We start from the raw sequence: 70691 nt of genomic DNA on the forward strand, positions 1-70691 counted from the left end.
CCACTCTTCCACCAAGGCACCTGCAAGTTCCCGGACATTTCTGGGGGGAATGGCCCTAGCCCTCACCCTCCGATCCAACTGGTCCCAGATGTGCTCAATGGGTTTGACATCCGGGCTATTCGCTGGCCATGGCAGAACACGGGCATTCCTGTCTTGCAGTAAATCATGCACAGAACGAGCAGTATGACTGGTGGCATTGTCATGCTGGAGGGTCATGTCAGGATGAGCCTGCAAGAAGGGTACCACATGAGGGAGGAGGATGTCTTCCCAGTAACGCACAGCGTTGAGATTCCCTGCATTGACAACAAGCTCAGTCCGATGATGCTGTGACACACCGCCCCAGACCATGACTGACCCTCCACCTCCAAATCGATCCCGCTCCAGAGTACAGGCCTCGGTTTATCCTCGGAGATCTTCCTTCGACGATAAACGTGAATCCGACCATCACCCCTGGTGAGACAAAACCGCGACGCGTCAGTGAAGAGCACTTTTTGCCAGTCCTGTCTGGTCCAGCGACGGTGAGTTTGTGGCCATTGGAGACGTTGTTGCCCGTGATGTCTGGTGAGTACCTGCTTTATAAAAGGCCAACAAGCCCTCAGTCCAGCCTCTCTCAGCCTGTTGCGGACAGTCTGAGCACTGATGGAGGGATTGTGCATTCCTGGTGTAACTCAGGCAGTTGTTGTTGCCATCCTGTACCTGTCCCGCAGGTGTGATGTTCGGATGTACCGATCTTGTGCAGGTGTTGTTACACATGGTCTGCCGCTGCGAGGACGATCAGCTGTCCCTCCTGTCTCCCTGTAGCGCTGTCTTAGGTGTCTCACAGTACGGATATTGCAATGTATTTCCCTGGCCACATCTGCAGTCCTTATGCCTCCTTGCAGCATGCCTAAGGCACGTTCACGCAGATGAGCAGGGGCCCTTGGCATCTTTCTTTTGGTGTTTTTCAGAGTCAGTACAAAGGCCTCTTTAGTATCCTAAGTTTTCATAACTGTGACCTTAATAATTGCCTACCTAGCTGTTGGTGTCTCAACGACCGTTCCACAGGTGCATGTTCATTAATTGTTTATGGTTCATTGAACAAGCATGGGAAACAGTGTTTAAACCCTTTACAATGAAGATCTGTCTAGTTATTTGGATTTTTATGATTTATCTTTGAAAGACGTCCTGAAAAAGGGACGATTCCTTTTTTGCTGAGTTTATATCTACTGCTGTACATATCATTCTACTGCTGTACATATCATTCTACTGCTGTACATATCATTCTACTGCTGTACATATCATTCTACTGCTGTACATATCATTCTACTGCTGTACATATCATTCTACTGCTGTACATATCATTCTTAGTATATCTTGTGTATATTCATCCGGTGTATAAACTGTATGTATAAATTGTATTTGAGTTACGGTTACAGTGTTGTTTGGGTTGTTAATTGGATTACTGTTTAATGCTATATAGCTTATCAATTTGATTTCTGTTAGAGCTATTTGAGTTGTTAATTGCATTACTGTTACAGTTGTTAACCAGAAACCGTGGATGGATGGCGGCATTCGCACAAAACTGAAAGCACGATCCACCGCATTTAAACATGGAAAGAGGACTGGGAATATGGCAGAATATAAACAATGTAGTCATTCCCTCCGCAAGGCAAACAAACAAGCAAAATGTTGGTATAGGGACAAAGTGGAGTTGCAATTCAACGGCTCAGACATGAGACGTATGTGGCAGGGTCTACAGGAAATCACGGACTACAAAAGGAAAACCAGCCACGTCACGGACACCAACTTAACACATTTGCCCCCTTTGAGTGTAGTACAGTGCCACTGTTGCCACCCACTAACAAGGACTGCAGCCCCCCCTCTCCTTCTCCGTGGCCGACATGAGTACGACATTTAAACATGTTAACCCTCGCAAGGCTGGTGGCCCAGACGGCATCCCTGGTCTCGTCCTCAGAGCATGGGTAGACCAGCTGGCTGGTGTGTTTACGGACATATTCAATCGCTCCCTATCCAAGTCTGCTGTTCCCACATGCTTCAAGATGGCCACCATTAAACCCAAAGAGCTCATCACCATGTTGGTCTCCCATAGCAGCTAGCTAGCTTTATGAGACAGATTAAGATATTAAGATAACTAGCTTTTATCATTAAGTATGATGAAATAAAAACATGTCTTATTTTGCATCATTACATCATGATTGAAATAAATAACGACAAACAAGAGAAAACCCCTCATAAACACCTTGAGGAAAATGACCTCAGGGAGTAAGGTCAGGTGCAGAATTATGTCACGGGGTGTCAACCGTTATTATAAATTGGACACAGCAAGTGTCCGTGTCAGACATCAGACTTGGGTAAGCCCTGATTTACTACTATGCAGATCTGGAGTTACATGGCATGTCTTGATAACTCACTTTATGCATCTTCTTAATGTGTTTTCTGAATATATGAATGAGATGGAATATGTTCTCTAATCTTTAGATGATAACATTGGATAACTTCACTTCATGACAAAAGACTCAATTGAAATATTTATTGTGAGATGCAGCTTTTGTATTGACATACCACACATTGGGCAAAAATAGGTTGCTGAATAATGGTTATTCATTATTTTAGTATTATTCTTTAAATGTCTTCATATCTTGACAGTAATATGCAGTGGGACATACACTGAGTATACCAAACATTAGGAACACCTTCCTATTACTGAGTTGCACCCCCCTTTTGCCCTCAGAACATTCTCAATTCGTCGGGGCATGGACTCTACAAGGTCTCGAAAGTGTTCCACAGGGATGCTGGCCCATGTTGACTGCAATGCTTCCTACAGTTGCGTCAAATTGGCTGGATGTCCTTTGGGTGGTGGACCATTCTTCATACACACGGGAAACTGCTGAGTGTGAAAAACCCAGCAGCGTTGCAGTTCTTGACACAAACCGCTGCACCTGGCACCTTCTGCCATACCCTGTTCCAAGGCACTTAAATATTTTGTCTTGCCCATTCACCCTCTGAATGACACACATACACAATACATTCTCAATTGTCTCAAGGCTTACAAATCCTTCTTTAATCCGTCTCCTTCCCTTCATTTACACTGATTGAAGAGGATTTAACAAGTAACATCAATAAGGGATCATAGCCTCCACCTGGATTCACCTGGTCAGTCTGTCCTGGAAAGAGCAAGTGTTCTTAATATTTTGTATACTCAGTGTATAACATGATGAAAAATGTCATATCACTTGTAATATCAATACAATAATGCAACGTTAAAACATACCGGTATGCTAGAAGAGATATGTACATTAACCTATAATGATACATGTTGCATTAACATCCTATTAATGTACTTTTCACTGTAAAACGTTTAGTGTCAACAACCAAAAGATTTTACTCCGTTGACATAAAATGTATGAAAATGTATGAACTTATAATGTAATACACCCAATTGTGCTGCTTAGTTTTTGCCTAGTTTTGTTAATTCAACTTGATTTCCTGAGTTGACATACTGTACATTAAAGATGAAAGGCAGCCTGGTAACTTAAGTTAGGTAAAATCAAATTGAGTTGACAAAACTAGGCCAAATAAAATTAGTTACAACTTCATACAATATAACATTTTAAGTCATGAGGGTAACTCATATACTTTACGATGAAATAGATAACATTTCCATTTAGATTTCAATGAAGGATTCAATAATTAATGAATCCTTTATTTCCGCAGGTTGTCTAAGAGACCATCATCATGTCAGCTGGGAATCATAGCTTTGTGACAGAGTTTGTAATCGTTGGGTTCCCTGGACTTCTGCCAGAGTTCTACGGTCTTGCCTCAACTGTATTATTCTTGGTGTATTTTTGCACTGCAGTAGGAAATGTTGTTATTCTTGTATTGTTTGCAACAGACCGGGATCTCCACAAACCCATGTATTTTGTTATTTTACATCTGGTTGTTTCTGATATTCTCTTCAGCACCACCACATTACCAAAGATTATTGCCAGGTATTGGTTTCAAGCAGGGGCCATTTCATTCACAGGTTGTTTTGTCCAGATGTACTTAGTGCACTATTTTGGAACTGTAAATTCATATATTCTATTTATAATGGCTTTAGACCGATATGTTTCAATCTGTTTTCCGCTCAGATATCCAATGATTATCAAAAACTCCACTATTCATATTCTCAGTACCACTGCTTGGATTGTTGCGAAAGCCTGCCCACTGATGATGGTAATTAGGGCCTATCCTCTTCCTTACTGTGACTCAAACAAAATCATGCAGTGCTACTGTGATCATATCGCTATAACAACGCTTGCATGCACTGATAGGGTTCCTTATAGTTTTCCTGCTTTTATCTTTGCCATGCTGGCATTACTGGGACCTCTTGCTTTTATTATATTCTCATATTGCTCTATTATTGTGGCAGTTGTTCAGATTGCGAGCCCCCAAGGCCGCCTCAAAACCCTTTCTACCTGCAGTGGTCAGCTGATCATCATTGCCCTGTATTATCTCCCCAGGTGTTTTATTTATCTGGCCAGTAATATTGGCATTAGATTCAGCACTGATTTACGTATTGTTATTATCATGTTGTATAGCCTGCTCCCTCCCATGATCAATCCACTGATATACTGTTTCAAGACCAAACATATAAAAACAAGCCTTATGAAAAGATTCAAGAAGTCAATTGCTCCACAGAAAGATAATGTATTTGCTGTAAGCCAATGATTAAAGTTGATTTTTAATCAGAGATTGAGTTCTGTTATTATGTTTGGAAATACTTGTCCCTACAACAATATTAACTGAGTACCAAATCCTGACCTCAAGGCCAAAATGGACATAACGCTGTGTAACAGTAGCGAACACCTTGTTAGATTGACACAGATATAGCATTTAGTGTTAATTGTTGTACGAAGAACATTATGTATTTTGTTATTTTAAATAGGGTTGTTTCTGATATTCATATTCATATTACCAAAGATTATTGCCAGGTATAGCCAACGATTACCTTTGTTTTGAATCAGAGGATTTTTTATTATGTTCAGAATTCCCTACAACAATAGAAACTGAGTACCAAATCCTCCCTTAAAATCCAAAACTGACATACAAGGAAGGCCTTGATTCTGTTTAACCTGCTCAGTAGGGAACACATTTCATTAGAGTGACACAGACACAGCATGTTGGGTTTCTTGTTGTAGAAAGAGTATTGCGTTAGCTCACTGGGTAGTTCTTCCCCTTGTGGCTTTGCCATCTCCAGAACTTGTCAACGTCATCATAAATTATTCGGTCACTTAGTAGATAAATTGTGAGCATAAAGATCTTTGGTGAAGAGCTTCTCAGGAAGTGTCTTCGTTTTCACATTTTAGTTTACTGTAATCGAGGTAAGGACATTTTTCTAACAATGTATTTGATTTTTGGTGTATCAAACTGAGAACATGGATTATGAGTGATAAAGGTACTTCGTTTCTCATTTGATTTGCCAACACCTTATATGAATGTCTGCTTTTAAACTTCTTACACATATTATTGCTTTGTTTATTTCCTCCTACATTTAGTAAATCCATGCATAAGGCCTGTTGTTCATGATTAATATAGCTTTAAAGGTCCTGGTTAAACATTATGTTAGGCAATACATTCACATGTAATTAATCATATCAACAAACAAATTATACATTATCATTTTCCAAGGTTTACTGACGGTTATCTACAAACTAAAAAATATACATATATATTATAATTGTTGGCATTGCAAAACATTTCTGTCTGTGAGCTGAAATAATTATTGGTAAATGCACAATGGGCCAAATCCCAACATGAAATCTGCAATCATAACATTTCTTTGTTAAAATCTTCTTCTGACAATATGCATGATTTACATGACAGTCACATATGCATATGTCAATTTAGGATTTGACACTGCAGTATCATGAACAATGTTACATTTGATTTGACAAAAACCTGATAAAAACTTTTAGGCTGCTCTAGGTTGCAATGATGGATAATGTACTATAACATAAATGTTAATTACTTTCCAGTGTTGGTTCTAAGAGAACACATCACCATGTCAGTGAGGAATCACAGCTTTGTGACAGCGTTTGTCATCGTTGGGTTCCCTGGACTTCAGCCAGAGTTCTACGGTCTTGCCTCAACTGTATTATTCCTTGTCTATTGCTGCATTTTAATAGGAAATGTTGTTGTTATTATCTTGTTTGCAACTCATAACGTTCTCCATAAACCCATGTATTTTATCATTTTGAATCTGGTTGTGTCTGACGTGCTATTCAGCACCACCACTTTACCAAAGATTATTGCCAGATATTGGTTTCAGGCAGGAGCAATTTCTTTCTTTGGTTGTTTTTTGCAAATGTACTTAGTTCACTATTTTGGAGCCGTAACTAGCCTTCTCCTATTGATAATGGCTTTAGACCGATACGTGTCAATCTGTTTCCCGCTCAGATACCCAATGATTATCAAAAACTCCACTATTCATATACTCAATGTCACTGCGTGGGTGCTTGCACACCTTCCCTCTCTTTCACTGGTAATTAGGGCCTATCCTCTTCCTTACTGTGACTCAAACAAAATCATGCAGTGCTACTGTGATCATATCGCTATAACAACGCTTGCATGCACTGATAGGGTTCCTTATAGTTTTCCTGCTTTTGTTGTAGCAATGGTGGTATTACTGGGACCTCTTGCTTTCATTATATTCTCATATTGCTCTATTATTGTGGCAGTTGTTCAGATTGCGAGCCCCCAAGGTCGCCTCAAAACCCTTTCTACCTGCAGTGGTCAGCTGATCATCATTGCCCTGTATTTTCTCCCCAGGTGTTTTATTTATCTGGCCAGTAATATCGGCATTAGATTCAGCACTGATTTACGTATTGTTGTTATCATGTTGTATAGCCTGCTCCCTCCCATGATCAATCCACTGATATACTGTCTAAGAACTGATGAAATAAAACAGATAATGATCAAGCGATTTAGACGAATACAAGTGCACGTTCAATAAGAGCGCATAGGACTAATAAATTATTTTTTGTTCAATCAAATAAAAATACTATACTGTATATTTGTACATGTGTGCTTTATAAGTGTTGCATTGCTGATTTCCATGGCCTAACTGAGTATAAAGACAAGGGGTTCAGCTTCCAAAACAAACAGCTTGTTTGTTATTGTTTCATCATCACACAATCAACAGGTAGTCCAGGTGAAGTTCTCTACACTGTCTAGAACCTAAAATAATTATTTGACTATCCCCATAGGATTATTCTTTGAAGAACCTTTGAGTTCTTTGAGTTCCATGTAGGACCCTTTCCACAGAGGGTTCTAAACGGACTCCAAAATGGTTCTACGTGGAACCCAAAAGAGTTCTATCTGGAACCAAAAAGAGGTTCTCCTACATTTTCAAAGAATGTAGGTAGGGTGTGTGCTCTGCCTACTTTCATGGTTTGGGTGCACATGTATTATTTAAAACATAATGTTGGATGCATCAAACAAGAGAAACATTTTGGGTACAATAACAGTTCTTTTTATTGTAGAGCGTGTAAACAGAATGCTTGCCAACTCATCTCTAACACTACAGTCCCTCTAAGAGGCAGGAGTGAGGAACTGCATGTCTTTCATAGCAGACAGCTGAAGCAGTGAAGGTATATCTATACCTTTCAATGTCTTGTATTCACTTCATTTCTCAGGGACCATGTGCAACTGCTATGTTTCAGAGTTAAGATAATATAAGATGTATTGTATTTTATTGTCCGTTCGCTATATTGTCCGTTAATGGAAATGTGTCTTTATGCTCACACCCCAAACCCCTGAGACAAACACAGACGAGGGACTGGAAGCAATAGGTCAGACGCATGGATCAGCCGCAGAGAAATTGTAGGGGGTCAAGTGCCTCGCTCAAGGACACAACAGCAGGCAATGGCATCTAGGATGATGCCAGCAACCCGGGCTGCTGGCCCACTTCTCTAACCACTAGGCTACCTGTCGCCCAGTAAGCTTTCAAGATTGTTTGCAACTGCAGTAACTGGATTGAAATGTACCACCCAGTTCCACCATTTCTCAGCCCTTCATCTCTCTCCCCCTGTATCTGTCCCCTGGTGGTTCAGGCCTGGTAGGTCTTGACTAGGATCCACATGAGCAGCACAGTGATCAAGACTACTGTGAAGTTCAGAAACAGCTCCTGCACAGACCGGTCCATTCTGCCCTGAGAGGTGCGGCAGCAGAGGAGAAGAAGAATGGGAATGTGTGGAGACAGGAAGGATGAGGGTCCTCACACCTTGCTTGGGAGGGCAGGTCACTCTGTCAGGGAGGCAAAAGTCTCTGAAGGTGTAATCTGAAAGGGGGGGAAGATGTTGACCTTGAATTTTCTGGTGACAAATTAAAACTGTATACCAAAACAACACCTTACTCCAGGGACAGACTGGAACCAGCATTTACGCCCATTCTATCTCGAGGCCCCCATTATTAGCTGAATAATGATAATTTTGTGCCAAACTTAGAGTTTAGACAAGCCCACTAGGCTTAAGGTGAACCAGCCCATTTGACATTTTTTGCCAGAATTGCCCTATGACCAGTCTGTCCCTACCTTGCTCCTTCCTCTAGCTCCTACCCTTTCTGTAGTAGGTTGGCATTTATTGTCAGGAATCTTGCCCCGAAGGCAGCTCTGCAAAATGATCACTAGCTGGCATAGGCACAAAGTCATAACATCTGATTTTAAACCTAACCCGAACCTTACAGCCAGGTCATCTGTGATACAAGTCAGTATTCTACATCCATCCATGTTGTCTGAGGACAACGGGAGATGTCATCCACTAGGGGCAACAGTGAGCGCTGTTTCCTTCTAGTAGGTTTCGGTTTTGCTCTGGTGTTGTAGATGGGGGATGGCAAATGGGTGTAAGGATCTGCCTCTAATCCAAAGGTTGCAAGTTTGAATCCTGCAATAGAAAGTTGTTTTTGATGTAAAAAAAAAAAAAAAAAAGTAAGCCTATCCCAAACCTTAATAATTTGGAGTTAATGCCTAAATTTAACCCAAACTGAAAACACTTGGAGTTAATGTCCAAATTTAACCTTTATCACTTTGAAATGTGAAATTTGGAACAACTTCGAAATGTGATGTTTGAGAAACATGGATGAACATCTAATTCTGACATGAGACTGTGGGAGCTAGATTAACAATAACACTAACCTCAACAACACAGCTAACCCTAATGTCTAACCCTAACCTGAAGTAAAGTCCAAAATGTTGACTTCGCATCTGGCCCATGTAGTGGAAATCATTCAGTTCTGCCTCCAGGGAAAGATTCAAGATTCCTTTCTGTATTTGCAGATGCAGAGAAGAGTAAGTAACTTGACAGACACTTCCATATCTACAGTGTGTCTATCTAGACAGTATAAAATGTCAGCCATTGGGCATTTACCTGGCTGGGTCTGGTGGTGGGTGTGACAGGCAACGGTCCTCTGTAATCCTGTGGTCGGTGTTTCAGAGTTGTCCGTCTGTCTTCTACAGTCCTGAGGGCCAGGGTCCACCCCTAAAGTAACCTCCTGCCAATCGACTGCCCAAGGTTCAGATATAGTTTCTGGATGTTTGGGCCGTGAGGTGGAGCTGAACCCTCTGGAGCCTGACAATGGAACCTGACATGCAACCACATGCAGACCCTCACACACACCTCCTCTGCTGATGAGGGTAGGACCCAGGGGATGGGGGACACAAGGTCATTTTTAAAGCCCATTGTCTGGGCTGGATTACAGTAGTTCTAAATACAATACTCATTCTTTGAATTATAAGAATTAGAGATGAGGCGTGCTAGGAAAATATGCATGTTGTGTTTTGGCTGGGTTATGGAGTCAACTCACACAATAACCAATGGCTGGGTTATGGATTCAACTCACACAATAACCAATGGCTGGGTTATGGATTCAACTCACACAATAACCAATGGCTGGGTTATGGAGTCAACTCACACAATAACCAATGGCTGGGTTATGGATTCAACTCACACAATAACCAATGGCTGGGTTATGGATTCAACTCACACAATAACCAATGACTGGGTTATGGAGTCAACTCACACAATAACCAATGGCAGGGTTATGGATTCAACTCACACAATAACCAATGGCAGGGTTATGGATTCAACTCACACAATAACCAATGGCAGGGTTATGGATTCAACTCACACAATAACCAATGGCTGGAGTATAGATTCACCTCACAGAATTCACCTCTATGACTCCCTGTATCCTTTTAGTGGGCCACATGGGCTCTAAAAGGAAATATAGCATTTTACAAGCCTGTTATATTAAATTAAGCAGCCTTTAAAATAGACCACATTGAAATTCAATAAACCTGATTTTTACTATGAATAGACTTGCTTTAAAAAAAGTAATTTCTGAAGATGAATTATTTAATGTTATTAGTGATTCCAATCCTATCCCTCCTATCCCTCATTTTAACGTCAACCCTGTTAAATAAACTAAACTCTCATTTTAACATGGTGAAATGATTCCTTAAAAATACAAATCAAAAGACACATTGAACATCTGATAGTCAAATCGCAGTTTAAAACCAGATGAACTGGTTTTACTCTTTATGGACATTTTATGGTGTTTTGTGGTGGAAAACTGAGCAGGTCGTGTATACTATGTCAACCCTGTTACCCATAGATAAACAGGCTAGAGATGTATTAAACATTTGTATTTATTGTGAAGCTTGTATTCAATTGTCCCTTCCTGTTGCACACAACAAGCTTCCATTCCCCCTGTCACAGGGGGATTTCGGGCTGATTTAAGATAAAGTTTTCAAACCTGTTACGGTCCACCCTGTTACTTTTTGGGGCATTTAATAGGCACTTACTATAGAATATATGTTTTATCAACTGCTAGAGATGGGAAAAACTGTTTTTTATTAAGTTGAACATTTGCTCTTCAAGTTTTATTGTCACATGCACAAGTACAGTGAAATGTATAACACACACACACTGGGGTCCCAGCAGGACTGCTGAGAGAGTTTTCTGAGCCGCTCTCATTCCAGGATTCCATAGGCATTCCACGAGGATTAATATAATCCAGGGGACTGTCTCTTACTGGAATTATGGAGGCCTTGCATCTGTGTCCCGCTGCCGCCACAGACAGCACTGATGGAGTGTTCTGGGAAATATCAACATGGAGTGATGCTATTGGACAGGTGGAAAACATACATAATTACATTATGGTTATTCATTATTTTAGTATTATTCTTTAAATGTCTTCATATCTTTACAGTAATATGTAGTGGGACATACACTGAATATAGTAAACATAAAGAACACCTTCCTATTACTGAGTTGCACCCTCCTTTTGCCCTCAGAACATTCTCAATTCGTCGGGGCATGGACTCTACAAGGTCTCGAAAGTGTTCCACAGGGATGCTGGCCCATGTTGACTGCAATGCTTCCTACAGTTGCGTCAAATTGGCTGGATGTCCTTTGGGTGGTGGAGCATTCTTCATACACACGGGAAACTGCTGAGTGTGAAAAACCCAGCAGCGTTGCAGTTCTTGACACAAACCGCTGCACCTGGCACCTTCTGCCATACATCAAATTGAGTTGACAAAACTAGGCCAAATAAAATTAGTTACAACTTCATACAATATAACATTTTAAGTCATGAGGGTAATCCTTTATTTCCGCAGGTTGTCTAAGAGACCATCCTCATGTCAGCTGGGAATCATAGCTTTGTGACATGTATGTAAATGTAAATGGAAGATGTAAATCCATATATTCTATTTAAAATGGCTTTAGTGTCACGACTTCTACCGACGGCTTACTTGGCGCTACCGATCCCTTTTTCCTTTTCTAGTTGTTTTGTCTGTGTTCCTTTTCACACCTGGTTTCAATTGCATTTATTTCTGTGTGTATATAGGGCACCTGTTACCTGCCTTAATTCGTGCAGGATTAGACCTGTGTGTATTGCGCTCGATTGTATTTGGTGTTTGTTGTTTTCACTATTACGCACAGTTTCTGAGTATCCGAGAGCGTAGTTTTTTGGGGATTTTTGTCTGTGCCATTTTTGTATTGGTGGACTATATTATTAAACACCCTTCTCAGACATCCCTGCTCTCCTGCGCCTGACTCCTACACCTCTCACCGAGACGCATTGTATCACAGAATCCTGCACCAGATAATTATGGAGTCAGCAGGAGCAGACGCACTCCCAGGGTCCGTGGAGGAGCGAGTTCAACACCACACGGCAGTGTTACACCGACTGGGGACCACCATGGATCAGGTGATGGCGACGATGGAGAGATGGGAGAGAGGTGGCCTTCCCACACCGTTATCAGCCACACCACAACCAGTACCACTACCCTCTCCTTCATTGCCTGAGCACAGTGGGATTCGACTCGCCCTCCCGAGGAAGTACGAAGGGACGGCGGCAGGGTGCCAGGGCTTCTTACTCCAGATGGACCTATACCTGGCGACCGTTCGTCCGGCTCCTTCGGGGGGTGAGAGCGTGAACGCCCTCGTCTCCTGCCTCGCAGGTAAAGCCCTGGAGTGGGCCAACGCTGTATGGAACGATCCTGACTCGGCGAGGGACCACTACCCAGAGTTCACCCGCCGCTTTCGGGCCGTGTTTCGATCACCCACCTGAGGGTCGAGCGGCGGGTGAACGGCTGTTCCATCTGAGGCAGGAAAGGAGGACTGCTCAGGACTTTGCTCTAGAGTTCCGGACCTTGGCCGCTGGCGCGGGATGGAACGACAGGGCCTTGATCGATCACTATAGGTGTAGTTTGCGTGAGGACGTCCATAGGGAGCTGGCCTGTAGAGACACCACCCTGTCCTTGGACCAATTGATCGACATGTCCATTCGGTTGGACAACTTCCTGGCGACCCGCGGACGTCCAGATCGGGCTCTGTCAGTTCCATCCCCCAGCTCCACCACTCCAACACCCGTGGAGCTAGGAGGTGCTTCAGCGAGGGCGACCGGAGGAGGGGGCCTTTCCTGTGCCAGCTGTGGTCGCAGAGGGCACACTGCTGACCGGTGCTGGGGGGGTCCCCCCGGGAGTCGAGACGCCAGGCCGAGCACTGCCCGGACACCTCAGGTGAGTCGGCACCAGGCTCACCCAGAGCCCCCTGTTGGTCACATGTATGTATGGATTGTTTTTCCTGAATTTTCCCCTCTTTCCCGGCATAAGGCGCTAGTAGATTCAGGCACGGCGGGGAATTTTATTGACCGTGGTTTAGCGAACAGGTTAGGGATTCCCTTGTTCAGCTTGACAAACCCTTCCCAGTGCACGCCTTAGATAGCCGACCATTAGGGTCAGGGCTAGTCAGGGAGGCCACGGCTCCACTGGGTATGGTTACGTAGGAGGGTCATGAGGAGAGAATTAGTCTCTTCCTCATTGATTCTCCTGCGTTTCCGGTGGTGTTGGGGATCCCCTGGTTGGCCCGTCACAACCCCAGGATTTCGTGGCAACAGAGGGCTCTACAGGGGTGGTCGGAGGAGTGCTCAGGCAGGTGTGTACGAGTTTCCATCGGTGCTACAACGGTGGAGAGTCCAGACCAAGTCTCCACCGTGCACATTCCCTCAGAATATGCCGATTTGGCTATCGCCTTCTGTAAAAAGACCCAATTACCACCTCATCGACGAGGGATTGTGCGATAAATCTCCTGGTAGGCGCTGCACTTCCCAGGAGTCACGTGTATCCCCTGTCACAGGAGGAGACGGTGGCTATGGAGACATACATATCGGAATCTCTGGGGCAGGGGTTCATTCGGCCCTCCATCTCACCTGCCTCCTCGAGTTTCTTTTTTGTGAAGAAGAGGGAGGGAGGTCTGCGTCCGTGCATTGACTATAGAGGTCTAAATTCCATCACGGTGGGGTATAGTTACCCGCTACCTCTCATTGCCACAGCGATTGAGTCATTTCACGGAGCACGGTTTTTCACAAAACTGGATCTCAGGAGTGCATATAACTTGGTGCGCATCCGGGAGGGAGATGAGTGGAAGACAGCGTTTAGTACCACATCCGGCCATTATGAGTACCTCGTCATGCCGTACGGGTTGAAGAATGCTCCAGCAGTCTTCCAATCTTTTGTGGATGAGATTCTCAGGGACCTGCACGGTCAGGGTGTGGTGGTTTACATCGATGATATTCTGGTCTATTCCGCTACATGTGCCGCGCATGTGTCTCTGGTGCGCAGGGTACTTGGGCGACTGTTGGAGCATAACCTGTACGTCAAGGCTGAGAAATGCTTGTTCTTCCAACAGGCAGTCTCCTTCCTTGGGTATCGCATTTCCACATCGGGGTTGGTGATAGAGGATGACCGCATTGCAGCCGTGCGTAATTGGCAGACTCCAACCACGGTAAAGGAGGTGCAGCGGTTCTTCGGGTTTGCCAACTACTACCGGAGGTTTATCCGGGGTTTTGGGCAGGTGGCTGCTCCCATTACGTCACTGCTGAAGGGGGGCCCGACGCGTCTGGTGTGGTCGGCTGAGGCGGACAGGGCTTTTGGTCGCCTGAAGGCTCTGTTTACCTCGGCTCCCGTGCTGGCGCATCCGCACCCCTCTTTGGCATTCATAGTGGAGGTAGACGCATCCGAGGCTGGGGTTGGAGCCGTGCTCTCCCAGCGCTCGGGTGCGCCACCGAAGCTCCGCCCCTGTGCTTTCTTTTCTCGGAAGCTCAGCCCGGTGCAGCGAAACTATGACGTGGGGGATCGGGAGCTGCTAGCTGTTGTCAGAGCCCTGAAGGTGTGGAGACATTGGCTTGAGGGGGCCCAACACCCTTTTCTCATCTGGACTGACCACCGTAATCTAGAGTACATTCGGGCAGCGAGGAGACTGAACCCTCGTCAGGCAAGGTGGGCCATGTTTTTCACCCGATTTAGGTTCACCATCTCCTATAGACCAGGCTCCCAGAACACTAAGGCAGACGCACTGTCCCGACTATATGATACGGAGGAGCGGGCCATTGATCCTGCGCCCATCCTCCCGGCTTCGTGTCTAGTGGCACCTGTGAGGTGGGAGGTGGACGCAGACATTGAGCGAGAGCATCGCGTGTTGAGCCTACTCCACCACAGTGTCCAGCGGGACGGGTGTATGTTCCGCTGGAGATTAGAGACAGGTTAATTTGGTGGGCTCACACGTCCCCCTCTGGTCACCCGGGGATCGGTAGGACGGTGCAATGTCTTAGTGGGAAGTACTGGTGGTCCACATTAGCCAAAGACGTGAGGGTTTATGTGTCCTCCTGCTCAGTCTGCGCTCAGTGCAAGGCTCCTAGGCACCTGCCCAGAGGGAAGTTACAACCCCTTCCCGTTCCACAGCGGCCTTGGTCACACCTGTCGGTTGACTTCTTGACCGATCTGCCACCATCACAGGGCAACACCACGATCCTGGTCGTTGTGGATCGGTTTTCTAAGTCCTGTCGCCTCCTCCCTTTGCCCGGTCTCCCTACAGCCCTACAGACTGCGGAGGCCCTGTTTACTCACGTCTTCCGGCACTACGGGGTGCCTGAGGATATTGTTTCTGATCGGGGTCCCCAGTTCACGTCCAGGGTGTGGAAGGCGTTCATGGAACGTTTGGGGGTCTCGGTCAGCCTAACCTCTGGGTTTCACCCCGAGAGTAATGGGCAGGTGGAAAGAGTGAACCAGGATGTGGGTAGGGTTCTGCGGTCGTATTGCCAGGACCGGCCAGGGAGTGGACGAAGTACATCCCCTGGGCAGAGATGGCCCAGAACTCACTCCGCCACTCCTCTACGAACCTGTTGCCCTTCCAACGTGTGTTGGGCTATCAGCCGGTCCTGGTACCATGGCATCAGAGCCAGACCGAGGCTCCTGTGGTGGACGATTGGGTGAGACGCTCAAGGGAAACCTGGGAGGCCGCCCATGGGTACCTTAAACGGGCCGAAGGGCGGCAGAAGGCCAGTGCCGACCGCCACCGCAGCGAGGCCCCGGTGGACCGGGTCTGGCTCTCCACCCGAAACCTGCCCCTCCACCTGCCCTGCCGGAAGCTGGGTCCGCGGTTTGTGGGGCTATTCAAAGTCCTGAGGAGAATAAACGAGGTGTGTTATAGGTTACAGCTCCCCCGTATTACAGTATTAACCCCTCGTTTCATGTGTCTCTCCTCAGGCCGGTGGTGGCTGGTCCGCTTCAAGAAGATGAGGTGCGGGAGGTCCCTCCGCCCCCTTGTAATGGGGGGGGGCCGGCGTATGCAGTTCGGTCCATACTGGACTCGAGGCATCGGGTGGGGGGTCTTCAGTACCTCGTGGACTGGGAAGGGTATGGTCCGGAGGAGAGATGCTGGGTGGCGGTGGAGGACGTACTGGATCCACCTATGCTAAGGGAGTTTCACCGCCTCCATCCGGATCGCCCTGCGCCTCGTCCTCCGGGTCGTTATCGAGGCCAGCGTCGTCGTGCTGCGGGTGCGGGAGCGGCGTGTCATGGTGGGGGTACTGTCACGACTTCTACCGATGGTAACTCCTCTCCCTGTTCGGGCGGCTCTCGGCGTCGCCAGGTTACTAGCCGCTACCGATTCCTTTTTCCTTTCCTAGTTGTTTTGTCTGTGTTCCTTTTCACACCTGGTTTCAATTGCGTTTATTTCTGTGTGTATATAGGGCACCTGTTACCTGCCTTAATTCGTGCAGGATTAGATTTGTGTGTATTGCGCTCGATAGTATTTGATGTTTGTTGTTTTCACTATTACGCACGTGTATGTAAAGTGTCGGAATTGTGTTTGTTCCTCCGTGCGTTTGCACGAGTTTCTGAGTATCCGAGAGCGTCGTTTTTGGGGGATTTTTGTCTGTGTCATTTTTGTATTGGTGGACTATATTATTAAACACGCTTCTCAGACATCCCTGCTCTCCTGCGCCTGACACCTACACCTCTCACCGATACGCATTGTATCACATTTAGACCGATATGTTTCAATCTGTTTTCCGCTCAGATATCCAACGATTATCAAAAACTCCACTATTCATATTCTCAGTACCACTGCTTGGATTGTTGCGAAAGCCTGCCCATTGATGATGGTAATTAGGGCCTATCCTCTTCCTTACTGTGACTCAAACAAAATCATGCATGGCTACTGTGATCATATCGCTATAACAACGCTTGCATGCACTGATAGGGTTCCTTATAGTTTTCCTGCTTTTATCTTTGCCATGCTGGCATTACTGGGACCTCTTGCTTTTATTATATTCTCATATTGCTCTATTATTGTGGCAGTTGTTCAGATTGCGAGCCCCCAAGGCCGCCTCAAAACCCTTTCTACCTGCAGTGGTCAGCTGATCATCATTGCCCTGTATTTTCTCCCCAGGTGTTTTATTTATCTGGCCAGTAATATCGGCATTAGATTCAGCACTGATTTACGTATTGTTATTATCATGTTGTATAGCCTGCTCCCACCCATGATCAATCCACTGATATACTGTTTCAAGACCAAACATATAAAAACAAGCCTTATGAAAAGATTCAAGAAGTCAGTTGCTCCACAGAAAGATAATGTATTTGCTCTCAGCCAATGATTAAAGTTGATTTTTAATCAGAGATTGAGTTCTGTTATTATGTTTGGAAATACTTGTCCCTACAACAATATTAACTGAGTACCAAATCCTGACCTCAAGGCCAAAATGGACATAACGCTGTGTAACAGTAGCGAACACCTTGTTAGATTGACACAGATATAGCATTTAGTGTTAATTGTTGTACGAAGAACATTATGTATTTTGTTATTTTAAATAGGGTTGTTTCTGATATTCATATTCATATTACCAAAGATTATTGCCAGGTATAGCCAACGATTACCTTTGTTTTGAATCAGAGGATTTTTTATTATATTCAGAATTCCCTACAACAATATTAACTGAGTACCAAATCCTCCCTTAAAATCCAAAACTGACATACAAGGAAGGCCTTGATTCTGTTTAACCTGCTCAGTAGGGAACACATTTCATTAGAGTGACACAGACACAGCATGTTGGGTTTCTTGTTGTAGAAAGAGTATTGCGTTAGCTCACTGGGTAGTTCTTCCCCTTGTGGCTTTGCCATCTCCAGAACTTGTCAACGTCATCATAAATTATTCGGTCACTTAGTAGATAAATTGTGAGCATAAAGATCTTTGGTGAAGAGCTTCTCAGGAAGTGTCTTCGTTTTCACATTTTAGTTTACTGTAATCGAGGTAAGGACATTTTTCTAACAATGTATTTGATTTTTGGTGTATCAAACTGAGAACATGGATTATGAGTGATAAAGGTACTTCGTTTCTCATTTGATTTGCCAACACCTTATATGAATGTCTGCTTTTAAACTTCTTACACATATTATTGCTTTGTTTATTTACTCCTACATTTAGTAAATCCATGCATAAGGCCTGTTGTTCATGATTAATATAGCTTTAAAGGTCCTGGTTAAACATTATGTTAGGCAATACATTCACATGTAATTAATCATATCAACAAACAAATTATACATTATCATTTTCAAAGGTTTACTGATGGTTATTTACAAACTAAAAAATATACATATATATTATGATTGTTGGCATTGCAAAACATTTCTGTCTGTGAGCTGAAATAATTATTGGTAAATGCACAATGGGCCAAATCCCAACATGAAATCTGCAATCATAACATTTCTTTGTTAAAATCTTCTTCTGACAATATGCATGATTTACATGACAGTCACATATGCATATGTCAATTTAGGATTTGACACTGCAGTATCATGAACAATGTTACATTTGATTTGACAAAAACCTGATAAAAACTTTTAGGCTGCTCTAGGTTGCAATGATGGATAATGTTACTATAACATAAATGTTAATTACTTTCCAGTGTTGGTTCTAAGAGAACACATCACCATGTCAGTGAGGAATCACAGCTTTGTGACAGAGTTTGTCATCGTTGGGTTCCCTGGACTTCAGCCAGAGTTCTACGGTCTTGCCTCAACTGTATTATTCCTTGTCTATTGCTGCATTTTAATAGGAAATGTTGTTGTTATTATCTTGTTTGCAACTCATAACGTTCTCCATAAACCCATGTATTTTATCATTTTGAATCTGGTTGTGTCTGACGTGCTATTCAGCACCACCACTTTACCAAAGATTATTGCCAGATATTGGTTTCAGGCAGGAGCAATTTCTTTCTTTGGTTGTTTTTTGCAAATGTACTTAGTTCACTATTTTGGATCCGTAACTAGCCTTCTCCTATTGATAATGGCTTTAGACCGATACGTGTCAATCTGTTTCCCGCTCAGATACCCCATGATTATCAACAACTCCACTATTCATATACTCAATGTCACTGCGTGGGTGCTTGCACACCTTCCCTCTCTTTCAATGGTAATTAGGGCCTATCCTCTTCCTTACTGTGACTCAAACAAAATCATGCAGTGCTACTGTGATCATATCGCTATAACAACGCTTGCATGCACTGATAGGGTTCCTTATAGTTTTCCTGCTTTTGTTTTAGCAATGGTGGTATTACTGGGACCTCTTGCTTTTATTATATTCTCATATTGCTCTATTATTGTGGCAGTTGTTCAGATTGCGAGCTCCCAAGGCCGCCTCAAAACCCTTTCTACCTGCAGTGGTCAGCTGATCATCATTGCCCTGTATTTTCTCCCCAGGTGTTTTATTTATCTGGCCAGTAATATCGGCATTAGATTCAGCACTGATTTACGTATTGTTGTTATCATGTTGTATAGCCTGCTCCCTCCCATGATCAATCCACTGATATACTGTCTAAGAACTGATGAAATAAAACAGATAATGATCAAGCGATTTAGACGAATACAAGTGCACGTTCAATAAGAGCGCATAGGACTAATAAATTATATTTTGTTCAATCAAATAAAAATACTATACTGTATATTTGTACATGTGTGCTTTATAAGTGTTGCATTGCTGATTTCCATGGCCTAACTGAGTAAAAAGACAAGGGGTTCAGCTTCCAAAACAAACAGCTTGTTTGTTATTGTTTCATCATCACACAATCAACAGGTAGTCCAGGTGAAGTTCTCTACACTGTCTAGAACCTAAAATAATTATTTGACTATCCCCATAGGATTATTCTTTGAAGAACCTTTTGAGTTCTTTGAGTTCCATGTAAGACCCTTTCCACAGAGGGTTCTAAACGGACTCCAAAATGGTTCTACGTGGAACCCAAAAGAGTTCTATCTGGAACCAAAAAGAGGTTCTCCTACATTTTCAAAGAATGTAGGTAGGGTGTGTGCTCTGCTTACTTTCATGGTTTGGGTGCACATGTATTATTTAAAACATAATGTTGGATGCATCAAACAAGAGAAACATTTTGGGTACAATAACAGTTCTTTTTATTGTAGAGCGTGTAAACAGAATGCTTGCCAACTCATCTCTAACACTACAGTCCCTCTAAGAGGCAGGAGTGAGGAACTGCATGTCTTTCTTAGCAGACATCTGAAGCAGTGAAGCTATATCTATACCTTTCAATGTCTTGTATTCACTTCATTTCTCAGGGACCATGTGCAACTGCTATGTTTCAGAGTTAAGATAATATAAGATGTATTGTATTTTATTGTCCGTTCGCTATATTGTCCGTTAATGGAAATGTGTCTTTATGCTCACACCCCAAACCCCTGAGACAAACACAGACGAGGGACTGGAAGCAATAGGTCAGACGCATGGATCAGCTGCAGAGAAATTGTATTGGGTCAAGTGCCTCGGACACAACAGCAGGCAATGGCATCTAGGATGATGCCAGCAACCCGGGCTGCTGGCCCACTTCTCTAACCACTAGGCTACCTGTCGCCCAGTAAGCTTTCAAGATTGTTTGCAACTGCAGTAACTGGATTGAAATGTACCACCCAGTTCCACCATTTCTCAGCCCTTCATCTCTCTCCCCCTGTATCTGTCCCCTGGTGGTTCAGGCCTGGTAGGTCTTGACTAGGATCCACATGAGCAGCACAGTGATCAAGACTACTGTGAAGTTCAGAAACAGCTCCTACACAGACCGGTCCATTCTGCCCTGAGAGGTGCGGCAGCAGAGGAGAAGAAGAATGGGAATGTGTGGAGACAGGAAGGATGAGGGTCCTCACACCTTGCTTGGGAGGGCAGGTCACTCTGTCAGGGAGGCAAAAGTCTCTGAAGGTGTAATCTGAAAGGGGGGGAAGATGTTGACCTTGAATTTTCTGGTGACAAATTAAACTGTATCCCAAAACAACATCTTACTCCAGCGACAGACTGGAACCAGATAAAAGACCTGGGCATTTACGCCCATTCTATCTCGAGGCCCCCATTATTAGCTGAATAATGATGATTTTGTGCCAAACTTAGAGTTTAGACAAGCCCACTAGGCTTAAGGTGAACCAGCCCATTTGACATTTTTGCCAGAATTGCCCTATGACCAGTCTGTCCCTACCTTGCTACTTCCTCTAGCTCCTACCCTTTCTGTAGTAGGTTGGCATTTATTGTCAGGAATCTTGCCTCGAAGGCAGCTCTGCAGAATGGTCACTAGGTGGCATAGGCACAAAGTCATAACATCTGATTTTAAACCTAACCCGAACCTTACAGCCAGGTCATCTGTGATACAAGTCAGTATTCTACATCCATCCATGTTGTCTGAGGACAACGGGAGATGTCATCCACTAGGGGCAACAGTGAGCGCTGTTACCTTCTAGTAGGTTTCGGTTTTGCTCTGGTGTTGTAGATGGGGGATGGCAAATGGGTGTAAGGATCTGCCTCTAATCCAAAGGTTGCAAGTTTGAATCCTGCAATAGAAAGTTGTTTTTGATGTAAAAAAAAAAAAAAAAAAAAAGTAAGCCTATCCCAAACCTTAATAATTTGGAGTTAATGCCTCAATTTAACCCAAACTGAAAACACTTGGAGTTAATGTCCAAACTTAACCTTTATCACTTTGAAATGTGAAATTTGAGAAACATGGATGAAGATCTAATTCTGACATGAGACTGTGGGAGCTAGATTAACAATAACACTAACCTCAACAACACAGCTAACCCTAATGTCTAACCCTAAACTGAAGTAAAGCCCAAAATATTGACTACGCATCTGGCCCATGTAGTGGAAATCATTCAGTTCTGCCTCCAGGGAAAGATTCAAGATTCCTTTCTGTATTTGCAGATGCAGAGAAGAGTAAGTAACTTGACAGACACTTCCATATCTACAGTGTGTCTATCTAGACAGTATAAAATGTCAGCCATTGGGCATTTACCTGGCTGGGTCTGGTGGTGGGTGTGACAGGCAACGGTCCTCTGTAATCCTGTGGTCGGTGTTTCAGAGTTGTCCGTCTGTCTTCTACAGTCCTGAGGGCCAGGGTCCACCCCTAAAGTAACCTCCTGCCAATCGACTGCCCAAGGTTCAGATATAGTTTCTGGATGTTTGGGCCGTGAGGTGGAGCTGAACCCTCTGGAGCCTGACAATGGAACCTGACATGCAACCACATGCAGACCCTCACACACACCTCCTCTGCTGATGAGGGTAGGACCCAGGGGATGGGGGACACAAGTGTCATTTTTAAAGCCCATTGTCTGGGCTGGATTACAGTAGTTCTAAATACAATACTCATTCTTTGAATTATAAGAATTAGAGATGAGGCGTGCTAGGAAAATATGCATGTTGTGTTTTGGCTGGGTTATGGAGTCAACTCACACAATAACCAATGGCTGGGTTATGGATTCAACTCACACAATAACCAATGGCTGGGTTATGGATTCAACTCACACAATAACCAATGGCTGGGTTATGGAGTCAACTCACACAATAACCAATGGCTGGGTTATGGAGTCAACTCACACAATAACCAATGGCTGGGTTATGGATTCAACTCACACAATAACCAATGGCTGGGTTATGGATTCAACTCACACAATAACCAATTGCTGGAGTATAGATTCACCTCACACAATTCACCTCTATGACTCCCTGTATCCTTTTAGTGGGCCACATGGGCACTAAAAGGAAATATAGCATTTTACAAGCCTGTTATATTAAATTAAGCAGCCTTTAAAATAGACCACATTGAAATTCAATAAATCTGATTTTTACTATGAATAGACTTGCTTTAAAAAAGTAATTTCTGAAGATGAATTATTTAATGTTATTAGTGATTCCAATCCTATCCCTCCTATCCCTCATTTTAACGTCAACCCTGTTAAATAAACTAAACTCTCATTTTAACATGGTGAAATGATTCCTTAAAAATACAAATCAAAAGACACATTGAACATCTGATAGTCAAATCGCAGTTTAAAACCAGATGAACTGGTTTTACTCTTTATGGACATTTTATGGTATTTTGTGGTGGAAAACTGAGCAGGTCGTGTATACTATGTCAACCCTGTTACCCATAGATAAACAGGCTAGAGATGTATTAAAAATTTGTATTTATTGTGAAGCTTGTATTCAATTGTCCCTTCCTGTTGCACACAACAAGCTTCCATTCCCCCTGTCACAGGGGGATTTCGGGCTGATTTAAGATAAAGTTTTCAAACCTGTTACGGTCCACCCTGTTACTTTTTGGGGCATTTAATAGGCACTTACTATAGAATATATGTTTTATCAACTGCTAGAGATGGGAAAAACTGTTTTTTATTAAGTTGAACATTTGCTCTTCAAGTTTTATTGTCACATGCACAAGTACAGTGAAATGTATAACACACACACACTGGGGTCCCAGCAGGACTGCTGAGAGAGTTTTCTGAGCCGCTCTCATTCCAGGATTCCATAGGCATTCCAAGAGGATTAATATAATCCAGGGGACTGTCTCTTACTGGAATTATGGAGGCCTTGCATCTGTGTCCCGCTGCCGCCACAGACAGCACTGATGGAGTGTTCTGGGAAATATCAACATGGAGTGATGCTATTGGACAGGTGGAAAACATACATAATTACATTATGGTTATTCATTATTTTAGTATTATTCTTTAAATGTCTTCATATCTTTACAGTAATATGTAGTGGGACATACACTGAGTATAGTAAACATAAAGAACACCTTCCTATTACTGAGTTGCACCCTCCTTTTGCCCTCAGAACATTCTCAATTCGTCGGGGCATGGACTCTACAAGGTCTCGAAAGTGTTCCACAGGGATGCTGGCCCATGTTGACTGCAATGCTTCCTACAGTTGCGTCAAATTGGCTGGATGTCCTTTGGGTGGTGGACCATTCTTCATACACATGGGAAACTGCTGAGTGTGAAAAACCCAGCAGCGTTGCAGTTCTTGACACAAACCGCTGCACCTGGCACCTTCTGCCATACATCAAATTGAGTTGACAAAACTAGGCCAAATAAAATTAGTTACAACTTCATACAATATAACATTTTAAGTCATGAGGGTAACTCATATACTTTACGATGAAGTAGATAACATTTCCATTTAGATTTCAATGAAGGATAATTAATGAATCCTTTATTTCCGCAGGTTGTCTAAGAGACCATCCTCATGTCAGCTGGGAATCATAGCTTTGTGACATGTATGTAAATGTAAATGGAAGATGTAAATTCATATATTCTATTTAAAATGGCTTTAGTGTCACGACTTCTACCGACGGCTTACTTGCCGCTACCGATCCCTTTTTGCTTTTCTAGTTGTTTTGTCTGTGTTCCTTTTCACACGTGGTTTCAATTGCATTTATTTCTGTGTGTATATAGGGCACCTGTTACCTGCCTTAATTCGTGCAGGATTAGACCTGTGTGTATTGCGCTCGATTGTATTTGGTGTTTGTTGTTTTCACTATTACGCACAGTTTCTGAGTATCCGAGAGCGTAGTTTTTTGGGGATTTTTGTCTGTGCCATTTTTGTATTGGTGGACTATATTATTAAACACCCTTCTCAGACATCCCTGCTCTCCTGCGCCTGACTCCTACACCTCTCACCGAGACGCATTGTATCACAGAATCCTGCACCAGATAATTATGGAGTCAGCAGGAGCAGACGCACTCCCAGGGTCCGTGGAGGAGCGAGTTCAACACCACACGGCAGTGTTACACCGACTGGGGACCACCATGGATCAGGTGATGGCGACGATGGAGAGATGGGAGAGAGGTGGCCTTCCCACACCGTTATCAGCCACACCACAACCAGTACCACTACCCTCTCCTTCATTGCCTGAGCACAGTGGGATTCGACTCGCCCTCCCGAGGAAGTACGAAGGGACGGCGGCAGGGTGCCAGGGCTTCTTACTCCAGATGGACCTATACCTGGCGACCGTTCGTCCGGCTCCTTCGGGGGGTGAGAGCGTGAACGCCCTCGTCTCCTGCCTCGCAGGTAAAGCCCTGGAGTGGGCCAACGCTGTATGGAACGATCCTGACTCGGCGAGGGACCACTACCCAGAGTTCACCCGCCGCTTTCGGGCCGTGTTTCGATCACCCACCTGAGGGTCGAGCGGCGGGTGAACGGCTGTTCCATCTGAGGCAGGAAAGGAGGACTGCTCAGGACTTTGCTCTAGAGTTCCGGACCTTGGCCGCTGGCGCGGGATGGAACGACAGGGCCTTGATCGATCACTATAGGTGTAGTTTGCGTGAGGACGTCCGTAGGGAGCTGGCCTGTAGAGACACCACCCTGTCCTTGGACCAATTGATCGACATGTCCATTCGGTTGGACAACTTGCTGGCGACCCGCGGACGTCCAGATCGGGCTCTGTCAGTTCCATCCCCCAGCTCCACCACTCCAACACCCATGGAGCTAGGAGGTGCTTCAGCGAGGGCGACCGGAGGAGGGGGCCTTTCCTGTGCCAGCTGTGGTCGCAGAGGGCACACTGCTGACCGGTGCTGGGGGGTCCCCCGGGAGTCGAGACTGCCCGGACACCTCAGGTGAGTCGGCACCAGGCTCACCCAGAGCCCCCTGTTGGTCACATGTATGTATGGATTGTTTTTCCTGAATTTTCCCCTCTTTCCCGGCATAAGGCGCTAGTAGATTCAGGCACGGCGGGGAATTTTATTGACCGTGGTTTAGCGAACAGGTTAGGGATTCCCCTTGTTCAGCTTGACAAACCCTTCCCAGTGCACGCCTTAGATAGCCGACCATTAGGGTCAGGGCTAGTCAGGGAGGCCACGGCTCCACTGGGTATGGTTACGTAGGAGGGTCATGAGGAGAGAATTAGTCTCTTCCTCATTGATTCTCCTGCGTTTCCGGTGGTGTTGGGGATCCCCTGGTTGGCCCGTCACAACCCCAGGATTTCGTGGCAACAGAGGGCTCTACAGGGGTGGTCGGAGGAGTGCTCAGGCAGGTGTGTACGAGTTTCCATCGGTGCTACAACGGTGGAGAGTCCAGACCAAGTCTCCACCGTGCACATTCCCTCAGAATATGCCGATTTGGCTATCGCCTTCTGTAAAAAGACCCAATTACCACCTCATCGACGAGGGGATTGTGCGATAAATCTCCTGGTAGGCGCTGCACTTCCCAGGAGTCACGTGTATCCCCTGTCACAGGAGGAGACGGTGGCTATGGAGACATACATATCGGAATCTCTGGGGCAGGGGTTCATTCGGCCCTCCATCTCACCTGCCTCCTCGAGTTTCTTTTTTGTGAAGAAGAGGGAGGGAGGTCTGCGTCCGTGCATTGACTATAGAGGTCTAAATTCCATCACGGTGGGGTATAGTTACCCGCTACCTCTCATTGCCACAGCGATTGAGTCATTTCACGGAGCACGGTTTTCACAAAACTGGATCTCAGGAGTGCATATAACTTGGTGCGCATCCGGGAGGGAGATGAGTGGAAGACAGCGTTTAGTACCACATCCGGCCATTATGAGTACCTCGTCATGCCGTACGGGTTGAAGAATGCTCCAGCAGTCTTCCAATCTTTTGTGGATGAGATTCTCAGGGACCTGCACGGTCAGGGTGTGGTGGTTTACATCGATGATATTCTGGTCTATTCCGCTACATGTGCCGCGCATGTGTCTCTGGTGCGCAGGGTACTTGGGCGACTGTTGGAGCATAACCTGTACGTCAAGGCTGAGAAATGCTTGTTCTTCCAACAGGCAGTCTCCTTCCTTGGGTATCGCATTTCCACATCGGGGTTGGTGATAGAGGATGACCGCATTGCAGCCGTGCGTAATTGGCAGACTCCAACCACGGTAAAGGAGGTGCAGCGGTTCTTCGGGTTTGCCAACTACTACCGGAGGTTTATCCGGGGTTTTGGGCAGGTGGCTGCTCCCATTACGTCACTGCTGAAGGGGGGCCCGACGCGTCTGGTGTGGTCGGCTGAGGCGGACAGGGCTTTTGGTCGCCTGAAGGCTCTGTTTACCTCGGCTCCCGTGCTGGCGCATCCGCACCCCTCTTTGGCATTCATAGTGGAGGTAGACGCATCCGAGGCTGGGGTTGGAGCCGTGCTCTCCCAGCGCTCGGGTGCGCCACCGAAGCTCCGCCCCTGTGCTTTCTTTTCTCGGAAGCTCAGCCCGGTGCAGCGAAACTATGACGTGGGGGATCGGGAGCTGCTAGCTGTTGTCAGAGCCCTGAAGGTGTGGAGACATTGGCTTGAGGGGGCCCAACACCCTTTTCTCATCTGGACTGACCACCGTAATCTAGAGTACATTCGGGCAGCGAGGAGACTGAACCCTCGTCAGGCAAGGTGGGCCATGTTTTTCACCCGATTTAGGTTCACCATCTCCTATAGACCAGGCTCCCAGAACACTAAGGCAGACGCACTGTCCCGACTATATGATACGGAGGAGCGGGCCATTGATCCTGCGCCCATCCTCCCGGCTTCGTGTCTAGTGGCACCTGTGAGGTGGGAGGTGGACGCAGACATTGAGCGAGAGCATCGCGTGTTGAGCCTACTCCACCACAGTGTCCAGCGGGACGGGTGTATGTTCCGCTGGAGATTAGAGACAGGTTAATTTGGTGGGCTCACACGTCCCCCTCTGGTCACCCGGGGATCGGTAGGACGGTGCAATGTCTTAGTGGGAAGTACTGGTGGTCCACATTAGCCAAAGACGTGAGGGTTTATGTGTCCTCCTGCTCAGTCTGCGCTCAGTGCAAGGCTCCTAGGCACCTGCCCAGAGGGAAGTTACAACCCCTTCCCATTCCACAGCGGCCTTGGTCACACCTGTCGGTTGACTTCTTGACCGATCTGCCACCATCACAGGGCAACACCACGATCCTGGTCGTTGTGGATCGGTTTTCTAAGTCCTGTCGTCTCCTCCCTTTGCCCGGTCTCCCTACAGCCCTACAGACTGCGGAGGCCCTGTTTACTCACATCTTCCGGCACTACGGGGTGCCTGAAGATATTGTTTCTGATCGGGGTCCCCAGTTCACGTCCAGGGTGTGGAAGGCGTTCATGGAACGTTTGGGGGTCTCGGTCAGCCTAACCTCTGGGTTTCACCCTGAGAGTAATGGGCAGGTGGAAAGAGTGAACCAGGATGTGGGTAGGTTTCTGCGGTCGTATTGCCAGGACCGGCCAGGGGAGTGGACGAAGTACATCCCCTGGGCAGAGATGGCCCAGAACTCACTCCGCCACTCCTCTACGAACCTGTTGCCCTTCCAACGTGTGTTGGGCTATCAGCCGGTCCTGGTACCATGGCATCAGAGCCAGACCGAGGCTCCTGTGGTGGACGATTGGGTGAGACGCTCAAGGGAAACCTGGGAGGCCGCCCATGGGTACCTTAAACGGGCCGAAGGGCGGCAGAAGGCCAGTGCCGACCGCCACCGCAGCGAGGCCCCGGTGGACCGGGTCTGGCTCTCCACCCGAAACCTGCCCCTCCACCTGCCCTGCCGGAAGCTGGGTCCGCGGTTTGTGGGGCTATTCAAAGTCCTGAGGAGAATAAACGAGGTGTGTTATAGGTTACAGCTCCCCCGTATTACAGTATTAACCCCTCGTTTCATGTGTCTCTCCTCAGGCCGGTGGTGGCTGGTCCGCTTCAAGAAGATGAGGTGCGGGAGGTCCCTCCGCCCCCTGTAATGGGGGGGGGGGGGCGCCGGCGTATGCAGTTCGGTCCATACTGGACTCGAGGCATCGGGTGGGGGTCTTCAGTACCTCGTGGACTGGGAAGGGTATGGTCAGGAGGAGAGATGCTGGGTGGCGGTGGAGGACGTACTGGATCCACCTATGCTAAGGGAGTTTCACCGCCTCCATCCGGATCGCCCTGCGCCTCGTCCTCCGGGTCGTTATCGAGGCCAGCGTCGTCGTGCTGCGGTGCGGGAGCGGCGTGTCATGGTGGGGGTACTGTCACGACTTCTACCGATGGTAACTCCTCTCCCTGTTCGGGCGGCTCTCGGCGTCGCCAGGTTACTAGCCGCTACCGATTCCTTTTTCCTTTCCTAGTTGTTTTGTCTGTGTTCCTTTTCACACCTGGTTTCAATTGCGTTTATTTCTGTGTGTATATAGGGCACCTGTTACCTGCCTTAATTCGTGCAGGATTAGATTTGTGTGTATTGCGCTCGATAGTATTTGATGTTTGTTGTTTTCACTATTACGCACGTGTATGTAAAGTGTCGGAATTGTGTTTGTTCCTCCGTGCGTTTGCACGAGTTTCTGAGTATCCGAGAGCGTCGTTTTTGGGGGATTTTTGTCTGTGTCATTTTTGTATTGGTGGACTATATTATTAAACACGCTTCTCAGACATCCCTGCTCTCCTGCGCCTGACACCTACACCTCTCACCGATACGCATTGTATCACATTTAGACCGATATGTTTCAATCTGTTTTCCGCTCAGATATCCAACGATTATCAAAAACTCCACTATTCATATTCTCAGTACCACTGCTTGGATTGTTGCGAAAGCCTGCCCATTGATGATGGTAATTAGGGCCTATCCTCTTCCTTACTGTGACTCAAACAAAATCATGCATGGCTACTGTGATCATATCGCTATAACAACGCTTGCATGCACTGATAGGGTTCCTTATAGTTTTCCTGCTTTTATCTTTGCCATGCTGGCATTACTGGGACCTCTTGCTTTTATTATATTCTCATATTGCTCTATTATTGTGGCAGTTGTTCAGATTGGGAGCCCCCAAGGCCGCCTCAAAACCCTTTCTACCTGCAGTGGTCAGCTGATCATCATTGCCCTGTATTTTCTCCCCAGGTGTTTTATTTATCTGGCCAGTAATATCGGCATTAGATTCAGCACTGATTTACGTATTGTTATTATCATGTTGTATAGCCTGCTCCCACCCATGATCAATCCACTGATATACTGTTTCAAGACCAAACATATAAAAACAAGCCTTATGAAAAGATTCAAGAAGTCAGTTGCTCCACAGAAAGATAATGTATTTGCTCTCAGCCAATGATTAAAGTTGATTTTTAATCAGAGATTGAGTTCTGTTATTATGTTTGGAAATACTTGTCCCTACAACAATATTAACTGAGTACCAAATCCTGACCTCAAGGCCAAAATGGACATAACGCTGTGTAACAGTAGCGAACACCTTGTTAGATTGACACAGATATAGCATTTAGTGTTAATTGTTGTACGAAGAACATTATGTATTTTGTTATTTTAAATAGGGTTGTTTCTGATATTCATATTCATATTACCAAAGATTATTGCCAGGTATAGCCAACGATTACCTTTGTTTTGAATCAGAGGATTTTTTATTATGTTCAGAATTCCCTACAACAATATTAACTGAGTACCAAATCCTCCCTTAAAATCCAAAACTGACATACAAGGAAGGCCTTGATTCTGTTTAACCTGCTCAGTAGGGAACACATTTCATTAGAGTGACACAGACACAGCATGTTGGGTTTCTTGTTGTAGAAAGAGTATTGCGTTAGCTCACTGGGTAGTTCTTCCCCTTGTGGCTTTGCCATCTCCAGAACTTGTCAACGTCATCATAAATTATTCGGTCACTTAGTAGATAAATTGTGAGCATAAAGATCTTTGGTGAAGAGCTTCTCAGGAAGTGTCTTCGTTTTCACATTTTAGTTTACTGTAATCGAGGTAAGGACATTTTTCTAACAATGTATTTGATTTTTGGTGTATCAAACTGAGAACATGGATGATGAGTGATAAAGGTACTTCGTTTCTCATTTGATTTGCCAACACCTTATATGAATGTCTGCTTTTAAACTTCTTACACATATTATTGCTTTGTTTGTTTCCTCCTACATTTAGTAAATCCATGCATAAGGCCTGTTGTTCATGATTAATATAGCTTTAAAGGTCCTGGTTAAACATTATGTTAGGCAATACATTCACATGTAATTAATCATATCAACAAACAAATTATACATTATCATTTTCAAAGGTTTACTGATGGTTATCTACAAACTAAAAATATACATATATATTATAATTGTTGGCATTGCAAAACATTTCTGTCTGTGAGCTGAAATAATTATTGGTAAATGCACAATGGGCCAAATCCCAACATGAAATCTGCAATCATAACATTTCTTTGTTAAAATCTTCTTCTGACAATATGCATGATTTACATGACAGTCACATATGCATATGTCAATTTAGGATTTGACACTGCAGTATCATGAACAATGTTACATTTGATTTGACAAAAACCTGATAAAAACTTTTAGGCTGCTCTAGGTTGCAATGATGGATAATGTACTATAACATAAATGTTAATTACTTTCCAGTGTTGGTTCTAAGAGAACACATCACCATGTCAGTGAGGAATCACAGCTTTGTGACAGAGTTTGTCATCGTTGGGTTCCCTGGACTTCAGCCAGAGTTCTACGGTCTTGCCTCAACTGTATTATTCCTCGTCTATTGCTGCATTTTAATAGGAAATGTTGTTGTTATTATCTTGTTTGCAACTCATAACGTTCTCCATAAACCCATGTATTTTATCATTTTGAATCTGGTTGTGTCTGACGTGCTATTCAGCACCACCACTTTACCAAAGATTATTGCCAGATATTGGTTTCAGGCAGGAGCAATTTCTTTCTTTGGTTGTTTTTTGCAAATGTACTTAGTTCACTATTTTGGATCCGTAACTAGCCTTCTCCTATTGATAATGGCTTTAGACCGATACGTGTCAATCTGTTTCCCGCTCAGATACCCCATGATTATCAACAACTCCACTATTCATATACTCAATGTCACTGCGTGGGTGCTTGCACACCTTCCCTCTCTTTCAATGGTAATTAGGGCCTATCCTCTTCCTTACTGTGACTCAAACAAAATCATGCAGTGCTACTGTGATCATATCGCTATAACAACGCTTGCATGCACTGATAGGGTTCCTTATAGTTTTCCTGCTTTTGTTTTAGCAATGGTGGTATTACTGGGACCTCTTGCTTTTATTATATTCTCATATTGCTCTATTATTGTGGCAGTTGTTCAGATTGCGAGCTCCCAAGGCCGCCTCAAAACCCTTTCTACCTGCAGTGGTCAGCTGATCATCATTGCCCTGTATTTTCTCCCCAGGTGTTTTATTTATCTGGCCAGTAATATCGGCATTAGATTCAGCACTGATTTACGTATTGTTGTTATCATGTTGTATAGCCTGCTCCCTCCCATGATCAATCCACTGATATACTGTCTAAGAACTGATGAAATAAAACAGATAATGATCAAGCGATTTAGACGAATACAAGTGCACGTTCAATAAGAGCGCATAGGACTAATAAATTATTTTTGTTCAATCAAATAAAAATACTATACTGTATATTTGTACATGTGTGCTTTATAAGTGTTGCATTGCTGATTTCCATGGCCTAACTGAGTAAAAAGACAAGGGGTTCAGCTTCCAAAACAAACAGCTTGTTTGTTATTGTTTCATCATCACACAATCAACAGGTAGTCCAGGTGAAGTTCTCTACACTGTCTAGAACCTAAAATAATTATTTGACTATCCCCATAGGATTATTCTTTGAAGAACCTTTGAGTTCTTTGAGTTCCATGTAAGACCCTTTCCACAGAGGGTTCTAAACGGACTCCAAAATGGTTCTACGTGGAACCCAAAAGAGTTCTATCTGGAACCAAAAAGAGGTTCTCCTACATTTTCAAAGAATGTAGGTAGGGTGTGTGCTCTGCCTACTTTCATGGTTTGGGTGCACATGTATTATTTAAAACATAATGTTGGATGCATCAAACAAGAGAAACATTTTGGGTACAATAACAGTTCTTTTTATTGTAGAGCGTGTAAACAGAATGCTTGCCAACTCATCTCTAACACTACAGTCCCTCTAAGAGGCAGGAGTGAGGAACTGCATGTCTTTCATAGCAGACAGCTGAAGCAGTGAAGGTATATCTATACCTTTCAATGTCTTGTATTCACTTCATTTCTCAGGGACCATGTGCAACTGCTATGTTTCAGAGTTAAGATAATATAAGATGTATTGTATTTTATTGTCCGTTCGCTATATTGTCCGTTAATGGAAATGTGTCTTTATGCTCACACCCCAAACCCCTGAGACAAACACAGACGAGGGACTGGAAGCAATAGGTCAGACGCATGGATCAGCTGCAGAGAAATTGTAGGGGGTCAAGTGCCTCGCTCAAGGACACAACAGCAGGCAATGGCATCTAGGATGATGCCAGCAACCCGGGCTGCTGGCCCACTTCTCTAACCACTAGGCTACCTGTCGCCCAGTAAGCTTTCAAGATTGTTTGCAACTGCAGTAACTGGATTGAAATGTACCACCCAGTTCCACCATTTCTCAGCCCTTCATCTCTCTCCCCCTGTATCTGTCCCCTGGTGGTTCAGGCCTGGTAGGTCTTGACTAGGATCCACATGAGCAGCACAGTGATCAAGACTACTGTGAAGTTCAGAAACAGCTCCTGCACAGACCGGTCCATTCTGCCCTGAGAGGTGCGGCAGCAGAGGAGAAGAAGAATGGGAATGTGTGGAGACAGGAAGGATGAGGGTCCTCACACCTTGCTTGGGAGGGCAGGTCACTCTGTCAGGGAGGCAAAAGTCTCTGAAGGTGTAATCTGAAAGGGGGAAGATGTTGACCTTGAATTTTCTGGTGACAAATTAAAACTGTATCCCAAAACAACACCTTACTCCAGGGACAGACTGGAACCAGATTTACCTGCATTTACCCCATTCTATCTCGAGGCCCCCATTATTAGCTGAATAATGATAATTTTGTGCCAAACTTAGAGTTTAGACAAGCCCACTAGGCTTAAGGTGAACCAGCCCATTTGACATTTTTGCCAGAATTGCCCTATGACCAGTCTGTCCCTACCTTGCTACTTCCTCTAGCTCCTACCCTTTCTGTAGTAGGTTGGCATTTATTGTCAGGAATCTTGCCTCGAAGGCAGCTCTGCAGAATGGTCACTAGGTGGCATAGGCACAAAGTCATAACATCTGATTTTAAACCTAACCCGAACCTTACAGCCAGGTCATCTGTGATACAAGTCAGTATTCTACATCCATCCATGTTGTCTGAGGACAACGGGAGATGTCATCCACTAGGGGCAACAGTGAGCGCTGTTACCTTCTAGTAGGTTTCGGTTTTGCTCTGGTGTTGTAGATGGGGGATGGCAAATGGGTGTAAGGATCTGCCTCTAATCCAAAGGTTGCAAGTTTGAATCCTGCAATAGAAAGTTGTTTTTGATTTAAAAAAAAAAAAAAAAAAAGTAAGCCTATCCCAAACCTTAATAATTTGGAGTTAATGCCTAAATTTAACCCAAACTGAAAACACTTGGAGTTAATGTCCAAATTTAACCTTTATCACTTTGAAATGTGAAATTTGGAACAACTTCGAAATGTGATGTTTGAGAAACATGGATGAACATCTAATTCTGACATGAGACTGTGGGAGCTAGATTAACAATAACACTAACCTCAACAACACAGCTAACCCTAATGTCTAACCCTAAACTGAAGTAAAGCCCAAAATATTGACTACGCATCTGGCCCATGTAGTGGAAATCATTCAGTTCTGCCTCCAGGGAAAGATTCAAGATTCCTTTCTGTATTTGCAGATGCAGAGAAGAGTAAGTAACTTGACAGACACTTCCATATCTACAGTGTGTCTATCTAGACAGTATAAAATGTCAGCCATTGGGCATTTACCTGGCTGGGTCTGGTGGTGGGTGTGACAGGCAACGGTCCTCTGTAGTCCTGTGGTCGGTGTTTCAGAGTTGTCCGTCTGTCTTCTACAGTCCTGAGGGCCAGGGTCCACCCCTAAAGTAACCTCCTGCCAATCGACTGCCCAAGGTTCAGATATAGTTTCTGGATGTTTGGGCCGTGGGGTGGAGCCGAAACCTCTGAGAGGTGGAGACCCAGGGATGGGGGACACAAGTTTATTTTTAAAGAGCCTGACAATGGAACCTGACATGCAACCACATGCGGACCCTCACTCACACCTCCTCTGCTGATGAGGGTAGGACCCAGGGGATGGGGGACACAAGTGTTATTTTTAAAGCCCATTGTCTGGGCTGGATTACAGTAGTTCTAAATACAATACTCATTCTTTGAATTATAAGAATTAGAGATGAGGCGTGCTAGGAAAATATGCATGTTGTGTTTTGGCTGGGTTATGGAGTCAACTCACACAATAACCAATGGCTGGGTTATGGATTCAACTCACACAATAACCAATGGCTGGGTTATGGATTCAACTCACACAATAACCAATGGCTGGGTTATGGATTCAATGGCTGGGTTATGGATTCAACTCTGGGTTATGGATTCACACACAATAACCAATGGCTGGGTTATGGGGCTTATGGATTCAACTAACCAATGGCTGGGTTATGGATTCAACTCAACCCAATGGCTGGGTTATGGAGTCAACTCAGGCTGGGTTATTCACCTCACACAATTAACCAATGGCTGGGTTATGGATTCAACTCACACAATATGACTCCCTGTATCCTTTTAGTGGGCCACATGGGCACTAAAAGGAAATATAGGCATTTATGGATTCAACTCACACAATACAAGGCTGGGTTATGGAGTCCTGTTATATTAAATTAAGCAGCCTTTAAAATAGACCACATTGAAATTCAATAAATCTGATTTTTACTATGAATAGACTTGCTTTAAAAAAAGTAATTTCTGAAGATGATGAATTATTTAATGTTGATTCCAATCCTATCCCTCCTGTCCCTCATTTTAACATCAACCCTGTTAAATAAACCAAACTCTCATTTTAACATGGTGAAATGATTCCTTAAAAATACAAATCAAAAGACACATTGAATATCTGATAGTCAAATCGCAGTTTAAAACCAGATTAACTGGTTTTACTCTTTATGAACATTTTATGGTGTTTTGTGGTGGAAAACTGAGCAGGTCGTGTATACTATGTCAACCCTGTTACCCATAGATAAACAGGCTAGAGATGTATTAACATTTTTTTATTTATTGTGAAGCTTGTATTCAATTGTCCCTTCCTGTTGCACACAACAAGCTTCCATTCCCCCTGTCACAGGGGGATTTCGGGCTGATTTAAGATAAAGTTTTCAACCCTGTTACGGTCCACCCTATTACTTTTTTGGGCATTTAATAGGCACTTACTATAGAAAATATGTTTTATCAAGTGCTAGAGATGGGAAAAACTGTTTTTTATTAAGTTGAACATTTGCTCTTTAGTTCAAGTTCAAGTTTTATTGTCACATGCACAAGTACAGTGAAATGTACAACACACACACACTGGGGTCCCAGCAGGACTGCTGAGAGAGTTTTCCGAGCCGCTCTCATTCCAGGATTCCATAGGCATTCCAAGAGGATTAATATCATCCAGGGGACTGTCTCTTACTGGAATTATGGAGGCCTTGCATCTGTGTCCCACTGCCGCCACAGACAGCACTGATGGAGTGTTCTGGGAAATATCAACATGGAGTGATGCTATTGGACAGGTGGAAAACATACATAATTACACTAGCGTCTGTACACATTCTTATTGATTGTGTACACTGTACTTTGACCAGGTGTTGGTTCCCAGGTGACAAACCTGAATACACTACAGTTCCAGCACTCAAATAAACCCCTCAAAACCATGAGTACAGAATCCCCTTCTGCCTGCTGTGTGTGTGTGTGTGTGTGTGTGTGTGTGTGTGTGGGTTGGTTCGTCTATCCTTGTGGGGACTTCAAATCCCCAAAAGTTCCCACAAGGATAGTAAAAAATCAAATCAATCAAAAATCTCACTATTGGGGACATTTCCAACATCCCCACTAGGACAAAGGCTATTTTAAGTTAAGGGTTTTAGGGTTAGGGTTAAAACTAGGTTTAGGGTAAGGGATTAGTGGTTAGGGTTACAGGTTAAGGTTAAATATAATTTATGGAAATACATTTTAGGTCCCCACGTGTGTGTGTGTGTGTGTGTGTGTGTGTGTGTGTGTGTGTGTGTGTTATAACAAAGCCCTCAGCTGTCCTCAGCCATCTCGCTAATTAGACAGACATGTCTGTGTTGGCCAGGGGGAACCCTCTGTTATGGAAACAGTCTGGCCAACCAAACAACAGCTGGGTTATGTAACACTGTTTGTGTCCTACCAAATCAATCCAATTTAGTTCAGAGCTTTTACAAGTGTATCACAAACAACAGCATCCCAGACCTAATCCCTCAAAGAGCAAGTTGGGGCAACAGTAGCAATATAAAACCACACACACACTAAACTGGAGTTGCGACCTAATATTGTTTATACTTATGCACACTACACACCCATGACCCCTTCAGAATGCCTGGAATAGTGGTCGGGGCCTGCTGACATCCCCATGTCTCATCATGGAGTGGTGGTCGGGGCCTGTTGACATCCCCATGTCTCAACATGGAATGGTGGTCGGGCCTGTTGACATCCCCATGTCTCAACAGTTTGAGGGTTATCTCTGTTTTCTCTATTTTGGACTCCTCTTAGAGCCATATGTGGCTGTCAGAGATGCAGAGCCAAGTGGACCTCATACACACACGAACACACACATTCACACACACACACTCATTGGGGGAGAATGCAAACAGTGAATCGGTGAGAGAGAGAGACAATATAGGCCTCACTCACCTCTTAAAAATAGTCAATCTATGACCAGTCTCCTGTGCTATTGTTATATTTGGAGACCAGATGATGTCTCATGTTACTTTAAATCCAATAGTCAGTCCAGTGATGATTCTGGACAGTGGAAGATCCTTCCATATCCTGCTCCCCATATTAACGGAACATTCCAGCTAGCACATAACATTTTGAGAACAATATGTTTATTACAATGATTTGTATAAACCCTAGATGACTGATTATTGAAGCATTGAAGCAGTATTGAAGCACCGCGCAGCCATATTGGTACTCCTCAAGTGTAACATTTTGGGGGGGAGCTATAGAAATTCATGTATTAATGGCTATAGTTATTCTGCATGCAACCTTCCCACAACATTCTGGTGCAGGATAGTCGCTTGGCTTTGGAACATTCTCAGAACATTTAAGAAAAAAAAATGTATATATATATATATATTTGATTACTTTAACGGAAGGCATCCTAAAAGTTCAAACATGGTTACATTTAATTGTATTTTGTTCTAGGAACGTTTTCCAACTGGTTTGACATTGGGAATGTTCTTAAATAGTTCAGAGAACGTTAAGAAACAACGTCCTTCTGTGGGAATTTCAGTACTTCAGTATAACGTTTCCTACAAGTTTCCAAACGGTTCTATTTAAAGTCATGTTCTCTAATTGTTCCGAGAACATTAAGAAAACATTCTATAAAAAGCCACAAGAAAACCTTAGTAAAGTTCAGAGAATGTTCCAAGAATATTATTTATACATTCTGTTCTCAGGATAAAGCAAACTCTCTCTAGCCTCTGTCTTGTTAAGTGAGTCCATGTGTGTTGGCCAGTGCCTACTAATTGGCCACACCTGATATTAATGAGTGATTGTTTTCTTTGAAATGGGGTCTGTTTGAATAGACTAAAATGAACAGCTGTGCATGCATAACAATTAGAGCAGGCTCTCTCTATCCTGGTGACAAAGTGGACTAATTCCATAGATAGAGAACCAAAGGTTATAAATTCAAATCTCACTGATGCCATGTCACAGTAAAAAATAAATGTGTTTACATGATTAATGCCTAAGGAAATTAATTTCCATGTGTCCTATTGGTGTTCAAAAAAGAAAGCAGTGTTAAAGGTCTTGACATTCAGTGAAAGTTTTAATAAAGAAGTTATACAAAAAAAATCTAAGTAACTTATAATTTCCATTCTCAGAACATTAATAAAATCTCCCAGGAAACTTTCAGGGACCATAGTAAAATGTTATCAGAACCTCCCTAAAGTTAATGTTCCCAGAATAGGCTAAATGTCCACTTCCTTTCTCAGGTCTTAGCGCTAGGCGTCCCGTCAGCGGGACACCTGTCGACAACATCCAATAAAATTGGAGGGTGCGCAATTCAAATAAATAATCAAAATATTAAACATTTATGAACATACAAGTGTCTTATATCGGTTAAAAGCTTAAACTCCTGTTAATCTAACTGCATTGTCCGATTTACAATAGGCTTTACAGCGAAAGCATACCATGCAATTGTTTGAGGATGGCGCCCAACATCAACATATTTTTCAAGCAGCACAGGCTTCATAAAATCACAAATAGCCATTAAATAATCACTTTTTGAAAATCTTCCTCTGTTTGCAATGCCAAGGGTCCCAGCTACAACATGCATGGTCGTTTTGTTAGATAAAAACCTTTATTTCCCAAAAAGTCAGTTTAGTTGGCGCCAGCGATTTCAGTAATCCACTCATTCGACATGCAGACAAATGAATCCAAAAAATTACCGCTAAACTTTGTTAAAACAAGTCAAACTACATTTCTATTTAATCCTCAGGTACCCTAAAATGTAAATAAACTATAATATTTCATACAGAACGAAATATGTTATAGAAAAGTAGAAGAAAAGTAAAATTAGCAAGTGCGCGTCCTCTTCGTCGCACCCCCACAGACTGATTTCCAACTGTGACTCCCTGTACCAAAACTCTAAATTCATACTCGTTTTGGAAGAAACAAGCCTGAAACCTTGAACAAAGACTGTTGACATCTAGTGGAAGCCATAGGAATTGCAATCTGGGAGCTGGAATTGCATAGGTCCCATAGCTTTCCATTGAACAAGTATGGGATCTCAATAAATAAAAATTCTGGTTGGTTTTTCTTTGGATTTTTTCTGACCATATCAATTGTGTTAATAGTCTCATTCATTATTTTAACATTTCTACAAACATCAAAGTGTTGAAGAAATTAACCAACAAAAGGATCTCAAAACCATAATGTATCATGGGGAAATTGAGACAGAATGACTGATCTACAAATAATAACGAGTAAGTTATTTAAGACGCAAGGATCGTTGAAGATCAGTCAATCGGCAGTCGCCTGCAAACGCAACATTAAGCCTTAGGTAAGACTGATTCACCATGCCCAGTTCAATATCCTTCACAAATCAAACACATGCAAGTAGCTGTAGTCCAATTTGAGTCAGTAGACCTGGTACCAATAATAACTTTAATGTAAGTGCATCAATTTAAATTAAACAAATAAATAATTGGAATAATGTGAAGGGAACACTGGCGTTATCATGCTCTTCGAGGTGAATGAATTGAGGAGCAAACTGAAGTGAAAATTCAGCAACTCTTTGAGGACAGTGGAAGATGATAAAAGTAACACCAAAGCGTTTCAGCCCTTTTGCGTTCTTACAGATTAGAAAATGGAAGGACGTCTTTACATTTCAAAATCATCTCCTATGGGCTCAGGGACCAATCACGCTGGGAATACAAAACAAAACCAATGGTTCCGTGTGACGTCATCAACTGGGCAGTTAGGCGTCATATTCCTATGATTGGTTCCCTTGCTCAGGCGTTGCATGCATCAACCAATGATTGTGTGCAATGTCATCAACTGTGCAGTCTAGCAACAGATTATACCCTGGTTGACAGGCTACCCACATACACAAATCAAGAATTTAGAGTGAGACTGGTGTTAGCAAGACTAGCACCAGCTCGCTGTAGCATGTGAAGTGATTACCTGATCCGCAAAATACCTATCCAGGGGTTGTAAGATCTGGCATGCATTCGCAAAGTCTGATTAGGGGAACACGACTGTATGAGGCGCATTCCTCTTGCCTAGGTTTTGCTGACGCATTCCAGATATTACAACAACGCCTGGATATGTATTTTACGTAATTCCGGAAACACTTCTCTGGTCTGTGTAGCAGTGGGGACTTATTTAGTAGTTACACCATGGAGTCCTGCTGTGAAAACGTGAAAGCTGTCAGGAGAAGTAAAGAGGAGAAGAAACTTCTCCGAAAGCAAATCAAAGCCAGTCATACTTTACTGAAACATGAGGGTATAAGCACAGTATCACAGCCCACCAAGGTAATAACGGCAGTCTTTGTTTTGCGGGGAGAGTAAGCTAGTTTACGTGTTAGCTACTGAAGCTAGCACCTGTAGCTAGCTGCTTGACAGCAAAAACACATCTGTACGTTTATAAAGTAGACTGAACACGAATACAATAGCTATATACTGTGCAATGTGACTAGGTAGCTATTTGAGAAAATAACAGACACGGTCTAGGACTTTAATGCTAGCTACATTGATGTTTCTCTGCAGAGCCTGGTGGTGGCTAATGGTGGGCTAGGTAACGGTGTGAGCCGTGAGCAGCTCCAGGACGTGCTGGGAGAGGTCGGCGAGGTGGAAATCCTGGTTATGCCCCCACACAAACCCTACGCCCTAGTGACCTACAGGTCAGAGGTCAGCGCCCAGAGAGGACACGCCCTCAACGGACGACAGCTGCAGCGTGGGGACCAGATTGTCACACTGTACCTGAGCTATGTCAACACAGGTAAATAGGTGTGTGTGGGGGTCACCATAGTTGACTAAGTCAGATCTGAAGAAGAAAAAAAAATGTGTGTGTGTGATGCTCCCTGTAGTAACTTGTGTTTGTGTCTGTCTCCTTGCAGTGGACAGTGAGTTGTGGGGGTGTGTGGACCTCCCCCCAGGGTTGGTGCTGGTTGAGGAGTTTGTGTCTCCAGAGGAAGAGGCTCTCCTGCTGGATGCTATAGACTGGACGTCCCACGATGAGGATGTCACTGGTGAGCAGTCGGATTTAAACCACTCCTTCACAGACACAACACATGGGCCCTGTTCAGATATTTTAAATATGTGTTATTCCTTCTGATCAATCAGTCAACCAATCAACTAGTGACAGAATGTGGTGACGTCTACAGGTTATGTGGACAATGCACACACATTTATATAGAACGATCCTAAACGTCCCTTATCTGTCACTAATGTTGAAAAATATCGTATTTAAACTTACTCTGCCATTTGTCTGTGGTGTTGGTCCCTCAGCTGGTTGAAATTTGAGACAAAATATCCACAGGAAAGTATTATTCAACCAACTTCAAAACACGGGTCTATGTGTGTGGCAATTAAAACAGATGTTTGCTCATGACTGGAGGCACGTGCACAAGACAGAAATACACAGATGCGAACCATGCATACTAAACAAAGTCTTCCGGGTGTTTACATGGTTTTGCGCCTGTGCCAGGGAATAGAAACTTCAGTACCGGTGCTCTAAAAAGTCAGGCAAACAATACTTTCCTGTAGATATTTTGTCTCAAATTTAGAGCAGCTGAAGGACTAATACCATGGACAATTGGCATAGTAAGTTCAAATATACATTTTATTCAACATTCTGGCTTGTATAGGACTTGAGGACCATTTCCAGAATGAAGCACTGTCACACAGCAGGTAGCCTAGCAGTTAACAGTGTTGGGCCTGTAACCCATCCGTAGCACGCGCTCCAGCAGGTGTATCTCACTGATCATCCCTAAAGCCAACACCTCATTTGGCCGCCTTTCATTCCAGTTCTCTGCTGCCTGTGACTGGAACGAATTGCAAAAATCGCTGAAGTTGGAGACTTTTATCTCCCTCACCAACTTCAAACATCTGCTATCTGAGCAGCTAACCGATCGCTGCAGCTGTACATAGTCTATCGGCAAATAGCCCACCCATTTTTACCTACCTCATCCCCATACTGTTTTTATTTATTTACTTTTCTGCCCTTTTGCACACCAGTATCTCTACCTGTACATGACCATCTGATCATTTATCACTCCAGTGTTAATCTGCAAAATTGTAATTATTCGCCTACCTCCTCATGCCTTTTGCACACAATGTATATAGACTCCCCTTTTTTTTTTCCTACTGTGTTATTGACTTGTTAATTGTTTACTCCATGTGTAACTCTGTGTTGTCTGTTCACACTGCTATGCTTTATCTTGGCCAGGTCGCAGTTGCAAATGAGAACTTGTTCTCAACTAGCCTACCTGGTTAAATAAAGGTGGGGGAAGAAAAAAAAGGTCGCTGGTTTGAGTCGACTAGGTGAAAAATCTGTCTGTGCCCTTGAGCAGGGCACTTAAGCCTAATTGATCATACAAGTCTCTTTGGATAAGCTCATCTGCTAAATGACAACAAAAAAATCCAGACTGTATGTTACATATTCACCATGTAGGTCCCCAAACAACCAATCAACCAACTGTCAGTGCCTGTGCAGGTTTCAGTCACTGGCTAATAATTGTTGTTTGTCTTCCAGTGCAGAAAGTCCTGAAGCACAGGAGAGTGAAGCATTTTGGTTACGAGTTTCGCTATGACAACAACAACGTGGACAAAGACAAACCGTTACCTGGAGGTATGTGTGTCTTGTCAGTCCCTATGACCATCATAATATTGTATGGTGTTTGTATATGGAATATATTCAGTGGTTCCCTTGCTATAAATTGATGTTTGTGGTCTTGTTCCCAGGTCTTCCCCAGGTGTGTGTCCCTGTGCTGGAGAGGTGTGTGAGGGACAGACACACAGAAGTCATGCCAGACCAGCTGACTGTGAACCAGTACCAGTCTGGACAAGGTGAGTCTAATCTCATCCAGCAGCTGTAGTACCCTCCTTGACCACACAGGGGCAGCGTGCTCTGCAGTCAGAACGCAGAGGACAATGAAGGTAGAATCAATGCAGCTGTAGAATCAGACTGTGAAGTGTGTGGAACTGGAAATGAACACAATCCTTGTGTCAGTTATTCAGAGGGAATTTATAGACCTTTGTACTGGTTGATGTTTGGATAACTCATGTTAGTGCTGGTGTTTAAAGGCATACCATTGAGCTTATGGTTTATTTGTGTTGCTGTTAGGTATTCCTCCTCATGTGGACACTCACTCTGCCTTTGAAGACCTCATCCTCTCCCTAAGCCTGGGGGCTAAGGTACATCTTCAATCTGTTTTAATGTCCTCACAGAACATGAAGTTTATACTCTGTCCCCCACCCTTTCTCTCCGTCTCTCTCTCAAGGCAGTGGAAAAAGCTTTTCAGAGTTTTTGTGAGCGTGTTACTGTGGCAGTCTAATTAAAGGATTGAGGATGGGGAAGTGTGAGTTTGCACGTGTGTGTGTGTAAAGGTTTTGCAGTCTAATGGAGGGTTAGTTATGCTTAAGACCTTTCTTTGCCGGAGAGGCCCTCACAATGCTACTTAGGATCCCGCAAGACACACACACACACACACACACACACACACACACACACACACACACACAAACTAGAGTGGAGAGTTCCGTCTCATAGACTGAGTTAATGATGCGTGTCTTTGAAGACTGCTTCTTTTTGGTGAATTAATGAAAGAAATGCAAAGACAGATGTTGGAAGGAGGAAGAGATACCATATGTCTGTGTGAAGTTGTTCCCTGTCACAGCTACAAGGCAGACACTGTCAGTAAATGACTGGTTGACAGGAGGGGGCAGATTTTCCTGTGACAGGCTGACAGGGGGGCTGCTTTAGATACGACAGTTAGAGTTAGAGGATGTGAGGATGCGACACTTCATCTTTTTGGGGTGGCATGTAGCCTAGTGGTTAGAGCGTTGGGCCAGTAACCGAAAGGTTGTTGGATCGAATCCCCGAGCTGACAAGGTAAACATCTGTCATTCTGCCCATGAACAAGGCAGTTAACCCACTGTTCCTAGGCCATCATTTAAAATAAGAATTTGTTCTTAACTGACTTGCCTGGTTAAATAAATCAAAACCTCTGTTCCTCTGCTCCTGCAGTGGTGCCATTAGCAACGGCCTCTCTTACAACACAAGATCAATTACAGACAGAGTATTAGTTTTATGCCCAGACTGATAGGAGAGAAGTTGACAGCCTTGACTGATAGTTAATTTGGTATAATATAAAACATATCCTTGTCTCTGAAGCTGTGGTAGGCAGTGTTGAGTGAGTGTTTAATATGTCTTTGTGATGATGGGACGTCTCTGTTTTGTAAGTTGTAATGTTCTAGTTGACAGTTTTGAGTGGTTGGCAATGTCTTTGTTCAGTAGAAATGAATAGTAAGCGATAGTTAGGCTTCTACACCCCCTGTTTATACTGTTCTTTTTCACTGCTCCTCTTTAATGACTTGTTACTTGTACAGAGGTAGTATGTACATGTAGGTATGTGTTAATATTTCTGACGTTGTAGTGCAGTAGGTTATCTGGACTGACAGGTTAGACCTACTGGAGGATATCTTTGTTTCCTCTGCAGTAATCATTTAACAGGAAGTTGTCAGGAAAAGGTAATGAATCAGTAAACATTTTGTGTGTTTGTGTGTGTGAATAATTGCTGGGGGTTGTAGCATAGAGAAGCTGTCTGGTTCTGGATTGATTTGGTCACAGCTGAGTGGTTCTGTTGATGGGGTGATACTCCCCAGATGATCTGAGAGGAGGAAGAGAGCCCAGATCGTGTGTGTATGAGCATGTAGATATCAGTAAGGCCTGTGATTTCATGGAGGAGAATGTTGTGATCTGTTCCTGCTTTGTAACACACCGGTTCAGCAGTGTCTGAAATTCCATTATATCCTCCCTCTCTCTCTCTCTCTCTGTCACTCTCTCTCTCTCTCTCTCTCGCCATCTCTCTGTCACTCTCTCTCTCTCTCGCCATCTCTCTGTCTCTCTCTCTCGCCATCTCTCTCTCTCTCCATCTCTCTCTCCATCTCTCTGTCTCTCTCTCTCTCTCTCCATCTCTCTGTCTCCCTCTCGTTCCATTTATCTCTCATTGCAGACGGTGATGGATTTTCGTCATCCTGAAGGCCGCTCGGTTGCCGTAGTGTTGCCACGGCGCAGTCTCCTGGTGATGAAGGGAGAGAGCAGATACCTATGGACACACGGGTAAGAGAGAGATGGGGAGGGAGGGAGCTGAGACCTATGGACCCATGGGTAACAGAGAGATGTGGATGGAGAGAGAGCTGATACCTATGGACCCACTGGTAAGAGAGAGATGGAGAGGGAGAGAGAGCTGATACCTATGAACACACGGGTAAGAGAGAGATGGGAAGGAGAGAGAGCTGATACCTATGGACACACGGGTAAGAGAGAGATGGGGAGGGAGAGAGAGCTGATACCTATGAACACATGGGTTAGAGAGAGATGGGGAGGGAGAGAGCTGAGACCTGTGGACCCATGGGTAAGAGAGAGATGGGGAGGGAGAGAGAGCTGATACCTATGGACACACGGGTAAGAGAGAGATGGAGAGAGAGAGAGTGGGGGTAAAGGAAGAGGGTGAGACTAGTGGGTGTAGGGACAGTTCAACCAAATTACAAAATGACATTGGTTTCCTTACACCATTAACAGTCTAGGGACAGGTATGACAGCAATCCACGCTTCGGGTTCAAAACATCCAGAGTATCTCAAATCTATTATGAAGCTCAACAGTCACTTATGGAGGATGTGAACATTATGCTAAAATGTTAGTATGTGTAAACAGTACCATGGACACTAAACCAAAAGCATGGATTGATGTCCTTACCTTGAATATTGACTGCTGACAGAGTAAGGAAACCAACATTTGGGGGAACTTTCCAGTAAAATGAGTGTTTTCTGTGGTTTTCCAGGATAACCCCCAGGAAGTTTGATGTGGTGCCAGCCTGTGACCCAAAATCCCCTGCTGCAGTGACCTCTGACCTCAGTAACCATAGTAACCTCACCCTAAGTAGGAGGGGCACCAGGACCTCTCTCACCTTCCGTAAGGTGCGCCGCACACCATGTGACTGTGGTGAGCTCTTTTATTTGTTCAAAGCAGATGGGATTGATGGGTCTCTGTGTGTACCTTTACCTGTGCTGACCCATTTGTCCCGGTCTCTCTTCTGTGCAGGTTACCCCTCGGCCTGTGACAGCCAGCAGCCTCCTGCCCCTCCCTCGCCCCCCTTCCTCCCTCGCAGCCAGACTGACGCCTGCCGTCTGGAGGCGGAGTTTGTGCACCGCGTGTACGAGGAGATCGCTTGTCACTTCAGCAGCACTCGACACTCTCCCTGGCCACGCGTGTGTCACTTCCTGTCTTCCCTAGAACCAGGAAGCATTCTCGCTGATGTGGGCTGTGGGAATGGAAAGTACCTGGGCGTCAACCCGGATGTGATTGCGGTAAGGGGGATCTGTGAGGGTAATTTATAAATACTTCCATCTTTTAACACTATCTGTGGAAGGGAGTGTCCTGTTTATTGACCCTACTGTTCTGTTCTCACTCTTCCATTAGCCTATCATGTGTTCTGACGTTTTTACACGTCTCAGCTGTGTGAAGCCTGATGAAGAAAATAGACCGTTATAAACACTACACTATTTTTGTAAACATTTATTATTTGTATAAAACAAAACTTTTTCCTTTATCTTGGTACTCAGACTATGCTTTAGATATACAATATAGGCTTTCAAAGACTCCAAAACAGTCTCTACACGATGTTCCCAGCATAGCGAAGCCTTGTGAATGCTACTCTACTTTTGTGAAAATGGATTAGGATACCTGCAGAGACTCTACTCCCCCCTCAGCCATTCTAATAGTGATAACTTCACTACTTTGAATTGAATGCAAATGTTGACCTTTGTGTGTCTGTCTCTGTGTAAGAGTGAGAGTGTATTTCGTGGCGTGTTCGCGCACGATAAAACAGAATATGTGAAATTCTCCTCCAGCCTTCCCCCAGTCCCTTCCTTATAGGCTAGAGCAAATGACTCATGAAGCTTAATTACATTTCTCCCCTGAACAAGAGTTTTATTCAAAAGATTATTACTGCTATCAATTTCCCTCGCTCTCTCCTCACCTACTCTGCTGTGACTTGTTGCGGATGGCTAGTCTGGCTATAATTTTCATTATGCGGTATAAGTTGGGTGACTTTGATGAGGATGTGAAAGTTAATGATTCTCTCGATAAGGCAGGCCAGTAATGGGGTTTGCTGGGTTCATATAGGAGGTTTATAATCAGTAGCTGTGTTCATTCCTCTCACTATTTAATCAGAACACTGTGGAAAAGGAGTAATTACTAATCAGGAAGTTTAGATTAAAATGCAAGTGTTGCATGTGTGTTATTTTTTATTTTATTTAACTCGGCAAGTCAGTTAAGAACAAATTCTTATTTACAATGAAGGCCTAGGAACAGTGGGTTAACTGCCTTGTTCAGGGGGAGAACGACAGATTTGTACCTTGTCAGCTCGGGGATTCGATCTAGCAACCTTTCGGTTACTAGCCCAACGCTCTAACCAGTAGTCTACCTTCTGCGGCGTATGGGCTATATGGATTAATAAAGTTGTGTGTACTTGTATCTCTTATTTGTAGGTGGGCTGGGTGGATAAAGTTGTGTGTGTTTGTATGTCCTTCCTGTGTGTAGGTGGGCTGGGTGGATAAAGTTGTGTGTGTTTGTATGTCCTTCCTGTGTGTAGGTGGGCTGGGTGGATAAAGTTGTGTGTGTTTGTATGTCCTTCCTGTGTGTAGGTGGGCTGGGTGGATAAAGTTGTGTGTGTTTGTATGTCCTTCCTGCTGTGTAAGTGGGCTGGGTGGATAAAGTTGTGTGTGTTTGTATGTCCTTCCTGTGTGTAGGTGGGCTGGGTGGATAAAGTTGTGTGTGTTTGTATGTCCTTCCTGTGTGTAGGTGGGCTGTGACCGTAGCAGTGCTCTGGTCCAGATCTGCTCTGAAAGAGGCTTCCAGGCCTTTGTGTCAGATGCCCTCAATGTACCTCTACGCAGTGACACCTGTGATGCCTGCATCTCTATTGCGGTCATACACCACCTCTCCACACAGGTCATACACCACCTCTCCACACAGGTCATACACCACCTCTCCACACAGGTCATACACCACCTCTCCACACAGGTCATACACCACCTCTCCACTCAGGTCACACACACACCGACACAGATGCTTTCCTTTTAGTGATTTAATTCAACTTGATTTAATCATTTCTGTATTTCACATTGAGATTATTTCATTATCAAGCTGTCAGTGGTCATCATGAACTAAAACAAATCTTATTTCATGTTTAATCGAGTGTAGTAGTTTGAGTTATTTATGTGTTTGTGTGTAGAAGCGGAGGCAGGCTGTGGTTGAGGAACTTGTTCGACTGCTGAGGCCTGGAGGACGGGCGCTGATCTATGTGTGGGCTGTGGAACAGGAATATAACAAGCAGAAGTCCAAATATCTCAAAGAGACCAGACAACAGGGTCCTACAGGCGACAACACAGCACAGGATCTTTCAGGCACCGCCACGGACGCCCACAACACAGCACAGGATCTTTCAGGCATCGCCACGGACACCCACAACACAGCACAGGATCTTTCAGGCATCGCCACGGACGCCCACAACACAGCACAGGATCTTTCAGGCATCGCCACGGACACCCACAACACAGCACAGGATCTTTCAGGCATCGCCACGGACGCCCACAACACAGCACAGGATCTTTCAGGCATCGCCACGGACTGCACCAAGGTCCACCGTGAGACAGAGAGTCCAGCAAAACTGAGCGTTCACACCAACCGCACTGCCTTCAACTCCCAGGACCTTCTGGTTCCCTGGCACCTCAAGGGTGGAGGGAGAGGAGGGTGTAACCAGGGGAGGGGAGGGGGCTCCAAAAATACTTTAGACCCCCCCACTGAAGCCCAGGCCCCCGCTCCCAGCCCAGTGTTTCACCGCTACTACCATGTGTTCCAGAAGGGGGAGCTAGAGGAGCTGTGTGTCAGGGTTAGAGGGGTGGCCATACAGAGAAGCTACCACGACCAGGGGAACTGGTGTGTCATACTGAAGAAGACTGGAGACAGATAAACCACACTTTCACATTTAGGTAAATGTGCTCCTGAACTGATAAACATTGAATTCGGAAATAAATTAGCTTTTCGCTTCATCAGATAAAGATGGAGACAATTATACAAACCAATTAACTGTTTTATTATCTCTGATTTATTGTAAATAATAAAGATTGGAAAACAAAATGTCCTTCAAATGAATGAGGAAAATGCCTGCTTGATTTTCTTCACTCCAACTTCATGTACTTAGTTTTAAGCCCCAGGGTGTTGAATGGTAACCTTGAAAGATTTGTGTCGTAACATCTGAATGGTTCACTTTAAAATCTTCAGTTTTCATACCTCCGTTAGATTCAAGACCACTTTGGTGGCCTGGAGACTTTAGTTTTGGGTTAAACTATTCCTTTAAGTCCCCTTCATTGCCAAGCTGAGGTCTGTAAGGTCTGCTATAGTTACTACAGTGTGTTGGTCTGTTGCTGCCACCATTGCTTCCCAATGCCAGACTAATTCATCTCAATGGGGGGGGGGGGTACCAGACAATCAGAGAGAGGGGCCCAAAATGTTCAGCTCATAAACTGACTGCTCCTCTCTCTTTCCATCGGTCTCTGTCTCTCCATTCTGCTGTAAACTGGGATCATTGTGGTCACTACACTGCCTCTATCATTGTTCTCCCTCTTTGTCTCCTCCCTTTCCATCCTGTCTTGCTGCTTCTCTCCCCCACCACCACTATCCCTCCCTATCTGCTGAATAGCAGCCGGAGTATCAGTATTCAGGACTACGCGCTATAAGGGAGTCTGGCTCTCTAGACCACACCTGAGATGGACACACTCACACACACAAATGTTAAGGAGATAAGGTCCAACAGAGGAGTTAAATAGCTGAGTGGATCACTGGGTAATGGGCTCTTGTTCGTGGCAGTGGCGGTATCTCAAAGCAGCCGTGTGATAATTCAGAAATGGCTCCCGGTAAATTATCTCCGTAAATGATCTCCGCTGTCTGAGTCCACCGGGACAGAACTGCCAGTTATGTAGTTAAAAGGAGGAGGCTGGAGTCTACTGTGCCTGGAGTTTTATCTGGCTATCGATTGTTGTGCTGCTGTTGTCTGGCTGCAGATAGACACTTGACATTTTCAGAAAATGAAAGGTGGCTAGATGTCTTCCTGCGCCCAGTGTATTGATCAGATGGATAGAAGGTCTAATCCATTTTAAATCTATTTACTGAGGAGGTAACATCAAGACAACATCATTGCAAAACATTCCTATTCATTATAGGCCATTTTTCATTCTCTGTTATGGTTATGGTCTACATCCTGACCTTAGGCAGGCCTATCTCTTATCCTTCAGCCTACTCAGCAGAACACACTGGGGCTACCACAGAACTACACTGAACAAACATATATTCAACATGTTGGTTTCATGAGCTGAAATAAAAGATCCCAGAAATGTTCCATGTGCACCAAAATCATATTTCTCTAATATTTTAGGCACACATTTGATTACATTCCTGTTAGTGAGCATTTCTCCTTTGCCAAGATAATCCATCCATCTGACTGGTGTGGCATATCAAGAAGCTGATTAAACAGCATGACCATTACACAGGTGCACCTTGTGTTGGGGACAATAACAGGCCACTCTAAAATGTGCAGTTTTGTCACACATCACACTTCCATAGATGCCTTACGTTTTGAGGCAGTGTGCAATTAGCATGATGACTGCAGGAATGTCCACCTGAGCTGTTGCCAGATAATTTAATGTTAATTTCTCCAACATAAGCCAATGTAATTTTTGAGAATTTGGCAGTACGTCCAACCAGCCTCACAACCGCAGACCACGTGTAACCACGCCAGCCCAGGACCTCCACATCCGGCTACTTAACCTGCGGGATCGTCTGAGACCAGCCACCCAGACAGCTGATGAAACTGTGGGTTTGCACAACTGAAGAATTTCTGCACAAACTGTCAGAAACCATCTCAGGGAAGCTCATCTGCATGGTTGTCCTCACCAGGGTCTTGACTTGACTGCAGTTGGCATATGCTCACCTTCGATGGCGACTGGCACACTGGAGAAGTGTGCTCTTCACGGATGAATCCCGGTTTCAACTTTACCGGCCAGATGGCAGACAGCGTGTATGGCGTTGTGTGGGCGAGCGGTTTGCTGATGTCAGCATTGTGAACGGAGTGCCCAATGGGGTGGTTACTACGGACACAGTTGTATTTTGTTGATGGCAATGCACAGAGATACCGTGACGAGATCCGCCTTCACCTCATGTTTCAGCATGATAATTCACAGCTCCATGTCGCAAGGATCTGTAAAGAATTCCTGGGAGCTGAAAATGTCCCTGTTCTTGCATGGCCTGCATACTCACCATACATGTCACCCATTGAGCATGTTTTGGAAGCTCTGCATCAATGTGTATGACAGCGTGTTCCAGTTGGCACAACAGGCCACAATCAACCGCCTGATCAACTCCAGCGAAGGAGTTGTGTCGGGCTGCATGAGGTAAATGGTGGTCACACCAGATATTGACTGGTTTTCTGATCCACGCCCCTACCTTTTTTTTTTAGGTATCTGTGACAAAAAGATGCATATCTGTATTCCCAGTCATGTGAAATCCATAGATTAGGGCCTAATGTGTTTATTTCAATTGACTGAAATTGTTGCATGTTGTTTATATTTTTGTTCAGTGTAGGATGAGATTTTAGCTCTATGGGAGCTACACTATTTCCCTTCTCTCAAGTAGTGTCCTGCAGACATACAGTGAGATTGAGAAAGGATAACTTTCAATGAAGGCCTAAAGGAGGGGCGCTTGAACCTTGTGGTTATGGGATGAGTGCACTACCCTGATGGTTGCTGATAATGGGCCTCTGTACACCCATGTAGATATTCCATTATAAAAACGTCTGTTTCCAGCTACAATAGTCATTTACAACATTAACAATACCTACACTGTATTTCTGATCAATTTGATGTTATTTTAATGGACCAAAAAAATAGCTTTTCTTTCAAAAACAAGGACATTTCTAAGTGACCCCAAACTTTTGAACAGTAGTGTACATGTCTACCTCCATCACTCCAGAATCCCTGCACATTGTAAATATGGTATTGGAACTGACCCTGTACATAGTATGCTTCCAAACTTGCTGTGTTCTTCACATTTCCATCAGTATGTCAAAAATAATCTCTGCTCAGAGTGCTTTAGGAATATTTTTAGCAGAGAGAGAAGCTAGTGTGGAAGGAGCATCTTTTCCAAATATGAGGATCATGTGTCTATCAATTCAGAGTCTGACAGTGAGTTGGAAAAAGAGGATGAGATTAACCCTCAGCCAGCCCCAGGACCAGCCAGTCAGCAGCCAGCCCCAGGACCAGCCAGTCAGCAGCCAGCCCCAGGACCAGCCCGTCAGCAACCGGCTCATCAGCAGCCTGCAGGAGGATAAACATGGATGTAAAAAGAAATTAAATTGAATGGTCTTCTTGCCCAAGGAATGAGCCACCCCGCATGGCTGTCCAATATGAAAGAATGTAACCAGGGCCGACAAAGATGGTGGTTACTCTTTTTCAGGACATAAAGCCTTCTTTTGAACTGTTCATCATCCAGAAAATCATTCTGAACTGCACTGATTTGGAGAGAGATGGAAGGAGATGGGACCAAACTCATTTACATGCATACTTTGGGGTTCTTATCCTTGCTGGTGTTTTCAGATCCAATGGGAATCCACATAATCCCTGTGGGATGCAGAAACTGGCAGAGAACTTTTCTGTGTAACAATGTCTCTGGAAAACTTCCACATTATTTCCAGGATTATCAATAACCGAGACACTAGACTAGCTCGGCGGCAGAGAGACAAGCTAGCTGCAATCAGGTCAGTGCAGAGAGACAAGCTAGCTGCGATCAGGTCAGTGCAGAGAGACAAGCTAGCTGTGATCAGGTCAGTGCAGAGACAAGCTAGCTGTGATCAGGTCAGTGCAGAGAGACAAGCTAGCTGCGATCAGGTCAGTGCAGAGAGACAAGCTAGCTGCGATGAGGTCAGTGCAGAGAGACAAGCTAGCTGTGATCAGGTCAGTGCAGAGAGACAAGCTAGCTGCGATCAGGTCAGTGCAGAGAGACAAGCTAGCTGTGAACAGGTCAGTGCAGAGAGACAAGCTAGCTGCGATCAGGTCAGTGCAGAGAGACAAGCTAGCTGCGATCAGGTCAGTGCAGAGAGACAAGCTAGCTGCGATCAGGTCAGTGCAGAGAGACAAGCTAGCTGCGATCAGGTCAGTGCAGAGAGACAAGCTAGCTGCGATCAGGTCAGTGCAGAGAGACAAGCTAGCTGCGATCAGGTCAGTGCAGAGAGACAAGCTAGCTGCGATCAGGTCAGTGCAGAGAGACAAGCTAGCTGCGATCAGGTCAGTGCAGAGAGACAAGCTAGCTGTGATCAGGTCAGTGTGGAACAAGTGGGTGGACCGCCTTCTCCTGTTTTACAACCCTGGGCCCAACGTTACTGTAGATGAGCAGCTTATGCCATTTAGGGTCTGCTACCCCTTCAGGCAGTACATACCGTCCAAACCCGTAAAATATGGAATAAAGATCTGGGTTGCCCGTGATGCTGCTTCATCATATGCGTGGAACTTGAAAGTGTATACAGGGAGAAGAACCAAGCGATGCGGGTTGTCCAGAACATGACACAAGGACTAAGTGGCCACAACATCACATGCGATAACTTTTTTACTTTGCTTTGAACCCAGATTGGAACAGAGGGAAGCTCCAGAGGAGACGACTCTTTCTTGAGGAGCTGGGCAAGGCACTGGTAAGACCTCAAATCCAGAGGCAGCAACATATCCCAAGGACCCCAGCTACTGCTGCCATCGTGAGGAGGATTCAGGAGGAGGATGCTGGTGCCCCATCCGCCCGACCCACAGAACCAACAACTCCAATACCGGAGTGTAAGTGTGACTGAAATTGTTGCATGTGTGTGTGTATGACTCTTCTATCCTGGCCAGCTGTAACTATATATGTGAGTGAGTGAGATTTTAGTCAAATTTGTGAACTAAGTGCTTTCATCATTCTAGATTGCAGCCGGTAGCAACAAGAAGAAGTGTTGCGATGTGTGTGGACCCAAGATGGACAGGAAGACACAGTACACATGGATCAAGTGCAAGCAATACATTTGCAACACACACTCAATTAAACTCTGTCCCTCATGTGGTGTGTAGACCGGCCTTAATTTTTGTTCAATGGGGCTCATTTATCCTTTCCATAAAATACTGTATGTAAAATGTGCCTTTCCAATTTGTTCATTTCAAAGCAATTAACACCAATAGTAATGAAAACCACGTTCATTTATATTTGTTCAAGACTAGACTTGATTTTTTCCACCCATGTCTTGATTATAATAGATTTTTGTTTGTAAAAAATCTAATTTTATCCCAAAAAACGAACAGTGCTTTTATTGATAAATGTGATCTAGCAGAGGTAAATGGCAAATATTAACCATGTATGCTGTCTATAATGCTTGTAATTGATATGTCAACAATAAGTATTAAGTATTTTAATGTAAATTGTTATAGCTGTATTGTGCAGACACCACCACCCATTGGATAGCCCTACGGTAGCGGGCAGTGCAGGTACCGTAACAGGCGGTGATACAGCCCAACAGGATGCTCTCAATTGGGCAGCTGTAAAAGTTTGTGAGGGTCTTAGGGGCCAAGCCAAATTTCTTCAGCCTCCGTCAGTGATGTGTACGAGGAACTTGAAGCTTTCCACCTTCTCCACTGCTGTCCCGTCAATGTGGATAGGGAAGTGCTCCCTCTGCTTTTTCCTGAAGTCCATGATCAGCTCCCTCGTTTTGTTGACGTTGTGGGGAGAGGCTATTTTCCTGGCACCACTCTGCCAGGCCCCTCATCTCCTCTCTGTAAGCCGTCTCGTCATTGTTGGTAATCAAACCTACTATGGTTGTGTTGTCTGGCCACGCAGTCATGGGTGAACACAGGAGTACAGGAGGGGGCTGAGCACACACCTTTGTGGAGCCCCAGTGTTGAGGTGTTGTTTCCTACCTTCACCACCTGGGGGCGGCCCGTCAGGAAGTCCAGGACCCAGTTGCACAGGGCGGGGTACAGACCCAGGGCCCGAGCTTGATGATGAGTTTGGAGGGTACTATGGTGTTGAAGGCTGAGCTATTGTCAATGAACAGCATTCTTACATAGCTATTCCTCTTGTCCAGATGGGAAAGGGCAGTGTGCAGTGTGATGGTGATTGCATCGTCTGTGGATCTATTGGGGCGGTAATCAAATTCAAGTGTGTTTAGGGTGTCAGGTAAGGTGGAGGTGATATGATCCCTAACTTGCCTTTCAAAGCACTTCATGATGACAGAAGTGAGTGCTATGGGAAGATAGTCATTCAGTTCAGTTATCTTTGTGACTTTCTGAATGCACTTTATCAAATCGAATGTTATGGGTCACCTTCACATATTTAGCAGATGTTATTGCGGTTTTAGCTAAATGCTACACCTGTCAGGTGGATGGATTATCTTGGCAAAGGAGAAATGCTCACTAACAGGAATGTAAACTAATTTTGTGTGTATGGAACATTTCTGGGAACTGGGGGGGACCAGGGCTTTACATGTTGCATTTTATAGTTTTGTTCAGTCTCTTGCATTGCTTTTCAATTCCTTCCAAAGTACCCAAGTACATGAACCTGTTTACCTGTCCCCCCTCGTTGCTCCTGCTACAGGACTATGCTCTTCTCTCTGGTTGTCAGTCAGTTGTGATATGGGTGTGGTAGACACTAGGTGGTGGTGTTCTACACAGTGGAGGTGGTGCCTACCTCTAGTCCTCTGTGAATGCACTGTCTGCTGAATGTCTACCCACCTTGCCTCAGGTGATCAATATATTACCATGGAGAAATAAAGAGCAACAGATGCTGTGCCCTCTGAGGAAAGGATGGAAATGACAAGGCGGATAGACACTTGAATCAATGGAAGCAGATTGATGGTGTTTACAGTGGTGTGATTGATTAAGGCGCACCATAGTGTGCACGTGTGTGTGTGTGTGTGTGTGTGTGTGTTTGTAAATATGAGGTGTCGTCAGGGAATGGCAGAACAAACACTGCTGCAGGGAGATAAGACCTGTGACGTAACCACTCTGGATAGAGTTTAACACGGTTAAATTCCTGCCTGCAGAACACACATATACTCACTTACCTTACACCATACATATGCCATGCACACAAACAAAATGAGTAGTGGGATCCACTCTCTAGTGGTTAGAGAGTTGAACTAGTAACCGGAAGGTTGCAAGTTCAAACCCCCGAGCTGACAAGGTACAAATCTGTCGTTCTGCCCCTGAACAGGCAGTTTACCCACTGTTCCTAGGCCGTCATTGAAAATAAGAATTTGTTCTTAACTGACTTGCCTAGTTAAATAAAGGTAAAATAAAATAAAAAATAAAATAAAGTTATCTCCTGAGCAGCTGTGTTGACTTCATAAACACACAGTGTGAGTTGTGTGTAATGGTAACGGATAAGCTTCCTGGAGGAAATCATCTCAACTCTCTCTAAATATATTTCTTTCTCTCTCATCTTCCCCTCCATGTCTGCTCTCACTCTGTCTCATCTCTGTTCTCCTCCCTCCCTCTCTCTCTCTCTCACCCTATCTCCCCCTCTGTCGCCGCTCTCCTCCCTCTCTCTCACCTCATCTCCCCTCATCACCACTCTCCTTCCCTCCCTCTCTCTCACCTCATCTCCCCCTCATCACCGCTCTCCTCCCTCTCTCTCACCTCCCCCTCATCACCGCTCTCCTCCCTCTCTCTCACCTCATCTCCCCTCATCACCACTCTCCCTACCCTCCCTCTCTCTCACCTCATCTCCCCTCCATCACCGCTCTCCTCCCTCTCTCTCACCTCATCTCCCCCTCATCACCGCTCTCCTCCCTCTCTCTCACCTCATCTCCCCCTCATCACCACCCTCCCTCTTTCTCACCTCATCTCCCCTCATCACCACTCTCCCTCCCTCCCTCTCTCTCACCTCATCTCCCCCTCCATCACCGCTCTCCTTCCCTCTCTCTCTCTCACCTCCCCTCCATCACCGCTCTCCCTCCCTCTCTCTCACCTCATCTCCCCCTCCGTCGCTGCTCTCCTCCCTCCCTCTCACCTCATCTCTCTTTCCTCCCTCTCTCTTACCTCATCTCCCCCTCCATGTCCACTGTCACTTTGTCTCATCTCCATCTCCTCCATCTCTCACCTCATCTCCCCCTCCATCACCGCTCTCCCTCCCTCTCTCTTACCTCATCTTCCCCTCATCACCGCTCTCCCTCCCTCTCTCTTACCTCATCTCCCCTCCACCGGCGCTCTCCTTCCTCCCTCTCTCTCACCTCATCTCCAATCTCCTCCATCTCTCACCTTATCTCCCCCTCATCACCGCTCTCCCTCCCTCTCTCTTACCTCATCTTCCCCTCCATGTCCACTGTCACTTTGTCTCATCTCCAATCTCCTCCATCTCTCACCTCATCTCCCCCTCCATCGCTGCTCTCCTTCCTCCCTCTCTCTCTCACCTCATCTTACCTAGTTTTGCATATTTTAATCAGGCCTACTAATTTCTGTCACCTTCAGGAGGTTTCAGGCAAGGGCAAGGACAAGACAGAGTGGGCTAAGTAGAAAGGTGCAACAAGGTCATTGATGGCTACAAGAAGCATTTGTTATCTTGGAAATGGCTGTGCAATCAAATAGTAGCGCGGTCTAAGGCACCGTATCTCAGTGCAAGAGGCATCACTACAGTCACTGGTTTGAATCCAGGCTGTATCACATCCGGCTATGATTGGCCCAGCGTCGTCTAAGTTCAGCCGGGGTAGACCGTCCTTGTAAACAAGAATTTGTTCTTAACTGAAGTTAAATAAAGTTCTGTAGTAAAGGTTAAATACATTTTCAGACCCCTTGACTTTTTGCACATTTGGTTACGTTACAAACTTATTCTAAAATTGATTAAATACAATACCACATAATGACAAAGTGAAAACCTTTTTATTTTTTTTTATTTTACCAAATAAAAAATAAATATACACAAATGCCTAACTTACAGTGGCTTGCGAAAGTATTCACCCCCCTTGGCATTTTTCCTATTTTGTTGCCTTACAACCAGGAATTAAAATATATTTTTTGGGGGGGTTTGTATCATTCGATTTACACAACATGCCATCACTTTGAGATGCAAAATATTTTTTGTGGCGAAACAAACAAGAAATAAGACAAAAAAGCGTTCCTAACTAGCATGCATAACTATTCACCCCCCCAAAGGAAATACTTTGTAGAGTCACCTTTTGCAGTAATTACAGCTGCAAGTCTCTTGGGGTATGTCTCTTTATGCTTGGTACATCTAGCCACTTTGATTTTTGCCCATTCTTCAAGGCAAAACTGCTCCAGCTCCTTCAAGAAGTATGGGTTCCGCTGGTGTACAGCAATCTTTAAGTCATACCACAGATTCTCAATTGGATTGAGGTCTGGGCTTTGACTAGGCCATTCCAAGACGTTTAAATGTTTCCCCTTAAACCATTGAAGTGTCCCTTTGGCAGTATGCTTAGAGTCATTATTCTGCTGGAAGGTGAACCTCCATCCCAGTCTCAAATCTCTGGAAGACAGCAACAGGTTTCCCTCAAGAATTTCCCTGTATTTAGCTCCATCCGTCATTCCTTCAATTCTGACCAGTTTTCCAGTCCCTGCCAATGAAAAACATCCCCATAGCATGATGCTGCCACCACCATGCTTCACTGTGGGGATGGTGTTCTCAGGGTGATGGGAGATGTTGGGTTTGCACCAGACATAGCGTTTTCCTTGATGGCCAAATATCTCAATTTTAGATTCATCTGACCAGAGTACCTTCTCCCATATGTCTGGGGAGCCTCCCACATGATGCCTCTCTGATTAATGCCCTTATTGCCTGGTCTGTGAGTATTGGTGGGTGGCCCTCTCTCGGCAGGTTTGTTGTGGTGCCATATTCTTTCCATTTTTTATAATGGTTTTAATGGGGCTCTGTGGGATGTTTAAAGTTTCTGATATTTTTTTATAACTAAAATCTGTACTTCTCCACAACTTTGTCCCTGACCTGTTTGGAGACCTCCTTTGGTCTTCATGGTGCCGCTTGCTCTGGGGCCTTTCAGAACAGGTGTATATATACTGAGATTATGTGACACAGATTGCACACAGGTATACTTTATTATGTAACTAATTATGTGTCTTCAGAAGGTAATTGGTTGCACCAGATGTTATTTAGGGGCTCCACAGCAAAGGGGATGAATACATATACATCATCATCACGCACCACTTTTCTGTTGCTTTTTTAAAGAATTTTATAAACATGTTATTTTCTTCATTTCACTTCACCAATTTGGAATATTTTGTGTCGATTACATGAAATACAAAAATACAAATCCATTTAAAGTACAGTTTGTAATGCAACAAAATAGGAAAAACACTAAGGGGGATGAATACTTTTGCAAGGCACTGTACATAAGTAGTCTCCAAATTCAGCTGAGGTGCATCCTGTTTCCATCGATCATCCCTGAGATGTTTCTACAACTTGATTGGAGTCCACCTGTTGTAGATTCTATTGATTGGACATGAGTTGGAAAGGCACACACCTGTCTATATAAGGTCCCACAGTTGGCAATGCATGTCAGAGCATTGTGTCGAGACACAGATCTAAGGAAGGGTACCAAACTGCAGCATTGAAGGTCCCCAAGTACACAGTGACCTCCATCATTCTTAAATGGAAGATGTTTGGAATCACCAAGATTCCTCCTAGAGCTGGCTGCCTGGCAAAACTGAGCAATCAGGGGAGAAGGGCCTTGGTCAGGGAGGTGACCAAGAACCCGATGGTCGCTCTGACAGAGCTCTAGAGTTCCTCTGTGGAGATGGGAGAACCTTCCAGAAGGACAACCATCTCTGCAGCACTCCAACAATCAGGCCTTAATGGTAAAGTGGCTAGAGGAAGCCACTCCTCAGTAAAAGGCACATGGCAGCGCGCTTGAAGTTTGCCATAAGGCACCTAAAGACTCAGACATGAAAAACAAGATTCTCTGGTCTGATTAAACCAAGATTGAAAGTCTTGGGAAAAGCTGGCACCATTATTGTCACGATCGTCATAGTGAGGAGACCAAGGCGGAGCGTGATCTGAATACATGTTCTATATTTAATGAAGAAAGACCACTGAAACAAACTTACAAAACAACGTGCCGCTATATAATCTAAATGTGCAGATACAGGCAACTAGACATAGATAATAACCCACGAAATACCCAAAGAAGATGGCTTCCTAAATATGGTTCCCAATCAGAGACAACGATAAACAGCTGCTTCTAATTGAGATCCAATCTAGGCAACCATAGACTTACATAAACACCTAGATGGTAAACAACCCCATAAACCTACAAAACCCTTAGACAGTACAAAAACACATACATCACCCATGTCAGACCCTGACCCAACCAAAATATATAAAGAAAACAAAGAATACTCAGGTCAGGGCGTGACACTTATGGTGAAACATGGCGGTGGCAGCATCATGCTTTGGGGATGTTTTTCAGCGGCAGGGACTGGGAGACTAGTCAGGATCGAGGGAAAGATGAACGGCGCGAAGGACAGAGAGATCCTTGATGAAAACCTGCTCCAGAGCGCTCATTGTCATTTTGGAAGGTTCACCTGACCCTAAGCACAAAGCCAAGACAACGCAGGAGTGGCTTGGGGACTGAATGTCCTTGAGTGGCCCAGCCAGAGCCCGGACTTGAACCCGATCGAACATATCTGGAGAGACCTGAAAGAGACCTTTGCAGCGACGCTCCCCATGCTTCAAGTGCTTCAACAAAGTACTGATAAAGGGTCTGAATAATTATGTAAATGTGATATTTCAGGGGGGGGGGGGTTCACCTGCAGACGATCCTGCAGGTGAAGAAGCCGCATGTGGAGGTTCTGCGCTGGCTTGGTTACGTGTGGTCTGCGGTTTAGAGGCCGGTTTGACGTATAGCCAAATTCTCTAAAACAATGTTGGAGGTGGGTTATGGTAGAAAAATTAACATTAAATTATCTCGCAACAGCTCTGTTGGACACTCCTGCAGTCAGCATGCCAATTGCATGCTCCCTCAAAACTTTAGACATCTGTGGCATTGTGTTGTGTGACATTTTAGAGCTGCCTTTTATTGTCCCTAGCACAAGGTGTACCTGTGTAATGATAATGCTGTTTAATCAGCTTCTTGATATGCCACACCTGCCAGGTGGATGGATTATCTTGGCAAAGGAAAAATGTTCACTAACGGGGATTTAATCATATTTGTGCACAACATTTGAGATAAATAAGCTTTTTGTGCATATGAGAAAAATTCTGGGATACTTTATTGCAGCTCATGAAACATGGGACCAACGCTTTATATGTTGCGTTTATATTTTTACTTGTTTGAGAGAGCGAGATAAATAAATATTAAGAACATAATTCCTAATATTGAGTTGCACCCTCCTTTTGCCCGTAGACCAGCCTTTATGTGTCACGGCATGGATTCTACAAGGTGTCGAAAGCTTTCCACAGGGTATATACTGTGTTTTACTCTGAAAAGTTCGGGGGACAAAATCACTTGCAGGCCAAATGCCCTAAGAGAACAAGCAGCGTTGCAATTTAGTCAAGATGAGTTTGACCGGAAGGGTTCTACGCGCTTGGTTTATAAAGTGGTGTGTGGTGTTCTTATTGAGCTGTCTCGTCTATGAAAGGTACATTTTTTTTTCTCCAAATCAAATTGTATTAATCAGGTAGACATTTTCCAGCAGGTATAAAAGGTGACATTATTGTAGTGAGGGTGTGTTTCTAGGACATTGGATCAATAGAGCCCCACTCTTAATTAGGTCTGAACGACGCACAGCCTGTGTCAACATCGCCAAACACGGATCAATAACCAGGCTTTTCAGGTTTCTGTCCAGGATGGGGGGGATGATGTGTAAGGCAGGGGGGGCCCGGAGGGGTGCTCTGTCCTCCTTTGGATTTTGGCGTTGAACAACTTACCTGCAATCTAGAGACAAATAAAAATGTTACATAGTGGCACAGTGCCTGTCTTACATTCTCGTGCTGTCACACACCGTCCCTTATTAGATGTAGCCCCCCTGTGTGTGTTTGTGTCTGTCTGTGTGTAGAGAGAGAGAGAAAGTGTTTGTATTTGAAAATGGAGTGACTGTTAGAATGCTAGACTCTGGCTTGATAGTCATATTAGCATTGATAGTCAATTAGCATTTTTTTGTGTTGTACCATTTACATTAGCATACATGTACGTTATGATTTGATGTTCCCTATTGATATCTTTATTGATTGGTTTGATGTTATTGTCAGGCAACATGTGTTTTGTCCATCGCGCTCTCTCTATCCCTGTCTCCTTCCATCCATCCGCTAGAGAGATTCAACACCATAGTACCCTCCAAGCTCGTCATCAAGCTCGAGACCCTGGGTCTCGACCCCGCCCTGTGCAACTGGGTACTGGACTTCCTGACGGGCCGCCCCCAGGTGGTGAGGGTAGGCAACAACATCTCCTCCCCGCTGATCCTCAACACTGGGGCCCCACAAGGGTGCGTTCTGAGCCCTCTCCTGTACTCCCTGTTCACCCACGACTGCGTGGCCACGCACGCCTCCAACTCAATCATCAAGTTTGCGGACGACACAACAGTGGTAGGCTTGATTACCAATAATGACGAGACGGCCTACAGGGAGGAGGTGAGGGCCCTCGGAGTGTGGTGTCAGGAAAATAACCTCACACTCAACGTCAACAAAACTAAGAAGATGATTGTGGACTTCAGGAAACAGCAGAGGGAACACCCCCATCCACATCGATGGAACAGTAGTGGAGAGGGTAGCAAGTTTTAAATTCCTCGGCATACACATCACAGACAAACTGAATTGGTCCACTCACACAGACAGCATCGTGAGGAAGGCGCAGCAGCGCTCTTCAACCTCAGGAGGCTGAAGAAATTCGGCTTGTCACCAAAAGCACTCACAAACTTCTACAGATGCACAATCGAGAGCATCCTGGCGGGCTGTATCACCGCCTGGTATGGCAACTGCACCGCCCTCAACCGTAAGGCTCTCCAGAGGGTAGTGAGGTCTGCACAATGCATCACCGGGGGCAAACTACCTGCCCTCCAGGACACCTACACCACCCGATGCTACAGGAAGGCCATAAAGATCATCAAGGACATCAACCACCCGAGCCACTGCCTGTTCACCCCGCTGTCATCCAGAAGGCGAGGTCAGTACAGGTGCATCAAAGCTGGGACCGAGAGACTGAAAAACAGCTTCTATCTCAAGGCCATCAGACTGTTAAACAGCCACCACTAACATTGAGTGGCTACTGCCAACACACTGTCAATGACACTGACTCTACTCCAGCCACTTTAATCATGGAAATTGATGGGAAATGATGTAAATATATCACTAGCCACTTTAAACAATGCTACCTTATATAATGTTACTTACCCTACACTATTCATCTCATATGCATACGTAGATACTGTACTCTATATCATCGACTGCATCCTTATGTAATACATGTATCACTAGCCACTTTAACTACGCCACTTGGTTTACATACTCATCTCATATGTATATACTGTACTCGATATCATCTACTGTATCTTGCCTATGCTGCTCTGTACCATCACTCATTCATATATCCTTATGTACATATTCTTTATCCCCTTACACTGTGTATAAGACAGTAGTTTTTTTGGAATTGTTAGTTAGATTACTTGTTCGTTATTACTGCATTGTCGGAACTAGAAGCACAAGCATTTCACTACACTCGCATTAACATCTGCTAACCATGTGTATGTGACAAATAAAATTTGATTTGATTTGATTTGATTTGAGATGAGACGATGACGTTTGACTTCTTGACAGTGAGAACAACTGCTGGCTATGTCTAAACAGAAGGATGCTGGCTATGTCTAAACAGAAGGGTGCTGGCTATGTCTAAATAGAAGGATGCTGGCTATGTCTAAATAGAAGGATGCTGGCTATGTCTAAACAGAAGGATGCTGGCTATGTCTAAATAGAAGGATGCTGGCTATGTCTAAATAGAAGGATGCTGGCTATGTCTAAACAGAAGGATGCTGGCTATGTCTAAATAGAAGGGAGCTGGCTATGTCTAAACAGAAGGGTGCTGGCTATGTCTAAATAGAAGGGTGCTGGCTATGTGTAAATAGAAGGGAGCTGGCTATGTCTAAATAGAAGGATGCTGGCTATGTCTAAATAGAAGGATGCTGGCTATGTCTAAATTATTATTCGACCATGCTGGTCATTTATGAACATTTGAACATCTTGGCCATGTTCTGTTATAATCTCCACCCGGCACAGCCAGAAGAGGACTGGCCACCCCACATATGCTCTCTCTAATTCTCTCTTTCTTTCTCTCTCTCGGAGGACCTGAGCCCTAGGACCATGCCCCAGGACTACCTGACATGATGACTCCTTGCTGTCCCCAGTCCACCTGACCGTGCTGCTGCTCCAGTTTCAACTGTTCTGCCTTATTATTATACGACCATGCTGGTCATTTATGAACATTTGAACATCTTGGCCATGTTCTGTTATAATCTCCACCCGGCACAGCCAGAAGAGGACTGGCCACCCCACATAGCCTGGTTCCTCTCTAGGTTTCTTCCTAGGTTTTGGCCTTTCTAGGGAGTTTTTCCTAGCCACCGTGCTTCTACACCTGCATTGCTTGCTGTTTGGGGTTTTAGGCTGGGTTTCTGTACAGCACTTTGAGATATCAGCTGATGTACGAAGGGCTATATAAATACATTTGATTTGATTTGATTTAAATAGAAGGATGCTGGCTATGTCTAAATAGAAGGATGCTGGCTATGTCTAAATAGAAGGATGCTGGCTATGTCTAAATAGAAGGGTGCTGGCTATGTCTAAATAGAAGGGAGCTGGCTATGTCTAAATAGAAGGGAGCTGGCTATGTCTAAATAGAAGGGTGCTGGCTATGTCTAAATAGAAGGGAGCTGGCTATGTCTAAATAGAAGGGAGCTGGCTATGTCTAAATAGAAGGGTGCTGGCTATGTCTAAATAGAAGGGTGCTGGCTATGTCTAAATAGAAGGGTGCTGGAAGGACAAGGGACAAGGGACTTGACACAGCTTTGTGTATGTGTGTTTATGAGTGTGTGTGTCTGTGTGAGTGAGAGAGTGAGAGAGTGAGTGAGTGAGTGAGTGAGTGAGTGAGTGAGTGAGTGAGTGAGTGAGTGAGTGAGTGAGTGAGCGAGTGAGTGAGTGTGAGTGAGTGTGTGGAACTCTAGGCTGATCTGCACAAGCTAGAGTTGAACCTGTTCTGGAAGGGCGGGGGGAGTGACTTGCCCTCAGAATAGAAGGCCAGTAATTTTATTTAAAAAGGTCAATCGAACCGCCTGCTTAACTTCATACTACATCATCAACCTTCTCTGCTCTCACACTTATACCTGAAGTTTAATCATCAAACCCATGTACACAACTCTCTATATCATCCCAGTCGTCGGTCAACACTCCACCCTCCCCCGGTCTCTCCGTCTGTGCTAGGACTCCCCCTCCCCTCTATCTGTGATAGGACTCCCCCTCTATCTGTGATAGGACTCCCCCTCCCCTCTATCTTTGATAGGACTCCCCCTCCCCTCTATCTTTGCTAGGACTCCCCCTCTATCTGTGCTAGGTCTCCCCCTCTATCTGTGCTAGGACTCCCCCCCCTCTATCTGTGATAGGACTCCCCCTCCCCTCTATCTGTGATAGGACTCCCCCTCCCCTCTATCTGTGCTAGGACTCCCTCTCCCCTCTATCTGTGCTAGGACTGCCCCTCCCCTCTATCTGTGATAGGACTCCCCCTCCCCTCTATCTGTGCTAGGACTCCCCCTCCCCTCTATCTGTGCTAGGACTGCCCCTCCCCTCTATCTGTGATAGGACTCCCCTCCCCTCTATCTGTGATAGGACTCCCCTCCCCTCTATCTGTGATAGGACTCCCCCTCTATCTGTGCTAGGACTCCCCCTCCCCTCTATCTGTGATAGGACTCCCCTCCCCTCTATCTGTGATAGGACTCCCCCTCCCCTCTATCTGTGATAGGACTCCCCCTCCCCTCTATCTGTGCTAGGACTCCCCTCCCCTCTATCTGTGATAGGACTCCCCTCCCCTCTATCTGTGATAGGACTCCCCTCCCCTCTATCTGTGATAGGACTCCCCCCCCTCTATCTGTGAGAGGACTTCCCCCTCTATCTGTGATAGGACTCCCCCTCCCCTCTATCTGTGATAGGACTCCCCCTCTATCTGTGCTAGGACTCCCCCCCCTCTATCTGTGATAGGACTCCCCTCCCCTCTATCTGTGATAGGACTCCCCCTCCCCTCTATCTGTGATAGGACTCCCCCTCCCCTCTATCTGTGATAGGACTCCCCCTCCCCTCTATCTGTGCTAGGACTCCCCCTCCCCTCTATCTGTGATAGGACTCCCCCTCCCCTCTATCTGTGCTAGGAGTCCCCCTCCCCTCTATCTGTGCTAGGACTGCCCCTCCCCTCTATCTGTGATAGGACTCCCCCTCTATCTGTGCTAGGAGTCCCCCTCCCCTCTATCTGTGCTAGGACTGCCCCTCCCCTCTATCTGTGATAGGACTCCCCTCCCCTCTATCTGTGATAGGACTCCCCTCCCCTCTATCTGTGATACGACTCCCCCCTCTATCTGTGCTAGGACTCCCCCTCTATCTGTGATAGGACTCCCCCTCCCCTCTATCTGTGATAGGACTCCCCCTCCCCTCTATCTGTGATAGGACTCCCCCTCCCCTCTATCTGTGATAGGACTCCCCCTCCCCTCTATCTGTGCTAGGACTCCCCCTCCACTCTATCTGTGATAGGACTCCCCCTCCACTCTATCTGTGATAGGACTCCCCCTCCCCTCTATCTGTGATAGGACTCCCCCTCCCCTCTATCTGTGATAGGACTCCCCCTCCCCTCTATCTGTGCTAGGACTCCCCTCCACTCTATCTGTGATAGGACTCCCCCTCCCCTCTATCTGTGATAGGACTCCCCCTCCCCTCTATCTGTGATAGGACTCCCCCTCCACTCTATCTGTGATAGGACTCCCCCTCCCCTCTATCTGTGCTAGGACTCCCCCTCCCCTCCATCTGTGATAGGACTCCCCCTCCCCTCTATCTGTGATAGGACTCCCCCTCCCCTCTATCTGTGATAGGACTCCCCCTCTATCTGTGCTAGGACTCCCCCTCTATCTGTGCTATGACTCCCCCTCTATCTGTTCATAGGACTCCCCCTCTATCTGTTCATAGGACTCCCCCTCTCTATCTGTGATAGGACTCCCCCTCTCTATCTGTGCTAGGACTCCCCCTCTATCTGTGCTAGGACTCCCCTCCCCTCTATCTGTGATAGGACTCCCCCTCTATCTGTGCTAGGACTCCCCCTCCCCTCTATCTGTGCTAGGAATGCTACACCTTCTCTATGAGAGGGGAGGGATGGGTTAAGAGTTCAGTGTTTATAGGCAGGAGGAGGCAGAGAGAAGGACAGGAGGCAGAGAGAACGAGAGGAGGCAGAGAGAAGGAGAGGAGGCAGAGAGAAGGAGAGGAGGCAGAGGGAAGGAGAGGCAGAGAGAATGAGAGGAGGCAGAGAGAAGCAGAGGAGGCAGAGGGAAGGAGAGGATGCAGAGGGAAGGAGAGGATGCAGAGGGAAGGAGAGGCAGAGAGAATGAGAGGAGGCAGAGAGAAGGAGAGCAGGCAGAGGGAAGGAGAGAGAGGCAGAGGGAAGAATGAGCAGAGGGAAGGAGAGGCAGAGAATGAGAGGAGGCAGAGAGCAGGCAGGCAGAGGAAGGAGAGGATGCAGAGGGAAGGAGAGGATGCAGAGGGAAGGAGAGGCAGAGAGAATGAGAGGAGGCAGAGAGAATGAGAGGAGGCAGAGAGAAGGAGAGGCAGAGGGAAGGAGAGAATGCAGAGGGAAGGAGAGGCAGAGAGAATGAGAGGAGGCAGAGAGGCAGAGAGGCAGAGGAAGGAGAGGCAGAGGGAAGGAGAGGCAGAGAGAATGAGAGGAGGCAGAGAGAAGGAGAGGAGGCAGAGAGAAGGAGAGGAGGCAGAGGGAAGGAGAGGCAGAGAGAATGAGAGGAGGCAGAGAGAAGGAGAGGAGGGAGAGAAAAGAAGTGGGGCATGTTTACATTGTATTATCTCAATGCCATAACTGTGTTGGATCTTGCCTAGCCATCTTTTCTCAAGAGGACCACAATGGAAATAAGTCCCAGACTTTGTTGTGTGTTATTCTCCATGATTTTATTAATGTGCATGTATGGCTTTTTTAAGTTTTATGTGTGCTTGTTTTTACATGGTCGAATTAATAAACTAAACCAAACTAAACTGAGGGCCTAAGACACCACGTAAATCACTGATGGACAGACAGACAGACAGACAGACAGACAGACAGACAGACGGACGGACGACAGACGGACAGACAGACAGACAGACAGACAGACAGACAGACACGACAGACAGACAGACAGACAGACAGACAGACAGACAGACGGACGGAGACAGACAGACAGACAGACGGACGGACAGACGGACAGGACGGACGGACGGACGGACAGACAAAACAAGAGAGGGGGAAAGTAGGAGTGAGAGAAGGAGTGAGAGAGGGGGAAAGTATGAGTGAGAGACGGAGTGAGAGGGGGAATCTAGGAGTGAGAGAGGGGGAAAGGAGTAGGAAAGGGAGACACTGTCAGGGAAAATTGGAGGGGCAGAGAGAAGGAGAGGGGGTAGAGAGAAGGAGAGAAGGACAGGGCAGAGAGAAGGAGAGGGGAAAGTGAGAAGGAGAGGGGGCAGAGAGAAGGAGAGGGGCAGAGAGAAGGAGAGGGCAGATAGAAGGAGAGGGGGCAGAGAGAAGTAGAGAGGGGCAGAGAGAAGGAGAGAAGGACAGGGCAGAGAGAAGGAGAGGAGGCAGAGAGAAGGAGAGAAGGAGAGAAGGACAGGGAAGAGAGAAGGAGAGGAGAAAGAGAGAGAAGAGGAGGCAGAGAGAAGGAGAAGAGGCAAAGAGAAGAAGAGGATGCAAAGAGAAGGAGAGGGGCAGAGAGAAGGAGAGGAGACAGAGGGAAGGAGATGAAGCAGAGAGAATGAGAGTGGCAGAAAGAAGGAGAGGAGGCAGAGAGAAGGAGAAGAGGCAAAGAGAAGAATGCAAAGAGAAGGAGAGGGGCAGAGAGAAGGAGAGGAGACAGAGGGAAGGAGATGAAGCAGAGAGAATGAGAGTGGCAGAAAGAAGAGAGGAGGCAGAGAGAAGGAGAGGCAGAGAGAATGAGAGGAGGTAGAGAGAAGGAGAGGAGGCAGAGGGAAGGAGAGGGTGCAGAGGGAAGGAGAGGCAGAGAGAATGAGAAGAGGCAGAGAGAATGAGAGGAGGCAGAGAGGAAAGGGTCAGAGAGAAGGAGAGGAATCAGAGAAGGAGAGGGGGAGGCAGGAAGTATTGAGATATGTTGTCTGAGAGAGGAACGTTTTTAAAGTTAGAGCTACAGAGAGAAGAGCTTGGTTCTGTTAAGCTGACAGTTTGTCTCATCTTCACTCAGTAGGTACTCTAACATCCCCTGAGTAAGCTTCACTTTAAAAGCATGGCAGAATAAGCAGACTTAAGACACAGAGACACTCACACAGACAGTGACGCACACTGTCACTTACGTATGCAAACCAAACTCTGCTAGATACAGACATGGACAGTACACACATGCACACACACACACACACACTCACACACACACACTTTTCTCTCTAAGCTCTGTGTGTCAGAAGGGAATGCTGTTTTCTTCATCCCTGGTTTGACTGAGAGGTTCATGAAGAGGTGTGTCTGAATG

At 45.2% G+C, this 70691-nt stretch overlaps 7 protein-coding genes across 10 annotated transcripts; 5 read left to right on the forward strand and 2 right to left on the reverse strand.

Moving 5' to 3' along the window:
- The first annotated feature begins 3723 nt into the window (after positions 1-3723).
- On the forward strand, positions 3724-4710 carry LOC112267470 (olfactory receptor 2AT4-like). The gene has a single exon (XM_042296569.1). It carries the CDS (start codon positions 3736-3738, stop codon positions 4708-4710), a length of 975 nt encoding a protein of 324 aa, XP_042152503.1. The 5' UTR covers positions 3724-3735.
- A 1115-nt stretch (positions 4711-5825) lies between these two features.
- Positions 5826-6999, forward strand: LOC112267631 (olfactory receptor 2AT4). Its single transcript, XM_024445828.2, has one exon. The coding sequence runs from the start codon at positions 5984-5986 to the stop codon at positions 6992-6994; it is 1011 nt and encodes a 336-aa protein (XP_024301596.2). The 5' UTR covers positions 5826-5983; the 3' UTR covers positions 6995-6999.
- A 506-nt stretch (positions 7000-7505) lies between these two features.
- Positions 7506-9560, reverse strand: LOC112267632 (sarcolipin). The gene is made up of 2 exons (XM_024445829.2): positions 9405-9560; positions 7506-8320 (listed from the first exon to the last, which is right to left on the reverse strand). The coding sequence occupies exon 2, from the start codon at positions 8183-8185 to the stop codon at positions 8090-8092; it is 96 nt and encodes a 31-aa protein (XP_024301597.2). The 5' UTR covers positions 8186-8320; positions 9405-9560; the 3' UTR covers positions 7506-8089.
- A 9235-nt stretch (positions 9561-18795) lies between these two features.
- On the forward strand, positions 18796-19766 carry LOC121839196 (olfactory receptor 2AT4-like). The gene has a single exon (XM_042296616.1). It carries the CDS (start codon positions 18816-18818, stop codon positions 19764-19766), a length of 951 nt encoding a protein of 316 aa, XP_042152550.1. The 5' UTR covers positions 18796-18815.
- An 11533-nt stretch (positions 19767-31299) lies between these two features.
- LOC121839197 (olfactory receptor 2AT4-like) lies at positions 31300-32468 on the forward strand. The gene has a single exon (XM_042296617.1). The coding sequence runs from the start codon at positions 31458-31460 to the stop codon at positions 32466-32468; it is 1011 nt and encodes a 336-aa protein (XP_042152551.1). The 5' UTR covers positions 31300-31457.
- Positions 32469-32978: 510 nt separating this feature from the next.
- LOC121839198 (sarcolipin-like) lies at positions 32979-35028 on the reverse strand. 2 transcript variants are annotated; one of them, XM_042296619.1, is made up of 3 exons: positions 34884-35028; positions 34303-34399; positions 32979-33793 (listed from the first exon to the last, which is right to left on the reverse strand). In XM_042296619.1, the coding sequence occupies exon 3, from the start codon at positions 33656-33658 to the stop codon at positions 33563-33565; it is 96 nt and encodes a 31-aa protein (XP_042152553.1). In that variant the 5' UTR covers positions 33659-33793; positions 34303-34399; positions 34884-35028; the 3' UTR covers positions 32979-33562. The 2 variants fall into 2 exon arrangements, with proteins under 2 accessions (XP_042152553.1, XP_042152552.1); XM_042296618.1 differs by lacking the exon at positions 34303-34399.
- A 5700-nt stretch (positions 35029-40728) lies between these two features.
- alkbh8 (alkB homolog 8, tRNA methyltransferase) lies at positions 40729-50064 on the forward strand. 3 transcript variants are annotated; one of them, XM_042297604.1, is made up of 12 exons: positions 40729-41158; positions 41393-41624; positions 41743-41874; positions 43380-43475; positions 43589-43693; positions 43971-44041; positions 45862-45968; positions 46691-46851; positions 46951-47216; positions 48712-48885; positions 49145-49442; positions 49527-50064. In XM_042297604.1, exons 1-12 carry the CDS (start codon positions 41024-41026, stop codon positions 49880-49882), a joined length of 2133 nt encoding a protein of 710 aa, XP_042153538.1. In that variant the 5' UTR covers positions 40729-41023; the 3' UTR covers positions 49883-50064. The 3 variants fall into 3 exon arrangements, with proteins under 3 accessions (XP_042153538.1, XP_042153536.1, XP_042153537.1); XM_042297602.1 differs by having other exon boundaries at positions 40731-41158; positions 49145-50064; XM_042297603.1 differs by having other exon boundaries at positions 40733-41158; positions 48712-48861; positions 49145-50064.
- The last annotated feature ends 20627 nt before the right edge of the window (positions 50065-70691 follow it).

Source organism: Oncorhynchus tshawytscha, linkage group LG14 (genome assembly GCF_018296145.1).
Source record: "Oncorhynchus tshawytscha isolate Ot180627B linkage group LG14, Otsh_v2.0, whole genome shotgun sequence".
Taxonomy (NCBI): Eukaryota; Metazoa; Chordata; class Actinopteri; order Salmoniformes; family Salmonidae; genus Oncorhynchus; species Oncorhynchus tshawytscha.

What these genes read in the sequence shown, in the direction of transcription:
- LOC112267631 (XM_024445828.2), top strand. Translation starts at nt 5,984, where the DNA reads ATGTACTATAACATAAATGTTAATTACTTTCCAGTGTTGGTTCTAAGA.
- LOC121839197 (XM_042296617.1), top strand. Translation starts at nt 31,458, where the DNA reads ATGTACTATAACATAAATGTTAATTACTTTCCAGTGTTGGTTCTAAGA.
- LOC112267632 (XM_024445829.2), bottom strand. Translation starts at nt 8,185, where the DNA reads ATGGACCGGTCTGTGCAGGAGCTGTTTCTGAACTTCACAGTAGTCTTG.
- alkbh8 (XM_042297602.1), top strand. Translation starts at nt 41,024, where the DNA reads ATGGAGTCCTGCTGTGAAAACGTGAAAGCTGTCAGGAGAAGTAAAGAG. An exon ending in CCAGTACCAGTCTGGACAAG is followed by an intron (nt 43,694 to 43,970) that starts GTGAGTCTAATC and finishes TGTTGCTGTTAG; the next exon opens with GTATTCCTCCTCATGTGGAC. An exon ending in TCAACCCGGATGTGATTGCG is followed by an intron (nt 47,217 to 48,711) that starts GTAAGGGGGATC and finishes TCCTGTGTGTAG; the next exon opens with GTGGGCTGTGACCGTAGCAG.
- LOC121839198 (XM_042296618.1), bottom strand. Translation starts at nt 33,658, where the DNA reads ATGGACCGGTCTGTGCAGGAGCTGTTTCTGAACTTCACAGTAGTCTTG.
- LOC112267470 (XM_042296569.1), top strand. Translation starts at nt 3,736, where the DNA reads ATGTCAGCTGGGAATCATAGCTTTGTGACAGAGTTTGTAATCGTTGGG.
- LOC121839196 (XM_042296616.1), top strand. Translation starts at nt 18,816, where the DNA reads ATGTCAGTGAGGAATCACAGCTTTGTGACAGAGTTTGTCATCGTTGGG.